Source organism: Centruroides sculpturatus, unplaced genomic scaffold (genome assembly GCF_000671375.1).
Source record: "Centruroides sculpturatus isolate CEXI.00-Female unplaced genomic scaffold, Cexi_2.0 scaffold575, whole genome shotgun sequence".
Taxonomy (NCBI): domain Eukaryota; kingdom Metazoa; phylum Arthropoda; class Arachnida; order Scorpiones; family Buthidae; genus Centruroides; species Centruroides sculpturatus.
The window spans coordinates 59,456-131,544 of NW_019384861.1; the positions used below are offsets into that span (position 1 = coordinate 59,456).

Consider the following 72,089-nt stretch of genomic DNA (forward strand, 5'->3'; position numbering starts at 1 on the left):
TTTGCTGATATTTAAAGTATTAGCTGAATGTGTGTGTCCAGATGTATTAATGACAGATTGCTGAAATCTGTATTGTGATTGATCAGCTCTGCCCTTGTTCCTATGAAATATAATGGACTGACTACTAATGAAATTTAATTTACGTGTAAAAAACTGACTTTTTAGTTACCGTTTCGTAATTGCAGCTTTAAATATTAGCAATATTTGATATAACCTGGAGATAAGCATCTTCCAACGACTACGAAATCATCAATTTATGCAAATTAGCTTCGCGTGGGAGGAAACACGCTTGATAAAACACGTACGTACAATAAAAGGTCATACAAAAGTATATAAAGGATGTGGTAGATGAAACTAATATGAAAAATCACCTGTCAGCATACTTCAAATTAAAAAAAATACATTTTTTATAAAATAAAACGAAATTTTGAGAATATTTCAAAAAAGGTGGTAGGCCTCATTATGGCCAATTAAATTTGGACTGTTAATGTGACCTTAGTCTACAGATATTGGTCTTAGCTACGTTCTAAAGCGGAGTTAATATGTCAAGTTGCCGATTGCTGGCACTCGAGTCACTTTATCCATTTGATAAGTAGACAGTTTTGCCATTTTCAAGCATTTTTATAATTTTTCCTACGAGAGAAAATAAACAACAGCATGCCAAATAAGTGTTTTGTGACTGGGTGTAAGTCTAGCTACTGCAAATCTGGTGAGTAGTAGTATTTTTTTTTTACCGTATAATTCTTCGAAATGACTTAATTAAATCTCTCAAGAAAATCGCGAATATGCGACTTGCATTTTGATGAAAGATTTCTGATTAAGAATTATGTGCACATAATTGAGGGTAAATGAGTTGAGATTCCCTATGGGAAATGGTAACTAGTACGGGGGATGCTTATCCTTCGAATTTTTCCAATTGCTTTTGATTCAGAAATAATAAACAATATTTGGGATGTCATACACTTTGTATTTTTGACATATGAAATTGCTTTTCTTATGACATTCACATTGTGTCTACATATTTTAGTAGTTTATAAGATATTCTGTACGATTAAAAGAATATAAATGCATCTTTCCTTGTTTATATGAAGGTCTATATATATTGATATATCATCAGGTAACATGTCTTTTAGACTCTGTATCGTTGCTATCACTGTCAATATCTAATAATAATGTTTGGTTCTTGGCATCTTGCATTTATTCTATTTGTCAATCTTTAATTCATTATCTGCATGTAAATATGAAAATCGACTTTTAATCCTTCTCCTCTCTAATCTGTTCCTAACCTGTCTTTGGCCCAACTTTAATTACTTTCTATCTGATTAATAAACACAATATCAATCCTAAATAACATATACCGTATCTCCTTTGTCACTGCATCCTTCAATAATTCACGCAATATTTTAATTAAAAAAATACGAACTTAAAGTTAAACCTTTATAGAATCTTTGAGCGCTGTTATCGATTTGCGGCGAAAGTTTGGCTCGCCGCAAAGCGATCACAGCGCTCTAAGTGGCAGAAATATTTACTACTCCACTTTCGTAGCATTAGAGCTTTTGGGAGTTGAGAGACCAGTATATCTATCGACTCTAATCTGACCGATTCGAACTTTTCCCCAAAGAAACGACACCACTTAGAGTATTAGTGCGAGTTTAGTCATTTCTTGGTTTCCCGTTTGTAACACCTAAATGGAGACCAATTTTCACTAAAAGTCCTCCAAAAGAATTACAGGATTTCATGGGAAACTGGTCCCTATTTTAGTGTTACAAACGTGAAGAAAAACCGGGAAGCTCCACGTGCGATCTCACTACCAACTACCAGTAGTCGATGGTTTTATTTACTTGGCCACTTGTGTGTGGAGTCGTACTGGCATACCCTACCTTATAATAAAGACGGAAATTGAAGTAATCGGCCAGAAAAATATAAGTAAACAATGTAAATGGGTAAGCCGTTACAGACAAAAAATAAAAGAGGAAAAACCTTTAGCTTCTGTTCTCGTTATTAATCAATGAGTTTCACTTTGAATACAGTGGTTTCTTGTACTTCGAGTTTAATTCATTCCAAAACTGCATCGTTCGAAGTACGAATCAATTTTTCCCATTAGAAATAATGAAAAGCTAATTGATCCACTCCTAGACCCTTAACGATAAACTTAAAACAGCAAATACACATAATTTAAGGTAAAAATAACACAATTACAGAATGCCTTGATAGTGAGGTTGCGGCCGAAGTTTTCATATATAAAACGTGATAGTCGAACGTCTAGCGCCGCTATCTTGTAAGCAGCGCTCGACGTTCACGTTTTAGAGGTGAAAACTTCGGCCGCAACCTCGCTAATAAACTAAAACACGGAAACAATAAATAAAATGCGTAAATACTGTAGAATAAAATGAAAATTGCATTAACTGATCGCTCACTGTCGACTTCGACATCTTAAACATGGCTGCCAGAAGCGTTCCAAGTACGAGGTACCATTATCATTCTAGCCTCTCACGAAATACGAATATCACCCGCACTTGATATAATTAAAAAATACTCAAACTATACCCGGAATCAATGTTGCCATGCCGATTTGCTTGCGGTAGATTCCTTAGGCAATTTTCGGTAGTTTTCGGTAAATCGAATTTTTGTGGCAGAAAGGAGGTTGCACATAAACAATGACATTCTTTTTCGTCATTTATTTTATTATAAACTATAAAACAATAAAAAACAAAAAACTAACACAGAACACTTACGTAAAAAAAATAATCACTTACTAATTAAGTAGGTACATTTTGTCTTATTTTTCTAACAAAATATTACCTTTTATTTTTCGGATATTAATAATAATAATAATTATTGATATTATTCAATATCTTCCGTTTGTATGTTTTTTAACACTCTGTTATTTTTGAGATTAAATTAGCTTTTACAGGAAAATCGTAACAGTAATTTTTTCCAATTAATTGTTTAGTAAGAAGTAAGCCAGTGATTGTTTCAGAGCTCAGTTTATTTCTTTGTTTCGTGTTTAACAGATTTATTTACGAAAATATTCTTTCTACATTAGCTGAAGAATGGGACAGACAGAAGATATTCTCAACAAAACGAGATAGTCTTTGCAATAAAGTCTCTTACAATATATAAGAAATGAAGGTACAAAGAAATGTTTTATTAAGAATTTTTAGATACATTGAAAATAAAAATTTCTTTCTTGAATTATCGTAAACTTTTCGGTAGATTTGGTGCTTCGATCGGTAGATCTACCGAAAATTCGGTAGACGTGGCAACATTGCCTGGAATACCCTTAAAACACGTGCATTACTTTATTTTTCACACAGAGTTTTCATTAAAATAATTAATACTATTCTCATAAATATTATTTTAATAAAAAGTTTTGAATATTCGCTTATATTTTATGCAAAGTTAAAAATTAGAAACCGACAATTTCATGAACGGTTAGAATGTTTAGGAAGTTAAAATAGGTACACAGCTGTAAGTTGTGTACCTATTAACAAACGTCATTTGTCCTTACATCTCACTCATTCCGAGTCAAATGGATGAGTCATCGGATGAGATAAGCCGTTACAGAATTAGTCCCGTTTGTTAAATCTTATGATGCAATACTTCATTTTAGCTCTTTTTCTATAAAGTAAGGATTATTTTTTTATAAACATCACCGTCATTTTATGCTTATTATAACCAATTATCGTTATATAAATGAATAGCTTCAATGAAGCTAATGACTTGTTTTAACAACAAATTTTTATTTATTTTTATGGCCCACTTCATCTTGAAATACAACGATTCTGTTTAGAAAAAATAAAACATTTGTCTGTAGATAATTTAGAATTTATATAACATTTTCTGGAATTTTTCCAGCTAGAGTTTGCTTTTATGATACCGCAACGCAACACACAGGAAGGAATTTCATTGGGAAACTTCCCGTTATATAGGTGAAGAAAACCCGGATAATACCACGTGGACACGAACCCGCAACTACCAGAGTTCTGTAGTTTTGTCCACTCGTATCCGATCTGCAACCCATCATTGGTCGAGTGGTACCACTGAATACATAGTTAGCTAGATTCTCGCCTGCCGGCCATGTGGAGTTTTCCGCTTTCTTCACGTTTCTAACGAGTAAATAGGGGCTAGTTTCTCATCGAAAGTCCTTCCAGGGGCATCCTCCTCGGCAGATCGCTCACAAATTGCGTTGCCTTACACAAATAATTAGATCTGTAGTTTTATTTTGAAGTCCACCTTCCATCTCGCGCTTATAAGACAATTTCCATCGTAGTAACTGACCAAATTCACGTGTAGCATGCAGAAATACGTAATAAGACATTTTATTTAAATTATAATGATGAAATTCATGCTTTTTCGCTATTTCATATTTCAACATTTTGGATTACCTCCGAACACGCTTTGTGGAAACACTGTTCTAGATTACTTACATTGATATTCTAATACTGCCATTAGCGGAAAAAATCGTAGATAATGAACATTTCTTTGTTGTTGTTGTCGAAACAACAACAAAGAACAATATAATACAATATAACAAATATAACAAAGAACAATATATGATACAATATAAGAAAGAAATGTTCGTATACGAACATTTCTTTCTTATATTGTATCATATCCATCGTGGGTTCGGCCAGGCTCAGATGATAGAGGAACGGGCTTGGCAATCATGAAAAATTTCTCGAGAATTTGTTCACTTAGATCTTTAAAAAATGCAAAATATTAAGAATAATTTAAACTTACATTGCTAAGTAATGCAATTTTTCAATGTATTTATTGATGAAGATTACTTGAAGGAAAAACAGGCCAAAGACAATTAGCAAAGGTCCATCTATATCGGAAACCCCTCTTGTTAACTTATTCAAAAATCCAGCAACGAGTTGCTTAACTTTTCCGGCAACATTTTGTGGCGCCATTTTAAAAACTTTTTACATTTTCAATAACTGTAAAATTAAAAATGATTAATTTTGGGGATATAGATAGGTTTGATAAAAAATTGTAAATACTAATAACGAGTAAAAGCGTCATTATGCTAGAGATACTAGAGATGCACCCGACACTCTTTATTTCCCCACACTCTCGACCTTTAACTAACAAAATTTAATAGCATCAATCCCCCTAATAGACAAATCTCCCTTCAAAATTTCAGAAATTTTCGACGAAAAGCACAGGAATTATTAAGCATCAAACAGGTTAATTAATTTTGCTGATAGAATTGCCAAAAAAATTACAATTTCTTAATTATTTGGAAAGTAATCTAAATTACTAAAACACAATAGTATCACCACAAAAGCATAAACATTATTTGGCTGCAATTTGAAAATTGCAGACTTATACATTCGTCCGTCCGTCCTTCGTTAATATGGGGAATAGAGTTAAATAAATGAAAATCGAGACCAGATGTGGAATACTTAGAGACCATAGGTCCCAATTAGCTACATACGAACTTCCTGCCTAGACCAGCACGTAATTTCAATTCAAAAATCGTTGACGAAAAAAAAGCATGGCCACCGTTTAGAGGTGGCCGTTATTGAAGGTTCGACTGTATGAAGTCCAGATCTTTCATCTGCTTTATATATACTTTTTTTTTTACTCCTTCCGCCCTGTGGGCACTAAGAGGGCCTCTTAAAGCAGGCCCATTATCGGTTCGGCCTGGCCCACAATGGAGCGACCGGGTGGTAAGGGACGGGCCCGACATATCCGAACGGACCACTCCCCGAAAAATTCCTGGAGATTCTTTGACCTGTCCGGATTCCATCCCGGGTCCCCCAGAGCGGTAGGCTGCCACTTTGACCGCTCGGCCATCCGGCAGTCTGCTTTATGTATCAATATATTGGTTTGGCGAGACATTGGTTTCTAATTGCAATTATCAGCGCCTTGTTTTGATAAACGTATATTGTTTATAATGGTAAATATCAATGTTTCAATATTGGTCTTAATTACTGTATACAGTTGCAATAATAAGTCAAATAAAGTAACCAGAAACGGTATTAAGGGCGGCTCGAATTAGAACCTTCAAAACTGCATCCATCTCTGCACCATTGTGGATGTAGTCACCAGTGCTGTTTATGAAGAGCTTCTAGCTCTTCATCCACAGCTCTGGTGACTAAATCAAAGCGTTATACCAAGGCCTACACACGTTATTGTATTGATATGGCATTGCATTATCTTAGATACTGTATCTAAGACTACAGGTGACTACATCTAAGAGCATGTACACAATGACATCGTGTATCATTGTGTATACATGTACGTAAGTGCGTTTGTCACACAAATGTTTTCCTTGCACTTAATTATTCTTTATTTATTTATTTACAAAGATAAGAGAAGGCCCGGTTCTTCAAGCTCCCTCTGGTTACACTAGTGTCTGGTAACAAGGCGTACAGCCTAATTTTTTTGAATTTCTTCTAATTAATATCTCATTCAGTTTTTAATATAGTCAAGCAATTCTTTTATATAATAATAATTATTATTTACGTGCATTTCTATGACTAATTCGTTGTTACTCTTGAGAATTAGTTTATTAAAAAAAACTATAAATTATGTTTAAAATTAATTTACACGAATAGAATATTTATAATTGTTAATTTTAATTATGTAAAATTTAGCCGAAATTATAACTTTCTTTTTTTTATTTTAGGTTTAATAACCATACAGGCCTAAATAATTGTGAAATACGATAAATTTTCGGAGCAACACATAAGCCATTATGTATTAAATTAACCATTCAAGGAAAATGGCACTTAGTAAAAGCACTTATAATCAGTTTTTTCTTGATTATATTTAAATAAATCAATGTTTAAATACAATGAAGACTGTTTATAATTATTTTTTACACATATAACAAGCAACAACACTTAAATTTTATAATATTTCTAAGATTATGGATCTCATTACTCAAATTAACATCGGATAACATTAGTGCAATTTTAAATTTTTCTAGAGAAAAATAAAATCAAATTAAATATATTAAAATAAACAGGTAAACACAAAAATTCCAGTTAGAATGAAAGGGAAATCTGCAGATTTCATTTCCTGACACGTGATAGTCTATTATAGATATGAGACGGAAACTTCCTGATACAAACTTCCAAGCATAATTTTTTATTATAATTTTACAGTTACATTTTATTTAAAAAAAACTGGTCTATAATAAAGAAAATTACCATAAAATGTAGAGTTTGTATATTATTTGCCTAGAATTTGCTGAAAGTTCTCTACAATAGGAAACAGAACCATACAGAAAATGGTAAGTGCTTTATGTATACAGTATAAACATACTAAATGGCTGTTCTTATCTGGAAAATTTTTTATTTTATTTTCGAAATTCTTAATTGGAATTATCAAATATAATTATTCATTAGGAAACGCAAAGCATTATTATTTATTATGGCATTTATATACCCACTTCGTTTGGTTTGATTAAATAGCAATGCAACAAATAGGCGAGAGGGATGACTTTCTGTGAGTAACTCTATGAAAAACTAGCCCTTATCAGTGTGTTAATTAATAATAATTTATCCAGTTACTGTTAAGCTACAGTTTTGTAGAATTTATGTAAGAAAACGATTGAACTATTGTATACGAACAATGACATTTAACAGTTAAAGCACTGGTTAATACTAATAACAATTAAAGCGTTATCTGCCACAAGTTGAGGCAAATAACGTGAAAAGTTGGCAGCTCTGTCATGAAGAAAATATCTTATTTGCTTCTATTATATAAAACATTTACCATGTATGGGGCTGTCCATAAATTACGTAATTTGGATATGGGTGGGTGGGTTTGTAGATAACCTTTGCAATGCGTTACAAGCGTTTGGTTTGGTTTATTTGTTTACGGCAACGCGACAATTGGGCGATGCATTTAATGAAAAATCATCCCTATTTAGGTGTTACTAACGTGAAGAAAATCCGGAAAACTTCACGTGACCAGCTCGTTGACGAGGTAGAATCCACGACCAGTGTTCACAGTGACGTAGCGTGGGTGTCATCCGCCCCCTTATTNATACAGTGGTACCTCAGGATACGAAATTAATCCGTTCCGAAACTGAGGTCGTATCATGAAAATGTCGTAAGGTGAATCATTTTTTCCCATACGATTACATGTAAAACCAAATAATTCGTTCCAACATGAAAAACACACTCAAATTAAAGCTAAGTAGTAGACAAAAAAAATAATAACTATAGTAAGGAAAACACTGAAAAATGCGTTTTGTAGTTGTAAATGTATAAATAACCATAATAGAATAATAATTGATAAAAAAAATGTAGTTTTATTTGCACTTTACTTTTGAGGATAGACGATGGTGGCGGTGTAAAATGGTGGTGAGGGAGAAGGGAAATGATACTAAAACTTAACTTACATAACATATTGTAACAATAACTTAAAAATAACTTAGAAAAGATTATAAAACAACACTAATTTTTTTTTGTTTGTTTTAATTTTTATTCACTGCTTTTTGCTTTTTTTTTTTTTCCTTCACTTCCACCAGCACTTTTGCTGGATAGAAGTCGCTTGATAAAATATCTATCCAAAGAGGTTTGGCTTTGCCTACTTTTTAAAATGTTTCTAAAATGACTTAGGCAAATGTCATTACTCCGAGCAGTAATACAGCCAGTGTGAACCTTTTCGGGATGTTTCTTTTTAATAAAATCAGTCACTTTCTGATAATACCTCAAGATTTCCTTTATTGAGCGAGATCCTTCCACAACGAAGCAAACACAGGACTGAGACCAATGAACAGAAGTGAATAAAAAATGGTGCTGCGAACTAATGTAATGTTGTATGGCGAATTTTTGTTCCTATCGTGGAGCAAAAATATGTTTGAATTTCATGTCGTATCCTGAAAATTTCGTATGCTGGGGCATTCATATCCTGAGTATTTGATTTTATAAAAATGCATAAACAACAGAAATTCTTGTTAGAACAATGTAAAATATACAAGAATAATTAATTACGATATATTTGAAGCAAAACAATTACGAGAAAATGAAATTTTAAATTAAAGTAGATACATAGAAATGTTTTTATTTTTAAGATTAAAGATTTTATCTAATAACTGAATACAGAATTTTTAGAAAATTAAATTATCATATAGGCAAATTTTGAAAATAGTTTTATATAGAAATATTTAAGTTCATTCAGTTTCTCATGTAAAGGAATTGTCAATGATAATGTATCTTAATGGCAACTTAAAAATTGAGTAAATAAAATAAATAATGTGTGTGTTTGTTTTATTTTTTAATATATTTTATTTACGTATGCATGTAAAATTAATTCTTGTGGATCATCTGACGTTTTGCTGAAAACATTTAATAAGTGTCAACTATTTGAACTAAGCAGTTATCTTGTTTATTTCTTTATCAATGTCACCAAGTTTTGTGAACTTTTATTATATTGTGGTATCAGATTATTTAAAATTTTGTTTTTATCAATGATATTATCAACATCATTATTAAATATGTAATTTTGGGGGAATAAAAAACATATGTTATGAATAGGGACTTTCTTTTCCTAGAGATACATATTCAATAGAGAGGTTGAGACGCACGTTTTAAACGTGTACGTGTGACGTTCGGCGCCGCTTTCCCGTAAGCCTAAAAGTTTGACAATGGTGTTTGGATAGTCGGTGGAATCACGCTCGACATTCCAAACACCATCGTCAAACTTTTAGGCTTACGGGAAAGCGGCGCCGAACGTCACACGTACACGNCGCTTTCCCGTAAGCCTAAAAGTTTGACAATGGTGTTTGGATAGTCGGTGGAATCACGCTCGACATTCCAAACACCATCGTCAAACTTTTAGGCTTACGGGAAAGCGGCGCCGAACGTCACACGTACACGTTTACACGTTTAAAACGTGCACCTCAACCTCTCTAATAACTTTAATCATTCTTTAAATTTGGTTTTGGGTTTTTTCTGGTACTTTACTTTCCATAGAAGCAAATACTGTAATTTTATAAGATGAACATTATTTAAATTAATATAATGCATAGGAAAGTAATTTTTTTAAAAAAACTATGATTATATATATTTGGATTTCATTTATGTCTCTTACAAGATAGACATTTTATTGAAACATTTTTACTGTTTATTTTTATGAAGAAGATATTAGAAAATAATAGGATAACATCATGTACTTTATTTTTTAAAACATTTCTTGTATCAAGAATATTTGAAAATTTGATATAAAACTATGTAGAACCTATGAAAACTTTATATAAACTTGTACTACAAAATGAACATCTAGTTATAAGTAGACATCTAATTGATTTATTATATAGGCCTATTACATTTATTTATATATAATTTGTAGACAAGATATTGAAAAAAGTTATTCAGAAAGACTATTAAAAAAATGCAATTATTATTTTAATAAAACAAGCAAATTTATAAGGGTAATTCTATTTATGTGATCAATTCATTGAAGGAGATCTTTTTTAATCAAATATTTAAGCATTTTGACATAGACGTTTTCTTATCATTTTAAGAGATGTAGTTCATTTGAAATAACCAGACACTATATCACCATACACTTTCTTTTATGTAGCCATAGTAAAGTTATTGCATACTAAAAAAGAATCGTATTATTCGTAACATGTGAAAATGTACTTAAATTTTAACATCTATAAAAAGTTACGATTATATAGAACTTTGATTTAATTATTATTCTATAAAATATTAATTTTATCTGAAAAATTTTAAAAATAATAACATAGAAGTAGTTTAGACTTATTATTATTCACATAAAAAATGAGTTTATTTTTTTAAACTATATTCTAGAATTAAAATCAGTGATATGGTTTATCACTGATTTTTAATACTAGAATAGTAACAAAGAAATTTTCAAAGCATTTCAATGAATAAATATTAATCTGCATGACTATCCTAAATACTTTGCATCTTCATTCTTCTTCTTGAGATAAATATAGCTTCATAAAGCTTCTGGCAGAATAATTACAAGTGCAACAGTATTTATAAAAAGTATTCATTCTTTTTTTATTAAATATCATTCAATAAAAAAAGAATGAATACTTTTTATAAATACTGTTTTGAAAAAAATATAAGTAGAGCAATGATACTCAAATCTAAAATTATTGAATTAAATTTGTTTCATCTTCTGAAATAAAAACATCATTGAAAATATAAAGGAGGAATAAACTATTTATAATAAATTTTAAAAAATTGTTTACAAAAATTTACTTTAATTTTTAAATTAATTAAAATTTTTTAAAAATTAATAATGATCTTTATAAAAAAAAACAATGTTTTTTTCTTTTTAAATTAAATTTTAATGATATATTTACATTTTTAAAATAGAAGAATTGATATTTGTGTTTAAACTAATTTGATGCTATTCCAACTTTCAAATTTGCTTTATACTGTATTTATTTTGTTTTAATTCCATATAAATATATTTTTTATATCGAATGTATATATTATATTTGATAAAGGAAAGAAACTTAAATGAAATTGTAAATATCTGATATGGTATCCATTATATAGGAATAAATGTACTGTATGCAAATAAATTTTTTCAGTTATATTGACGATAAAACTTGCTCATGAAAATTTAGATAAAATATGGCTAAATTTCTTTCCTTAAAAAGATCTTCTGCATTTTATATGTAATATGCAAATAGAAATATTGATTTTCTATATAAATATACTTTTATCATTCAATATTTTTTGTAAGTTAAATTTATTTTTCTTTTCTTAACTTTATCCGTCCCATTGATGCCGAGATGGCTTTTTAACTGTTATACCTGTCTTAAGTTGAACCGAACCTGCAATGGAGTGATGAGGGAGGGAGCTCGATACATCCAGCTCGGATGTCCCTGAAAAATTCCTTTGGTTCCTTGGATTTGATCAGGGTCCCTCTAGAGTGGTAGGCTGATGCCATTCATAAATAATTTGATGAATTTTGAATACAAATTTGCTTAAGCATTGAAAGTATTTATCAAAATTGAGATATTTGAAATGTTTAATTTCAAATCTGACAGTACTTATATATATATATATAATTCTAGGATAAAATATAAATAAAAGAAATGATAACTATTACATTAATTTTTCACTGTATATAAGTAATAATGTGAATTTGTCATGTTGTCTTTAAATAATAATCTAAATAATATTATATGCTGTACACCTTCCTACATAATTCCTTGCATGCTTCAAGCTACAATGCACGTTTATTCAATTAGTGAAATGTTATGCTTTAAATTTTCTCATTTTCAAAGCAATAACATTTTTAGATTTCAAAGTATATAAAAAAAGAAAACATTTGTAGTTCTTATTTTAACAGATTTAGATTTAATATAATGTTTGTATTTAAGAATTTTAGTGCAAAATTTTGTTATATAAAATCTAAGATTTTGAGATAATAAATTTGGCAACATCTTCACAATTTAATTTAATTGGATAGCCTTATTTTTATTTTGAATTGTGCTAAAAAAATCCAAAATGTTTTAATATTTTTCTAAAAATTACAATAAGTGGTAATGGTCCTTACGTGCGGCGGCATTGTGTTTCACCATCTCTTTTGTTATTAAGCCGACGTCTTATAATTTATTTAAACGACAGATGGTTCGATGTAATTTAGTAATTCATTTAGAATGTCTCAATCATTCAATTGAAGGCTACTTTAACTATTTACAGAGAGCCATTGTGAGCGATCTCAGAAATCAAGCCGCAATAAGTTTCTCAGTTGCGAAGTTCAAAAATAAATGTGTCCACACTAGTGATATATATCTGGCAGAACACTCAACTTATAGTATTTGTTTCTGATATATACTGTTTGTTGTTATTCTTGCAGGTCATGTTTTCATTCTTTACATAACAATGATGCTGTGAATAATAATATATAATGCACATATTTTTGCATAAGTTTTCCTCTATGATTTATTTATTTTTAACTAAATCTATATATTTTTTTAACATAATTTACTAAAATTTAGTGCTGCCATTTTAAAGATTTGTTAGAAAGAAGCTAGTGAAATATTTTGTTGCTCGTGTTGCCTTAAAAAAGTCTAATCATGTCAACCTTGCATCGCTTGGCACAGATGCAAATGATGAGAGTAAAAAGATCAAGTGATAGTTACTGGTACTGACCACAAAAATAATTTACTTGCATAATTTAACCAGGATAAAAAATTAATTATTGTTGGTATTTATTTGTTTTACTTCTTAATTAATGAAGGTGTATGTTAAATTTGTTCTAATTTATAGTTTGCATTTTTAAATATGTATTTTAAATTTGATTTTGTTTTTTTTTTTTTAAACCATTCACAAATTTGTATATATTATTCAAAATATTCTATTCTTCTTTTTAATGCTTCCCCCTTTTTTTGACGTCTGCAGCATCTTTGTTTATAGACGTTTGTACTATTTTTAGAATGAGTAAATGTTACCCAAGGCAGACTGCTTTAGTAGCAATTGTTTCATTCATTCATTCATTAAGAAAAAATGTTGACTAAATGAATAAACTTTTGTGTTTGAGCTCTGTAATTTATTTACAGTGGTACTATGTAAATGCATTTTTGTATTTTTTTATATGTAGAAAGTTTGTTTATATTATGCAATTATCTGTTAAAAGATTTTTGAAATTGTAAAACAGCCAAATTGTTTCTACACAAAAACATATTTTACATGTGCATTGACTAGAAAATGACCGTTTCATCAGTCGAGTTCACCTGAATACCTTGAATCGGTTCATCAAATTTAAACATTTTATGCTAGCAATAATTTAAAATTCTGATTTTTTCATAATATCTGTACCAAACTTTGTGAAATTTATAATTTATTTTCTGTGATAGTAGCTCTCCGAGACCTGTGTTTCAACCAATTAATGATAGACGATCTCACTCTCATAGAAATCATCAAGAAACGATTACGCCACAACACGAGGAAATCACTAAATACATTCATGAGAGTGAGTATAAGTTATTCTTATTCATTTATTTAATGATGTGTTTGTGTATGAAGTGTATATATGTATGTATGTGTGTGTATATATATATAAAGAACAGTCATAAACATGTGATTAAATCGTTGTAAAAATATATTGATATATTTTTAATTTGTCAAATGAATAAAATTAATTATCTAGAATGCTAATAATTGAACATCTTAAAATAGATTACACAAATTCTACTATTAAAAATTTGAGGATAGTTTTTATTCAATTTTTAACCACATGCAAATCATGAACTATGTAACTTTGAATAATAATGAGTGCATATTTATGAAAATAGGATAAAAAATTGTTAAAACAATACATACGCACTAAATCTACTTATCTACTTCTTTAATAACTAATCTACAATTTTATTTTTTAACATTAAAGTCATAGTTAATTTATATTGAGTGTTCATTTAAATATCATGAAAAACTTCAAACTTAATTGTTTTGGTGTAATTTTACTGTAAACTATCAATACTAAAAATATATTAATGCTTATTAGAATAACAAATATATTGTAGAGTCTTCTATCAGATTTCTGTATCATACAGAAAGGAAGTAGATAAGATTTTGAGCAAGCTTGACCTTTGTTTATTTCCTAACTCTTGAACTTTCATTCACTGTAATCAAAACAACCGAAAAAGTTATCAAACTAAACAGTTCTTATCGAATATCTGTTGGATTATTAGTTTTTAAATATTTATAAATTTATTTTATTTTATAACATTTAATATTTTTACAATTATATTAACCAATTTTGTGGTTTTACTTTCCCTTAAAGCTTGGAAACTGATTTTCCGTGAATACGAGTCTACGAAACAGACGTCTGTTGATGGGAAAGGTTTGTCCTTAACTTTCTTTGCTTTTTTAATAAAATTTCTTATAAATCTAATTATAAAATCACAATGTAATGTTTTAATTCATTATAAAAAGTATTGTTTTGATATCTTTTCAGTAGCTAGAGTTGTATATTATCAAGACAGAAATTCAAATCAAAGATTAAAGAGTGAGTATTAGCGGGAAAAATACTTTTGATTCTTTAATGTTTGACTTTGTTAATAATAAACCTTAAACTTATATATATTTGTTTATGGTTTTATAGATTTTGAACCCTTCGATTTAGAACTGTACTGGGGCGAAAGACTGCTGCAGAATATCAAACAGTCGACATAACGTAACACAACTTATAGGTACACCGAAATTTGGGACAGACTAGTGCATTAGGGAAGTGTGTGTTTAGTATCATTCCATTGATTTGTTGCATATAACAGCTGTATCATAGATTATTCATCTAAACAAAAATATAGAACGATAATAAAATTATCCGGGAGAAGGTGAATTAGGCATTCATAAATTTGATTCTCCATGTATCTTTCGGATTTATTATCTTCTGGAGAAATAATTCTTGTACAAAAGAATATATGAAATTTGTACATTTACTTGAAATGATTCAGTTTCTGTACACATTGAGCTATATAACCACTGATACATAAAGAAAAAAAATTACAAAAAGAGAAAACGGAGAGCTCAAATAGAATGCTTAGAATGCTAGATAGTCATGGTATTAAAAATAAAAGTTTTTTATTTATTTTGTATTTTTTTTATGATAAAATGGAAATTTATACAAAGTTTATGCAAAGTTATAAAATTATCTGAATATATTACAAATGCATAACAATTCTACACTAAATTGCACTTTTCATATTAAGTTTTGATTTTAACTGTTCAATCTCTGTTTCTTGTAGATGAACTTCTGCTGTTGTTTCTGCTAGCTAAAATAATTACAAAAAATTAACGTTCTAATTAAATCTTTTCAAAGATTTCTGAATGTGATATATTGAAAATGCAATACTGAGCATCGATTATCCAAATATCGATCAACTGAAATGTCAATTAACCAAAAGCTTTCTAGTCAGCAAATTTAAATTTCCACTAGTGCTGTGGCACTGCAATCTTTGGCTATGTCTTGGGCTACTCCAATATTATTTTTGTTGGTGTGTGTTTTAGCTGGCAGCACTGATGTGACCATGAGAGGGTACTTACGGACATGCCAGGATTTGAATGAATTTCAACATGGGATAGGTTAATATATTTTTTCATACCTAATCGGTTATCCGAAAAATTGATTTTCCAAACAACACCAGTTCCCAATTGATTTGGATAATCGATGCTCTACTTTATATTATTTTAAACCAGGTTTAAACACTTGCAAGATGAACTTTGATTGATTGAATTTTTAAGACTGATCATAACCTCTTTGGTTATGTACACAATCTCCAGCACACGGCATTAAAAATATGCTGCTTCTATGGGAAAATTCTTTATGAAAAATACTTGAAAATGAACCAAACAGGTTTTTGTGGTAGAATCCTATTTAATTCTAGTGTCGTACACTTTAATGCATTCAATTTTCAAAATTCTAAACTGTACATTACTAAAATAATTAAATAGGATTCTATCTGCTTATGTTTGAGAATTTTTGGAAAGGTCTTTCCTATAGAAAAAGCATTATAGTTTTAATGACATCTGCTGGAGTTTGCATGTATAACTAAACAGGTTAAGATCAGCCTTTATATAAAAATCTACAATGTAATTTTTAAATTAATTTTTCATAAACTATCAAATTGACATTTTATGATGATTCAGTAATTAATGTTTTTTATTCAATTAAAATATGGAATTTCTAAGAGATTTTTGAATTTACCCATGAAATGTTGAATCATCATACGTATGTGGAACTGCTTATGAATAAAACATAAGAATAATTGTTTCTTTAATTAGGTTAATTTAATTTTAAATGCTTTAAATAATGTTTTATAACAAAATATTCAATACAAGAAAGTAACTTTCACTGAAATTACAAATTGTTATGTAGGCATTTTTAGTACAAATTCAATAAGGATCAGCCTCTGAAATTTTATAATTTTGTGGAATCAATGAGAATAATATATTAACTATAATCTATTGTAATATATGGTAGATATATGCCAGGGCTGGCCAAACCTTGTCATGAAAGGAACCGTACATCACCTATCAGAAATGTGAAAACTGCATTCTCTATTCAAACTCTTTTATGTAATGAGTATGTATTCCTGTGTATTTTATTATAATAATTAAATACACAGGCTGCAGTAAGGGTATAGAAGAACTGCATTTGGTTTACAAGCTGCAGATTGGTCACCTTGGATATATGCCTTTATGTCAATTTGAAGCTGTTCATTTTCATAATGAATGAAAATAAAGTATCCTCTATCACAGGCCAAACAAAACTATTTAAGATTAAATATACCTGTATTTAAAGAATTTCTTAAATTAGTTTAGCTTACCATATCTAATAATATTTCTACTTTTAATTTGAGTAAGTTATTTTCTTTCTGCAACTCTTCATTTTGTATCTTTAGTTGTATCACAGTTTTGGGACTTTCAGCATAAGATGCTTAAATAATACACACAACATAATTAAAATTGATCACTCATTAACGATGATGGTGATAAAAATATTCACTCACTTGATTGCCATTTCCCATCTTTGAATATGGATTCCTGATTTCCAAGTTTTACGGTAATTGGTCCGTATTCTAAACCAAATTCAGTCTGGTTCTGGGCCGGATCGAATTCTCTATGCAGTCTGGATATGGACGGTATTTTGCGAGGTGACGATTTCTTTGGCGAAAACTTTTTACTGAATAAAGGCATCTTTTTTTTTTTTTTTTAATTCTGCAAAACAAATTATTTCAACTAAAAATACCACTTAAATATTATTAAACTCTAAAATAATGCACACAGTTACACAGCTGGCAGCTGTATAACTGTACAGTACATACCACTCATACTCTACAACAAGCTTCATAATAGCTTTAATAAATGACTATTTAATGTACTTTTCTATCATTAGTGACATTGACTACTTTTTTACAGTCACCTTAGCATAAAAATGCCAAACAGTATGATATTGCAGTAACAATAATGTGACTTTTTACCATCTGGCATCATGATTTTCTGTGTGTATAATAATAATAGCTATATAGAACAGTTAAATATTTAAGCTCCACATTTAGAATTTATATGTTTTTGATCACAGAACATTAATGGGGACAAATGATATAATATCCTCAATTTTTTTTTAGATAAAAATCAACTTCAATATCTTTAATCATCCAGAAATTGTTTTCGTAGCAAGAAAATCTTAATTTTCTGACAGATTCTCTGAGAATTGTCATTTGAACTGCATATTTTCCTCACAGAAGAAATGATATGCATTGGATGATCAATATCCTCTGTATGCAACAATTTTGATTTAGTTACGAAAGTAGTGAATCTAAAAATAAGCAATATAAATAGAAAATTTGTAAAATAAATAGAAAAAAGATAAAGTATTTTGGATAAGATTTTACCAATTTAAAATCTTAAAAATGAATCCTAAACTACTGGTTAAAATTGATTTTCTTCAAGAGATCACTAAAAATACTTAATGCCCAAATTTTATCTGTTTTACAGATTACCTCACTTATAGTCAATGCTGTTTAATTTACCATAAGAAAACTAAAAAGTATTTGCTAGAATTAATTAACCTTATCTGTATATATTTAGTAAACAACAGCATCTTTTAATTAAGTAAGAGCCAATTCGTTTGCGTGAGCCAAAACAAGCGACATAAGGAAAGTTTGGCGCAGAATAACTTGGTAAAGAATTGCTCCCGGATACTGGATCCCTTTTGGAGTGTTTGTTTCCTATAGGAATTACGCTATAACCTTAGTAGTGTGTTGGTTTTTGTCAAATATAGTATCTTATAACCTATCCCACAACTCTACAAATACATTAACTAATGGTATAATATGACATAAAATTGATTTTACAAACTTGATGATTTTTCGAAAATCTTAAGCAAGTTTACCAACTGTTAATATATTATCTAACGATTTGAATGTTTGGCATTTTAAGTATTTCTGGGAATTCTTGAAATCTCATAGTTTGCTTCTAAAAGGCAAAAACTAAAAGTTTTGAAAAAAAAAAATTATTTAAAATTACACGCTAATCACAATAACCACGTGCAGATTCCTTCCACTTTACTATCTTTGGATTATTTTCTATTAGTTAAATGTGAATTCTTCCTTGATTTCCCAATTACTAGAGAGAAATATAAGCCATTAAAAAACAATTTATCGTAATTCAAGCCACAAATGCGAATAGTTCAACAAATTTACACTAAAAATCTCATTAAGAACGACTTTTTTTCATGCTTCTACTAAATTACAAAAATATATTCGATAACGTGTACCTTTTATACTAAGAAAAACACGTTCTCCATTTTCCACGCCGTCGTGCGCACTCTACCGGGAAAAATTCTGGACAGACATTTAAAAATTTTAATTTCCGAATTTTACGAAGATTTTCGCTCGAAACAACTTAATTTATAAAAGTTAATTACTAATATAAAATCATTATATATAAAACGAATTTAAAACGAAAAAACATTTTGTCATATATACACCGATTACGTCATAAATTAAAATTTCATGTATTTTAATTAATTTACTTNTAACAACCACAAAAACATCTCAGAGTCCATACAAACAGAAGGTAAAAATTGAATTTTCAAATTAAAATTTACAATCTTGATAAGTGTTAAACTTGAATTCATTGCTGTTGATCATTATTATTTTTAGCTAAGATTTAAAAATCAATTTAGTGTGATAAAAGGTGATAATGAAAGTTTTGCTATCTGAAATTTACAAAAAAATAAAATAAAATTCCACAAACCATTAATTGTAAGGCATAGTTCACATCCATTGTACAAGATACATCACATCAAGAATAATGATACTAACAAATAAATCAGTCAAAATCAGGAATGTGTTTGTTATAAATGAATCGTACTGACGAGTAATAATGATGGTGGCAATGTATTTATTAATTGTTTTTGCTTTATATGTAATATATATATTAAAAAAAGTATGGAATCTAATCAAATGCTTTCAAAAATAAACCCTGTTCCCTAATATCCTGCATAAAAAGAACTTCTTAAGTCACAAAAGGGTCCATACCCCCTATAAAATGTTATACTTAGCCCTGATTTTAAACATACAACAACGTAAACGCGTATAAAATTAAACTATGTGATTGTTTGTAAGCACTTTGCCATCCGCTACCCTTTGGTCTGATAATTTTTCGATTTGTGTCGGGTATCAAATGAGAACTGACACAACTAGTAACAAGGATATGAATGATGACCGATGAACGATAGAAAAATAGCTCGAGGTTCTGTAAATGTGTGTGTACACAGACCTTCATTCATCTGGTGTAAAAACAAATTATTTTCAGGTCACTGTGCCAAATCTTCGATTCTGGCCCTCTTGCTTTCGGGTTCTTCGTTTTCTTGGTCTGTGTCATTGGCAGTGCTCTTCGGAGTGATTGAACTCCTATCGGTGTTATCTTGATTCTCTTCTTTATCGGAGTGACTCGTCTTTGTATTGTCGACGAGCTCGTCTGCCGACTTCTCCTCTTCATTCGAGGCATCATCTTTTTTCTCACTCGCATGACCATCTTCGTTACCATTGGGCAGTTCAGGTTCTTTTTCCACCTTTGACTTTGGCATATTATCCAGAAGGGACGCCTTCAATTCCCGGGCTAAGTAATGCGTCCAAAGAGCCAATTCCACTTTATGAGGATTCCACCTTCTCTCAGAATCTACAGTTTTATAAAATGAAAAGTTTAAAAATAAAAAAGTTAAAAGAAGAAAAATATACATATATTCCATTACCAACCTAAGCTATTAAGACGATTAGTGCAGACTTTAATTTTCTCGTAATAATTTAAATATTCCGATAACGTGTAATCAGTTCCCTCAACACCAGGGGTCGACAACATGCTCTCATCGGCCATGTAAGGTACGTGCTCTGGATATGCTGCAGCTAAAATTGCTGAAGAATAAAATATATATTTAAAAACATTGATATCAGAATGTTATTAAGTTGAAGTATTTTTTAAAATACTACCAGAAGCGGATGCGGGTCCAATGCCTTTAAGTGAAGTCAGTGCATTGATGGCACTAGATATTTTTGGTATTCTCCTGAAAGCTTTTTTACTGATCTGAAAGACTGAAGATTCCGTGTTAATTCGTACTAAATCTATAAGACGAGGTCGAAACTTTCCTCTCTGCAAAAGGAGTAATTAGAAGCATTAAAATTAATGGATTCTATACAAATTCAAAATTTGATTAGTATAATTGAAAGATTGTAAAAGCTCTATCATAAGCTTTCTAAACATACATATACATGCACGATGATAATTTTTACTATCATCATCATCACATTAAAAATTTGAGTGTTTCTCAGCACAAAGATAATAAAATATGATGCAACTGATACCACTGCCAAATTTTTCTTTAATTAATAACAACAAAATACCAATCTCAAACAGGATGAAAAACTTGCCCAACACAAATATATTGTAAATGATAGCAAGTTTCTCGTTAAGTCATCCAACTTATTTAAAATATAGTTTCGGAAGACATTTGCTAATTTTTGCTTACCTCGTACTCCTCACTTTAGCATTGGTCCTTTCAGTGTATCCCAAACTACCATTATACATTAATTAAATTTGATATCATTTATATTTATATTCAATTTTTTTTTTTATCAAGATTATATCACCAGTATTGTAACTTTAATATATTATTGTTTAGTAAACAGTAAAAACTCTTATTTTATTTTTTAATAATTCCATGTCTAACTCATTAGAGATAGAATTTTCAGATGTAATTCCAGATGCACGATCAATAATTAGGACTCAAATTATTACAACAGAGAATTTGTTACTTTATCGCATCCTATTAGATAAAAATTTTAACAACAATAATTATAAAAAAAAAACATGTTACATAAAAAGGTATTTCAGTAAATCAGTTATATAATAAACGTTACGTTTGAAAAACTTACAATCAATTTCCATTTAATGATCTGAATAAGCTCTTCGTGAGTTATGTGAGGCTCTTTTCTTGAGTGAATTATTTTGGGTAATTGTTCTTGATACCTTTAAAAGAAAATATTTTAATATCTAAAACTAGAAAATAAAAAAAAATAAATATATTTAATAGTACTTAAGTTATTGTAGATTGTAATAAAAAAAATCAATAGCGAGATGTTCCCCCCAGTAACAATCTAACAAAGTAATCAAACTTAAATCTCTTAAGAGATTTAAAAGATGATGATCATTCCTTAATTTTAATTCCTGCCAGAAATTAATTTAGGATAATTTAAAATAGAAATGAAGCAGAAGAAACAGCTTACTAAATTTATAACAAAAGATTAAATGCAGTCTGTGCTACATGGTTATTACATTCTCAAAATAGTTTCCCCTCATCTTCAATAGCCTACTTCACCTACAATCATATCGAAACTATGTTTTTCTGTTTTGCGGTTTCACTCTCAAATACTTTCAGAATTGTCTGGTAAATGGCACATCCTTTTGTCAATATTGCATTGCCTAATAGCCATTTTATTGTTTTATCCCATATCATTATACGTTATGTAGAAAAAAAACTGATATTGCTATTATAAGCTACTAAAAACAATATTTAAAGTGGCCCGATGATATTTTAAAAGCACTCAAGAATGCCAATAAAAATGTTTGCAAATCCTACATCTTCTAAAATGGATTTAACTTTCGTATCTACAAAAAAATCTTATAATAAAAATTTGAATGATGAAATATGAATCTATATTAAATTGATCAAATAATCTTACAATTTTTAGATTTAATGGTAGACTTTCTGAATGCAGAAATAGATTTTGAATTATGTTTTTGATTCATTTCATATTACTTTAGATGGATAACGTAGCAACAGTTTCATGTAAAAAATTGAATATATTTTGAAATACAAAACTGGATCCATTGTTCCCAAACAAACACAATTAAAATATTTAATCAATGCCATTTAAGCAGGTCTTTATCGCAAATAACGGAAGAATATTTGGCAGCAAAGCTTTCCAATTAACAAATGTCGCTAAATCGGTTTACCTTGTTTATAATATTTAAAATTTAATACATAATACTACATCCAGCGTCATAGTTATTACAATGCAGTTTGCAAATTGCAGACAGTATTTAGCGACCAAACGTCTGCCCGTAACGGTCTGATCCTCTGCAATCTTCTACAGAGAAAAATCTACCGGCCGTGAGCAGAATTAATTCAAATCTGACTCCAAATTAAAATAAATCCACCACAAAACAAGCACAAACCTAATTTCCAAAGCCTGTTTGCTTAGTTTTTTCACCCTTACTTTTTTAAACATTAAAATGGATCTAGAATCCCACAGCAACACCCGACCCACTTTACATTCACAAACGATATGCGTGCGGAGGACAAAGCTAATAAAAACATAATGGTCCGCAGAGACAATGGCAACATTTGCACGCGCCAATCTAGGATGGGAAGGGAGAGAAACCCCTCCTTTTTTTAAGAAGCCATAGGTAGGAGTGGGAGAAAAAGCTTCAATAATGCACCAAACTCAGACTTTCATCAGCAGGAAGAGATATTTGCTAACAGTTCGAGAAACATGACTAACACAGGATGTTTCCTGCTGAGCATAACGGCAGAAACTCACGTCAGAGAGGGAGAAAAACTTTAACAATGGCGGTACCTCCCCCTCCGAAAAGAAGGAAGGGGAAAAAAAGAAAAAGAAACGCGAATGTAAATAGTTAATTATACACAAATTCCCACAGGATAAAACTCAATTAGACTCGATCTAGTTCTCATATAATTATCCTGCTCCCTGGGTAACGTCACGCCCGAGTCACGTGACAGGGCCGACGTCTGTTTTGCAGGGAAGGGAGATAAAACGCGGCGAAACAAACATTTATCGAACATTTTCTACAGACAATTCTGCTTTAATTTCCACAGAATGCTTTATTGATTGCAGCCGTTCCGGGTTAAACTGTGTTGTTGTTCCCCTTTGCCAGGCTATTCCTGGAAACGGCCGTGCTGCCATCTAGCGAGAAACCGCTGGTTTAAAGATTTAAAAAAAATAAAAATAGTACTAATAAAAGGGGGGAATCGCTCGAACCTTTGCGTAAGGAGAAGAGTAGGACACATGTCGACCACACAAATTATACCGGACAAACGGTGAGAGCTCGGAAGTTGTTTGTAAACCTCACTCGGGGCAATCGTTATACTTCCATAGAGGTCGCCCCGCCCGGATACGTGACGTCCGTTCGACGTCACGCCTGACGCTTCGCTTCTTTCTTTTTTATTTCGAAAAAATGAATATCGATCGGGTCAACAAGTTTTTGTTCCCCATCCTCATCGAGTGAATCGTACGTCAGAAAGATTAGATCAAGCAGCAAGCAGCAGCAGCTGTAATTTCTCTTTTTACCGGCAGATGTCTTTCCCTGACAATCAATAAAGTCGACAGAATGCCAGAAGGGCGTCGTCGGGAAGTTTCACAAACCTTGTACTGTACATCCAATTCCGAGCTTTATTCTCGGAAATAAAAAGGAAAAAAAACCATTTCCATCAAGCAGACCTGTCATAGAAATAATTATTACAGTGGCGACAAAACGTAGCATTTTCTATCCTACGGAGGTATAAACCAATCCTCTACATCTCCATCTCTCCCATCCGAAGAGGAGGAGAGTGGGGAGGCAAACTCTAAAAATGCATCTTTCCAATACTTATAAACACATCAAAGCAAATTTATCCCCCTCTACTTCGAAACAATTCAATTTACTGGCACGTCTAGCAACGTTACCATAACTGCAAAAGTCAGCAAAACTTAATACTTTGCAGTTGCACAGTCAGTTGTTTTCATGCAGATTACACCAAACCGAAAAAATATTTGGGAAAAACTGGCTTTTGGAACCGGTCGGGATCCTGCTGGATGTCTCCTCTGCGGACAGGTTAATAATAATATTTAATTTACTCTGGTCATTATTTTATTTGGCATTCGGATAAGTCCAGTTAGATAAATTTGTTTTCATTTGGCTTTCTGCTGTGGAAATATTTACATTTGAGTAGCTGGGGAACCGAGGTTTTCAGAGTGGTGCCAGACAACAAGGCATTCTCCACTTTGAAGTAAAAAGAGGAGGAGGAGAAGGCAAAGAAAAAAAAAAGGCAGTTTTGAAATATATCCGACTCCGTTCATAATTGGATTGTCTAACCTGAAACTAATTAGGCCAATTTGCCATTATTAATATTATTCTTTACTTAATCCTTAAGACAGAGAAAAGGGATGAAGAAAAAAAAAAATCAATAAAAATTTGCCGTTCCGTCTAGATAAACGTTTTTAAGTCTCTCTAAATGATAACCTGAGAGTGCCGCTGAAGAAATATTATATTGAATTTTCTACAATTGTCAAAATTTAATACAATTGCTTGGTACGCATTTATAAGTTAAAAATTTAAGCTCTTTAAACTATCAGAAATTATAACAAACAATTTGATAAGAGTAATTTTTTTCAGGAATATTTTATCACCAGAATAAACATTGCAGATTTTGCTTTACACACACACACACAATATATTATATATACATGCATATCATATACATACCCAATATTGACATTATAAAGATATTTGCAATGAAATAACATCACACTGCATAACATTATAAGAAAGAGGATGTGCAATATTGACAGTAGAAGGAATGTTGTTAGAAATTACATTTATTTAGAAAACTTTCCTATTTATTTGCTACATTGTGAGGAAATTACCCGGGGAGATAAAATATAAACAATGTGTTATCATCGCGTTAGGTTCATTCTGACATAACAAATTTTAAAATGACATTACGCCAGCACCAAACTTACAAGCAGACTTGATTTATGCCCGATTACTATCATTCGTTCTTAACATGCTCGAATCCATTAAATACTACTTTTATCTACTGTTTCTATTTTTATAAAAATCTTTAATTCTGCAAGAAATCAATTTTAAGTATCACACACAGAAAAATAGTATTGGAACTGTAGTTGTATTTTATTAGTTAATTACAACATTGTAAGCACTTGAAAGCAAAAATTGCTATTGTCCTTCCTCTTACATTATCTTAAACTAATTCAGATGCAAAACAAAAACTTGTTAAATTGATATTCTTTCAAACTACTGACTCAAAAAATACCTCACGACTCTATCCACATCACTGGCGAAGCATTCATAAATCCTTAATTTACTTCAGGATTTTTTTTATTATTATTTTTATATTAATTTGCAAAACAAATTAGCAAAGAAAACAACCGTCCGCCTTATCCAAACTAAAACAAAGATACATGTAGTACTGTTTACCGGCATATTCCTCCAAAAGAAATTTAGCGTCCACAGAAATATCAATTTTAACCACACAATAAATAGAGCACGTAAACGATCATTGCAACGAAGAGATCCTTTATACTGTTGTCTCGCACGACCAAATAAGTAGAGCGTATAAATAATGACCCCCATAAAAAATAGACAATAATGCCAATATGGCTCTTGAGAAATCCTCTCGCCTTGCCCCATAAGTCCAAAACAATTTGGGAGCATCCGAATCCACACTGCCGATTCCACCGTCCTCCACCAAAACATCCAACCTTAAAGGATTCTCCGAGATTAATCCACAATGGCTTTTTACACCATTGTAAACCGAGATAGACTCTTTGGGATTAAAATTCAATTTAATCCCACTCTTAAATATTAATGCTTTCTTTTTTAATATTTATTTTTTAAATAAAGCAGTAAATCACCTTAAGCAGATAAAAAAAATATACCAATCTTTTAAGTGTTTACCATAAAAAAAAATATATNAAGAAAAAAAACCCTTTAAGTAATTTTTCTTTAAAAAATGTAAAGTTTTAGGTCAGTAAATTAATTAAAATAAATTTTTAAAATATTTTTCTAGGTCTCGAGTTGGGGAAAAAAGGGTCATTTGCGGTTCGGATTATTAAAATGCTTTAAAAAATATTCTGTGCGTTAAATCGGGGGATTTTTTCGAATTTGATTGAGTTTTGGGCGCCGGTAGAGGGATTTTGGAAGCGTTAAATGGACGAAAACGCAAAGTGGAATAGTTTTAAGCGAAACTTTTTGGAAGTGATGTAGACGTAATGAGGCCCATTTAAGGTTAGCTCGGGCGATCGTCTAACGCATATATCGAGACGTGGGACAACGTTAAACTTTTTAATCCTTTGATGAAACGTCAAAACACGCGCTTAGAACAGTCGGGCACAATATAAACAGGATGGGTTTAGAGAAAGATAGAAGCAAAGTTCGGAGATGGCAAAATAGTATATGTAACAAAAGGTGTCCTTGAGACGAACTCACCAAGTGTCGAGACGGACCAGTTCTTCGGGTCCTCCTTTTTTAGTCCTAGTCGATGCCTTGGCTTTCAGTACGTCTTTATACAGAGACAACACATAATTCCACTGTTCGGGCGTCGCTTTGGTGAAAAATACCAAACTAGAATCGGTCGGTTCTGCCATTACCGCCGTCTCCCTTCCGACAAACAATGAAGTGAAGATAAACGACGATAGATGGCGTGCCGGACGGCGACGTTGGCACTCCAACCGACCCGAACGGGACAGTTTTACATCTACGCTACGTCGTCTCCCATTGGACCGAACGATCGGTGCGATAATCATCCGTCCAACGGTGACCTGGGTAAGAGTCCAATTAAAAATTTAATTTATTCGTTTTTGGTCCGGTTTAAATTATTAATATTACTCGGGAGATACGAGAAAATGTTAACGAAGGATTATAATAAATTCGAATTTTGTTGGAAAGGCGAAAGTCGGAATTAATAAATTATTAATCGAATCAACCACCAATCGTTGTCGGGAATAACAGGAAACCGATACGCGTAACCCCGATCTATTTCTGGTTAGGGTGGAGTGTGGTAATTTAGTTTTTATAACGCCAGGGGGGATGATTATCGAATTTTGAAATTTTGAATTTTGAAAAATTCGACACGTGGTTTTCTTGCTCGTGTAATGGACATAAAATAAAAAGAACAAAAACAAAGTACACGTGGAATCGTGAAAATTTTCAAATATTTCCGTGACTCGTTTCGTTTACGTTCGCCACTTATGGATGATAGCAATATATGAACTGTTATCGGCTTTTCGGTAAGCTGTTCAAAATACATTCTTTCAGCCGTATGTATGTGTGTATGTTCTCAATGACGAACATATGATTCGCTCCAGACGATTATAGAGGGCGAATTATGTCATACGATCCCCTTGCACCAACTTAACAGATAAACTACTTAGTAGTAATTTGCTTTTGGTCCGAGTCAGATAAATTTAGTCTGTATATAATAATACGCTTGACTTAACACAGTTCATCATTCTTAAAGCTGCTATATTTTGCAATTAAACATAAATTTTAATAATATCGTATAGTGAACTTTAATGTATTATGTTTCTTCATCAAAGGGAAAGGTGGTTAACTTTAAAAGATTTTTAAAATATTCTGCAACATGCCACGGTGTAGAATAATTCACTTTATATAATAAGTGTTAAGGGTCAAATTAGCCTTATACCAAGTTTGTGCCAGTAAAGCGTGAAATGCCATTTGTTATCTTTTAAAAATGACTGGTGAGATAAATATTTTACATTGAATTCCTTGATAATACTTAAAATGTCTGAGTTAAATTGATTTAAAATGTGTCTCAGATATTAATGTTGGTTTGGATTGTGTCGTAAAAAATAGATTATAAAATTATATTTAATTATTAAAATATATATAAGATATTGCAGCTGAGTTTGTTATATTATCACTTTAAATGTGACGACTGCTATCATATTAAACTGTATTGGAGATTCTCAATAACTTTGATACCGTATCTAACATTATATGTATCTTTATCTTGTTGAATTTATATTTAAATATTATTAAAAACATTATAAGCATATTTGTTCTTTTTGAACAATGATCAAATTTTATTTTTAATAGCAAATTGTTTTAATTTGGGCATTATCATCATATGTAATGCAGCTAAAACTGCTTATCACAACTAATCTACTATTTAAATCACCTAATCTAAAGTTATAAAGATAGAATTTATGTAGCTAGATAAAATCGATTGGAATTAATTCTGTCAAGTAAAAAAATTTAAGTTTAATATTTCGATGCAAAGAGATATTCGAATCTGTACGTGCTTAGATGTAGACCAGGAAACATGCAGCTACTGTTTCATAAGAATAAGGTTTCACTGTTGACAAATCAGTATCATCAAAAAATTATCTCTTTGAAGATTTAATCTCTGTTGTACAATTCAATCTCTGGTATACGAAATATACTTGACGTATGGTTTAATGTAACAGTTCGTCTTTGTTTAATGGAATTTTCCATTTTCCAATTACTGATGTATTCTTAAAATAACATGTTACTTGTATACATCATTTGGGATTTAAATTTTATATAAAAGTTTTTAAAATATTTTATATAAAGATAAAATGTACAATAATGCATTTTATAGTTTCTTTAAGTTCTGACTATAATTTCAATTTTGCATTATTAAATCATTACAAATAAAGAGAAAAAATAAAGTACAGTAATCCAAAGTTTATATTAATTTGTTTTTTAATTTTAAATTATTCCAAACAATTCTCGTGATTTCTGTTTCATAACACAGAAGAATATGAATTTAAATGTGTTTTTTTCCTCGTAATTTACAGGAAGATGGTTATAAATTCAGATGGCAGAGTTACAGCAGTTACTGCAACTGCTAAACATTTGGTTTTTATATAAGTCTATATGTAAATTCTGCAAATGCAAAAAGTTTTATTGACTTAATAAAAACTGAATACATTGATTGATCAATTAATAATTCTTCAGAATATATTTTTAAAATTATCTTGTTTTTTATTTATTTAATTATTTATTGAAAATACATTCTCAAGAAATATGTTGTATTCAGTTATTTGAAATTAAGTTTGAAGTGTTTGTATTCAGAACTTTTTGGCATTTTATATTGTTTTATTCCAAACAATATTGGCAAACTAATAGGAATGATATTACACTCATCAATAAATTTCTCATGTTACTTGAAATTTTCATTTATACTACAAAATAAATAATACATTCAATAGGAAGTGTTTCCAAACATTTAACAGTTATCTGTAACTTAAATCCATTTTTTTTTTTTAATTTAAATATTTTCTATGTTATTTAAGTTCTTATTTAACTTAAATAATTAAATTAGGAAACAAAATTTAATTATATTTTTATGTCAATTAATACTTTTATATGAAAACTAAATGTTTGAAAATATTATATAATCTAAATTTACATAGAGATAATGTTATGTAACATATATTATAAATGATTTTGTGGCCAGAAGACGAATGAATGGATCAAATATTGTTTTGAACTGTCTCTGTTTATTAATGGCTTCTAAACATTCTTGGAATCTGTTAGCTTAATAATATTTGAGATTGTTTTGCACATTTTGCAAATATTATTGGAAAAATTTAGATTACTTTTTATCTTTTTTTAACAGTTGTGTTTATGACATTGATTCTTTAAGTTCTAAGTTTGTGATTACAAAAACAAGACTGACATAGCTTATTAATTATACATTATTTCTATATTAACATTTAAAATACAATTTTTGCAAATTTAAATAAAATTTATGCACATGTCATTGCCTTAAACATGAAACAAATTTTTAAATTATCTAATAATTCAGCTGCATTTATAAATTGAACAGCTAGTAGCTGCCAAATGCAACTGCTGCATGTCATTTGGCAATGAAAGATTTACTGCTGAATGACATGCTGCAGTTTTTCCACTAAAATAATTTAGACTTTAAAAAATATGCAGTAACACTTGGAAATGTTATACTGTACTGTTAAAAGGTTATATCATCTGTTTTGTATCATCAGATTAAATTTAATTGAAAATTCAAAATTTATTCATTTGTGTAAAGTTTAATTTAAGTATTCTTATAAATAATTAATTAAAATTTTACTTAATTATTTTATTTTCTTCAGAAAACATTATGGAACAACAGAATTCAAGAGAAGAATCCTGGAGTAGAGAAGAAGGTTTGTATTTGTTATTAATGAAGATTATTTGATTTATTAAATTAAATTTTAAAAATAAAATTTCATTGTAGCTTGTATAGAATTGACAAATCACTTAATTATCTTGTGCAACTTAACATTTCCACGAATTAGCAGCCTTTCCGATATCAAAAGTCAACTGCTCGTGCTTCTGTTCGAAAAGATCACAGGAGTGGTTCTCCATGGTAGCATTTTATTAAATATTTGAAAGATCATTTACATATAAATATTTGTTTTATAATGTTTATGTTTAATATAGATTTAATAAAGGAACCAAAAACTATTGAAGATGAAGCCCACAACATCCAAATGATCATTGACACTCTCTCCTTAGACATTTTAAACATATCTCTTTCACACATCATTGGCGAAGATATTGTGAAGCAAAACGTAATTTCCATTTATAATTTATTAGAGGTTATGGAAAATTATCTTTTGTATTCTGTACAGAACACTCTAAGATCTGGTAAGAGATAATCATAAGTTATTATTTAATAAATTTTTAATATAAAATGATTTAAATTAATTTGTTTAGAAGAAAATGTTGAAGCAGAGAGAGATGAGCAGATGTTACGTGATGATCAGCCAGTTCCTTTGAATACATCAATATGGTAATAATTTTTGATATTTTCTTCTAGCCAATATTTTCTAATTGAGGATTCTTGTAATTCATGATTGAACTTTTACATACAAAGATATATGAATGTATTATTTTTATTTAAAATATATAAAATTCAAATTATTTTAATCTATGTTTGAATATAAATGTAAGTTAGGCATAGGTTAATAATGAAACAATATATGTTGCAGCAACATATATTGACATATGTACATGCTGCTGTAACAGGCGTTGTTTCATTATTATTGAATAATTTAATTTCTTTATTTCTGATTCTTTACTGTCTATGAATTATTCAATAAGATAAAAAATTTTCAAAATTCTTTCTTATAGAAAACTAAGCTTAAATTATACAGGTATACCTTAAGTTACGTTGTTTCGAGTTATGTTGTTCTCGATTATATGTCGTTTGTCAAAAAACTATATGGAAAAATAAAAATCAAGTTTAAGTCATTTTATTCGACTTTATGTCTGACCGCCACAAATATTGAAATCATAATATCACTAGAAAAGTGTTAAAAGCACATAAAATCATATTAAAATACATACATTTATAGTAAATGTTAACATAATCATCATAAATTGTAGAGAACGAAATATGAAAACATCTGTGACTGTGTGTTGTTGTCTTATTTAGCAGTCTTTAAGAGCTCAATATTGGTAAATTTAACATAAATTAGTTTATTTTTTATTATTGCAAAATAATTTTAATAACTGTATTTGTTATTTAACCTTACAAAATTATCTTATTTTATAATGTCTTAGAGCAAACCATATTCACAAATAGAGTCCATGATGTACTGTAAACATCACCAAATTGTAAACATGTATATTTACAAGTATGTACGTACCAGTACATGTATTTGTAAATTTATATTACTTTTTTTTTCTGTACTATATTAAAAACTAAAATTTATTTGTTTGTAAGTTAAAATAGATTCTTATTAACCATATATTATTAAAAATGCATTTATAAATAAAACACAGAACTGGGAATAGTTATTTGTGGTTTAGCCTAGTGACAAGTAAATTCGACTTACGTCGCCTCTCCTGGAACCAGTTACCGACATAAGGCGATGTATAACTGTATTAAGAATTAAATGATAAAGCCAAGTTCATTATTGAGTTTTAACTTGAATATCTAATTTTTTTTTTTTTTTTTTATTTTCTTTTTGAAACCGTGTCCTGTATTATATTTGTGGCGTAATAAACACTAGTATTGTGTTTTATTCTAAAGACACATGGCAAATTTTAAAGGAATTTGATGGAAAATTTGCCATGTGTCTTTAGAATAAAACACAATACTAGTGTTTATTACGCCACAAATATAAAACAGGACACGGTTTCAAAAAGAAAATCAACAAATCTACAGAAACTAGAAATGGCAAGACTCATCAAACAAAAATGCATCAACTAATAAAGGAATTTGATGGAAAATTTGCCATGTGTCTTTAGAATAAAACACAATACTAGTGTTTATTACGCCACAAAAATTGAATATCTAACTTGAACTTAAGGTGTGATTAAGTCATCATCTTGTATTAAATTTAATAATTCAAATTAAATTAAATAACTTAAAAAATTCTGGAAGGAAAAATATGTTTAATTAGCCAAGTTTTTGATATATTCAAATAGCCAAGTTATAGTTCGATAATGATTTATAGCTTGGCTCTATCATGTTATTATGACGTTGTTATACTGTCAGCCTGCAGTTTTTAATTTCATAAAGTCATGTGACTTCCAGTCCAGACCGGAAGTTTGTATACAGTTAATTGGAGGCTCCGGTCCCTAAGCTTTCCGTATCTGGTATCAGTTCTGGTATCTGTTTAACTCAGTTCTCATCATTAACCAAGGGCAGATGGATGGATAGACAATGGTGGGAATGAATAGGTCTTTAATCTAAAAATTTCATCATTGAGATGAAATTTTTAGATTAAAGACCTATTCATTCCCACCATTATTTTAAATATTTAATAAAGTTGACTTTTCTAGTTCACTATAAAGATGAAATTCTTGCTTTAATGAATTGAAAGAGTTTTAAAAAAATAGGGTAAAAAATAAAACTTACAATTAATTAGATGAAATTTACAAATGTACAGTAAGATATGACTTTAAGAATGAATACAACAGCTCAGTGTCGACTTGATACAGAAATTGGCAAATCAATACAACTATACATCAAAAACATATTACACTATAAATAATAGATGAGGATATTATAGGAAACGTTTTTATCGATTATGTTTATGGAATACTTGGAGTGTGTCATCTAAATATCACAATGCATACTGATATATGAAGTCAACTGTTAGGAATCTTTAATGACATGTTGGCCTACTGTTGGATCTGTTTTAGTTTGTCACTGTTTATGAGTGACAAACTAAAAATTTTTAAGTAAAAGTTAAATAAGTAGACAGATATTTCTTATAATTTGAATATTTAATATTAAAAGTTTAAGAAAAATAACCTTATTTGCAGTATTTTTCTATTACTTGTTTGTAGCACTAACATAATTTTAAATTATAGTTCATTTTATATCTAATAAATAAATGCATTAATAAGGAAAATAAATATTACATTGAATTATGTATATTTATTTAAATTTATTTATTTATTACACCAATTATTAGTAATACTGTTAAGGTAAGAAATTACTACTACTGTGCAACAAATGTGGCCTTGTTAAAATATAAAAGTAAATAAACAGGTAAACATAGACAATATGTAATTTAGGTATTGTAAGGATAAAATTGATGTAAAGTAAAAAGTATAGGGTGTTTCAAAAAGAATGCTATTAATTACTGTAATTATGTTAATTATTATATGAATAGTTTGTGTTGTATTCAATTGATAGAGTAACTGTTTGAGTTACCATCTGCATTCAAATGTCTTTTTGTCTACTGCTATAGGAATTACCATAAACAAAAATGGCAACTCTGCAACAGAAAAGAGGCTTTGTGTTCTTCAGTCTGCAAACTCAGAATCAGTCATTAGCAAGGTTGTGGCCAAAGTTTACATCTCTAAAATGTGAACATTGAATGTTGAGTGCTGCTATCTTCTAAGCGGTGCTCGATGTTCGACATTTACGTTTTAGAGATGAAATCTTCTTCCACAACCTTGTTAATATCAGGCAACAAGAATGTTTATCTTACAATATGAATCACTTTGAAATTGTCCATGAAATTCATGCCTCACAATGATGACTGATTCCAAGTTTGCAGACTTCAAAATACAAAATGTCTTCTCTGTTGCAGAGTTGCTAGTTTTGTTTATGGCTCTTCCTAGTGGTAAAAGACAAAAAGACATTTGAATGCAGATGGCATGTGAAACGTGAACAATTACTATATTGATTGGTGTAAATGCATACTTCTTGGGTAGTAATTTACATAATTCTTGATGGGTTGACTAATTATACAGACTTATCTTTTGCTCTTCTTACAATTTCTTTCTCTCCTTCAGGGATGTAGGCATCCTTGATATAAATATTTCTTGTAAATATTCTTGCTTTTTTGTATTGCACAGTCTTATTACACCATGAGGTGCGATAAGTCTGTACAGTTAGCAATTAGCCAGCCCGGGCTAATGCAAATGAGAATAAACTATAATTTACATTTTAACCTAAAACATAAAAATAATATTTCAAATATATTTAGTAATTATAAGAGTAGAAGATTTGAGAAACTTAGATAAGTAAGAAAATGTTAATAATTGGAAAAAGAATTCAGATATTTTAAATTATTTAATACATTGAATGAAACTGTGCTTTAAATATAAAAATTATAAATACAGGGTGGCTATAATTAGTTTTCATATTCAGAGTACTATATATCTGTAACCAATAAGTGGATTAACATGAAAATTTGTATAAAGACTATGCAAAGGATATGATAAAGGATTTTGCAAAATAGAAAAGAGCACAATAAAGACACATTTATTCATTCTCAAGGAGCATACCTTTAGTAGAGGCTGTTTACGGATGTAAGTAATGTTACTCAATGTGAGCCTCATTTTTCAGGTTTAAAATTTAAAGGCAGTGTTTAAATGTAATGAACAGCTGACTTGACTTCCCATTGTTTAAAATTAAATTCAATGTTTAAAATAACAGATTAAAATGTTACTTTGAGATTGGTCTTTGTTGTTTACTGTATTTTGTTTCATGTATTTTCCTGTAAAGTGTTCCATAGTCCAAGTTTTTGAACTAAAAATGTTTTTTGCAAAATCCTTTACTCCGCATCCTTTGCTTAGTATGTATACAAATTTTGATGTTAATCTCCTTATTGGTTACAGCTACAGAGTGCTTTGAATAGGGAAACTTCAATTATCCTGCCCTGTATTTTAGAATACTAATATTGTGAAATTACAGCAATTGTTGTTTGTTTGCAAATAAAAAATCTTTTATCTATGAATTGTATATGCAAGACATAAGTTAATAACTTGTAAACAAAACAGTTTAGCTCAGATAAAACTCTGATACATTTAAATCTTTCTATCAGCTGGAATTGAATGTTTAGAGCCAATTTTTAAATAAAATATACATCTGGAAGTAGAAAATATTAAAAGATTTACTTACAAAATTTGAGTTGTTTTCTCATGGCATTGAATTTTCATAATAGTAATACAGTAGAGCATCGATTATCCGACTCAATTGGGGACTCAGGTTGGTCGGATAACTGAAAAATCGGATACCCAAAAAGAATGAAAAAAATACATTATTAGTATAGTATATTAGTATATCCCATGTAATTAGTATATTAGTATATCGCTATTAACCAACTTTGCATTGAATTTTCATCGATGTTAACCCTAACAAATTCTTTAAAAAAATAATAATCGTCACTATTGTATCATTAAAAATTATTTTATTGCTCACAAAACAAACAACCACTCATACTTAGAAAATTAAGTCTCGTTTAAATACTGGCCTCCCTTCAATGGTCGAGCCAGTGTTGCCAGCTAAAACACGCAAAAATTTAACAAAAATAATATTAAAGTAGCCAAGACATAGCCAAATATTGTAATGCCACATCACTAGCTGACATTTGAAATTTGCCCACTAGAACGGTCAGTTAACTGATGTGACGGTTAATCGGGGGGGTCGGATAATTGATGCTCTACTGTACTAATATCTAATACTATAATATTTTAAATATTATAGTATTAGATATTAGTACTGTATTACTATTATGAAAATATACACCTCAAAAATTATAGTTTTTATGTATAGTGGTGTTCTGTACATTCAGTTTTTGCCAATTGCCAAATAATTACCTTTTGCCAAAGTGTTTGTCATGTGTTTCAAAAAGAATGCTTACAATGTTTACAATGGGTGTTGTACATATGTTTGTGTGCCAATCATTTAGGGCACTTCTGTAATTCTTTACTACTGTTCCACAAGCAAATGATTATTTGCCAAGCATCAGCTCATTGTGGGAATTGCGAATGTTTATCTGAGGTTCATTCCCTTTGATTTAGCACAATATACTGATGAGGAATGGGAAATGGCAAATGCTGAATATTTTTCAAGAGAAGTTATGAGTGTGTGGAGGTGTGTGTGTTAAGAAGGACAATGAAACAATATCTTTCAGCACAGGTTGCTCTGGACTTCGAATTATTTATTGCCACCAGTTTTACTTACTAATTAATGTAGGTGCTAGTAGCCTTATCAGTTTGGAGTCAAAATTAACATGTTTTGAAAGCAAAATTAACATGTTTAGCTTTCACTTATAAATAGGAATCATTTTTGAATAATTTTTTAATGAATAATTCCAAATAACACATTTGATGACAATGCTTATACAGTATTTCACATGTTTTGTTGTGTGAAAATTGTTATGCTTTACTCTACTGAAAAGAGATCAAAATGAAAAATATGTCACCCCCAAAAATTTCCTCAATCTGCATTTCATGCTCAGCATTTCATGAAAACTGCCTTCGGTTTTTAATGTTACATCCTGTTTTCCTGTCTGAACTTGTTGCTTGACATGATGTCATGCAACAAGTTCAGACTGTGTAATGAACAGGATATAGCATAGGAGTACAACATTCTGCTGCTTTTTTTAAAGTGTGCTTTGTGATTCAATTTTTCATTGCATATTGAAATAAGTGGACTAGTTTTTATTGCCAGTATCATATTTTTATTGCCACTTTAGTAAAAATATTGCCAAATGGCAATTTTGGCCCCATGTAGTGCAACTCCTGCTTCAGTATATCATAAAGTTGTTACATATACATATTAACTTTCTCTTTATATTAGGACAGATGATAATTTGAGGTTGTTTTTCATAATTTTCTCTTGAACCACTAGTAAGCATGATTTTTTTAATGCAATTCCCTGTGTTAATGTTCTTGTCAGTCTCCCATTGCAAGTCGCAATGTTTTGTCTATTTACTTTGTGAGTGTCCCTCACTTATGACACTTCTGTAACATGGGCATATATTCTGTTTGTACATATTGTTTATTGTCTTGTCATAAGGAACTTTGTCAGTTCTCCCATTGCAAGTACAATGGGTGTTGTAAATATGTTATGTTTGCGTGCCAATCATTTAGAGCACTTCTGTATTTCTTTACTACTGTTCCACAACTGAATGTAAATTTTTTATTTTGTTTTAAATAAAAGCGATACAGGCACCCTTTAGACTTCCATTTCATCCCCTTTCCTATCCTTCTTTATAATTTCACCTTCAGCCTTTTCCTCTAAATCATCTTTATTCTCCATTTTCACCCCAGGCAATACCTTTTAGTAGCCCTGGTTTCATCCTCTATCTGCTAAAAGTAAAAGTTATTTTGTGTAAAGCTATGAATGACAAGACTTATATAGACTTCTGAATAATCATGTACTGTATTACTTAGTTTAACAGAACTTCAGAAATACTGTGGTTAATGAAACAATAATATTCCATGTCATATTCATATTACAATTTGCTAATTGGAAGTTGATTGTCCAAAAGATGGCTAATTCACAACTAAAAATTTGAGTTCTGCATTGGTCAATCTATCAGGATCTTCTTTAGAATTTTTGGTATAAATTGGATCAAGTGTTTGTTCAAAAAATTATTATTTTTTGAAAACTAAACCAGTCATTACTTTTGTAAGGTAGCCGATTCGGTGGAGATAGGGGAATTGAAAACCCACTCTTCGGCACCTGTGTAAGGTTGCTGTCTTTTAGGTGGGATCAGTTAATCCTGCGTCAAGATGAACTTAAGGGAAGGTTGTATGTGGGCTGTGGTGGAGGAGGCAAATGATGACAAGTGTTTTACACACAAAAGCCATTTATTTGTTAATATTTATGCATACATTGACAATTGACAGTCCATCTCTAGTCCTTTAGAGAGGCAAGAACTTTGGTATCGGTCATAGCCCCGAGGCGGATGAGATGAGATCGCTGGGTGAAGCGGATGATCGGTGAGATGGTGTGGTGGAGTTCTAAGTTGTTGGCAACGACACAACACAATACAGATCACGACTTTTTGTGGAATACAGAGGAGACTTTCTTTTCAACCTTGAATTTCTGATTTTTATAGTTTTTCTCCCACTATTCATATTTCTGATTGGTCCCTCGTCCCCTTCCTCACTTCCTGATTGGTCTCTCTTTTGTTTCAGGGGAAAACCGAGACCAACTTGGGTCGAGGGAAAGGTCCGATTCCAGGTGTCTATTCGATGCCATTTTGTCGATTGTGCTTGGGGATTGTTGACAAAACCGAAAGACTCACGCTCATAATTTAGCCCTGTTACTTAAGATTTTTGTCATCTGGATACTTTAACAATCATATGTGATGATTTATCTCTTAAATTGTTCCCTCTTTTCTGAAATTGTTTCCTTAGATTGATTATTTATGAAGTCAAAGTTCTACCTGTTTATGAGCACTTGTGTTTGAGTTATAATTTTTCATTCTGACAGTTCATTTAACACATGTTGGAGTCTTCCAGGACTCGTTGTTTACATTTTGTGCTGCGTTGTTTAAATTGATGGATTTTTCCTCTCTCTCTTTCATATTTAGTCTATCATTATAATTTAAACATAAGAATTTCGCAATTTACGTGATTTCAGAGCTTGGTTGGGACCTCACAGAATAAGGTCAGAATATTTTGGAGATTACAGAAAATAAATGATAGAATTTATTCAGTATAAGCAGAAAGCAATCATATGAATGTTAGAATTTTTCATATTTGTCTAGTTTTTCAATTAAATTAGAAATTTACAAAATATTTAACATTATATAATTCATTAAGAGTCTGATGCACTTCTCCCAGTGATGCTCCATATTAATTGATAGTGCATTTTTTTCTGTGCCACCAGGTGGCACAGAAAGGGTAAAGAATTGTGTCAACAGTGTGCTTCAAAGTGCCACAAACTTTATTTAGCTTTGACACCTTCTTTACAAGTAGGCTCACTACTTTTCAAACAACTCTTGTAACACACACTTACTGCAAGGAACATTTCTGCAGTAGAATTGGTTGCAAAAACTTCTTTAAAAATTAAATAAATTAATAATAATTAAATGATTTTGCAAGGGGATTATATTGTAAAGAAATCTTATGTACAATGTTCACTCATCCCTAATTGCATTGAGATCTTTGTTTATTTTTTGAAAATTTATACACATTTCTGTTAAAAAAAAAAACTTGAATTTGAAGTATAACAGAATTTGAAGTATGGTCATCTCTTGGTATCAACAACGGATTAGTTCCAGATATCAAAATCTGCAGATTCTCAAATCACTTACATTATAAATAGCTTAGTAGTTGCATAAAACCTATGCACATCCTCTTGTACACTTTAAAATATCCATAGAATATTTGTTATAACTAATACATATAATTGCTATGTAAATAGTTGTTGTACCATATTGCTTAGGGAATGATGACAAGAAAAAAGTCAGTATATGTTTAGTACAGACCAATTGTTGTAGGCCTAACTGTAGTAAGTATCAGCAATGACAAAACATTTTTTTTCCAGCACTTAAAGATTGCTTTGGTTTAATAAACTGAAAAAGAAATATATGGAATAAAGCTTAGAATATTTAAAATACGAGCAAAAATTTAAATTTGGAATTTTTTGCATCTATTATTGATGTGTGATTGGTTGAATCTGCAGATATGGAGGGCTGACTGTATTTGGAAAATGGTAACAATAATATAATGAATGTGTATAAATATACTTTTATTTTATCATTTAAACTTTTTGTAGGACACAAACTGATCCTGTTTCTGAAGAAATAACATCTCAGTCCGAATTAGAAGAGTGCATTTCTAATAAAGTAGATCGGCATTCCGAGAATAAATGTCCTCTCTGCACTTATACATCCAAGGATATTGAAATTTTGCAGGATGAAAACAGAGAAAATATAGTAGACAGTACAAATATTTTGAATGATATTAGTAATCAGTCATTTTATAAAACACTACCAGGAAGACTTGATTCTATTCCACCAATAAATTACCCTTACATTAAATCCTCGTCTAACAGTTCCACTTCTGTCTTGCCAGAACGGGTAAATCAAATTTATGATTTATTTATATTTGTTGACATTTAGTTCATTTAATTACTTAATTAAAATGAGATATTTGACAGGACACATCAGAGAGCTCTTCTGTACCACCCTTAATTCCAGAGAATTTTTCTGGAATTCGTTACCTGAATCCAGAATTTGCAAAAGTAGGAGTACAGTCTGATGATGGAAAGTTATCAGCTGGTAAGTAGATAAAATTATTTAAAACATTTTTAATTACATAATTTATACAATTCATCTTTATTTACCATCAAAGATTCTGTAGATAAAACCTCAAAAACAGAAATGTTTCCTAGTGAAAGTAGTTCAGATTTGGTTGATATCAGTCAGGTAAGCATTTAAATAAATTATTTATCATCAACATGAAATAATTAATTGTTATTAAAAAAGAATTACAATGATATTTTTATATAAGGAAATAAGAAAGTGATATTATATATATAATATAATATATATGATATTATATATATATAATATCACCATTAAGTATAAATGCTTATGTACTAAAATTAATAATGATTATTATTGTTGTCGCAACTTAAATCAGAAGATGATGCTCTAAAGGAATAGCTAATTATAAATAAAAATGTAAACTCTAGATCTCAAATTGTTTAATTTTTTCCTTTGAAGATTTTATATCTAGGAGATGTTACATGTAAAATTATCTTCAGTGTTTCCAGATATTTTCCTTTAATTTAAATGTAACTTATTTGAGAACTATTCAGTAATCATTAGAGCTGAAAGTTTTTGTCAGTTTTTGGGCCTAAAATCACCAATTTTTTGCCTTAAATTTGCAAAAAAATTGCTAGTTATTTATTTCAAAAATGAGTTAAAACAAATTACACTTAGATATTTCAAATAATCCTTGCTTAAACTATGATGTCGATTGATCATATCGATGAATATAATGAAGAACAAACATTCAATGTTGACTGCAACTAAAGGAGTGTATTTGCTATTAACTTTATCACTTAAATTCATATCAAAAGATGTAAATTTGATGAGATCAGGATTGCTTGACAAAACTTTTTCCAGTTTTTGAGAAAATATAGGATAATCAGAAACAATTTCTTTTGCATTTTCAATTAGTTCGACTTGTTTAGTTACATTGAGTCCTTGTTCTTCCAGTAATATTATATTTGATAGCTTGACAAGATTACAGAGGTCAAATAATTCTTTCTTGAGGTTAACTTTCTTCTCTTTCAATAGTTTCACCAAAACATTTCTAGCATTTGAATGAGATTTTTGTTTATAGTTTGAAATGAAGCGCTCAACAGTATCAAAGTTAATATAAAGAAATTGCATTTTGCCCTTGGTTTAATTAAATTAATTAAAAACCTACTAATGTGAGGTAGGAATAAGGACTTATCACACCAGTGATAATAAGCACAAACACCCAGGTATCAATGGAATACATTTAATAAAACGAGAAGGATGTACATTAAAAACGATTAAATTAACAATTGACATGAAATAACCAAAATGCATTTCGGACTATCGGAATAGTCCGTCTTCAGTTGGTATACATATATAAAAAAAGGTGAGATACTTAAAATTATACAAGACAAAGGAACCGTTATAAAGGTATGATCATTGAGCAATAAATGGGTGTAGAGGAGACCGGCTTAAGGTGGTTTCATTATGTTACATGGTAGCTTGACATAAGGGTTACTATTATAAACAGTATTAAAATTAGCGGGATAATAAGGTAATTGTTTTACAAAATAAGTTATATGGTATGTAGATATAACTTATTTTTTGATATCACCAGATTTTGATAGATATTGCTAATTTATTGTCTGTTTTGTTCAATGTTTCTTCTGTTAACAGAGTCCCTGATACTGTGATCCTTTACACATCATATCTATAACACATAAATGCATGACATGATGCAAATAATAGACTATATTGCAGCCAAGAATAATATTTTTTAAGAAGAAACTTTTACAGTTGACCCCCTATAACACCGTTGATAATTTCGTTTTATATGAATTCCATGTTGTACGAGTCACTTAGATTTTACAAATATGTGTGCCAGGCTATGAACAGCTCATGTATTTGTAAAATCTAAGTGACGAGTACAACATGGAATTCATATAAAATGGAATTAACAACAGTGTTATAGGGGGTCGACGTACTTTTAGCAGATAGAGGATGAAACCAGGGCTACTCAAAGGTATTGCCTGGGGTGAAAATGGAGAAGAAAGATGATTTAGAGGAAAAGGCTGAAGGTGAAATTATAAAGAAGGATAGGAAAGGGGATGAAATGGAAGTCTAAAGGGTGCCTGTATCACTTTTATTTAAAACAAAATAAAAAATTTACATTCAGTTGTGGAATAGTAGTAAAGAATTACAGAAGTGCTCTAAATGATTGGCACGCAAACATAACATATTTACAACACCCATTGTACTTGCAATGGGAGAACTGACAAAGTTCCTTATGACAAGACAATAAACAATATGTACAAACAGAATATATGCCCATGTTACAGAAGTGTCATAAGTGAGGGACACTCACAAAGTAAATAGACAAAACATTGCGACTAGGCTATGTGACCAGATCGAGTATCCCATTATAGTGATCTATGAAAGCCACTGACTTGCTCCTTAATAAATAATATTTGATCATGTTTTATGATTTTAATTATAAAATAGATACTTTTTTATTTGCAATTTACAAACATAGTTGCTACCATAAAAATATTTTAAATTTAAGTATCATTTCTGCATAAGTAAACTGTTCAAAACAGTTAAGGAATATTACTAATGCAGGTAATTGAGGTGTTTGCTATAAATTGTTATATATGGCTTAATGAAGAGCTTAATATTTTTTTTAAGCAATAATGTGTCCAGAAAAATATTGTCCTTAGTTCCCGAAAAAATATAAACTGTTTTAACCTGAAAGGCTACTTTATGCAATACAACTATTGTCAATGTTTTGTTTCTTGAAACTTCAATATGCACAGATTTGCCTCATTTAAACGAACTTATGACTTGTTTGAGACCTTTATCCAACAAGTTGCAACCATGTCACAAAAAATCTAATCTGACTGATTTTTTGCTGTTTGTCTTATTATTGAACCAGTCAGTGTCATTGTATGTTAGATTGCATTCTGCCGCTCTTGAGAGAAATTAATGCTCTTATACATGTTCAGAACAACTCGCACATTGTATTCCAGCACATCATATAAATGTCTGAATTATTAAAACATCTTACCAGTGTGTTTCGGGTGCAACAAAATATTGTCAATAGTTGTATCATGTAAATTCCAGTACTAAAATTTAATTTATTAGCTCCAATGACTCGTAAGCTTTTTCCAAGGATTGTAGAATATGTAGCAGCACATAAAATTAATTTGCATTAATAATTGGAATATATTTAGATGATTTCAGTAGAAATTGCATAAAAGGCTTTTTTTAATTGAAATTATTGAAATAATTTGCATAATCAAAAATTTATTTTTAAAATCAAGAATCATATTTGTTTTCTATAATCAAGAATTTATTACATTATATAGATTAACTCAAAAATGCATCGTAAAATTGCACCAATGAAGAAAAGACATCAAGAACCAAGTGATAGGTGAGCTTTAGCTAAATGATTTGATTCATAAAAGTTTGTGTATTTTCAATATATTTACCCATACCAAAGTGAATGTTTTTGAGAAAAAACTGTGAAAATATAGAAAACTTTTGAAATAATACATCTCTACTTTTACCACTCAATCACACACAACTTTGTACAAAATCTCCAAATCTATAAATCAATGTGTAAGAGAACTCAACTTAAAATGACTTAAACACAATGTTGAATGCTTGGAAAACCAGGTTTGAGGTCTGTACTACATAATGCAACATGCATTTTGTTATTATTTTGTCTGTTTTTGCACATATAAGGTGATTTTTTTTTCATTTAAACGTATTGGTGTTCAATTATTTCTGTTCTGTTTCTGTTAGTACTTGAAAAGGTTTGATTTTTGGAACATCAACCTGATGACAGTCATTAAATCTGATTGATAATGTTAGTTTTTCCCAGTTTAATAAACCTTTCCTTTTGCTGCTGTATAAGATTGTGCTGATTGAGTGATATACTGCTGTACAGTATATAACTCAATCAGCTCAATATGATATACTGTAGCAGTTACTTTATAAATTATCTTTACTTTTACATTTGTTGGTTATTGAAAAATAAAAACAATTTTAATTACTATTTTATAAACTTTTCTATAAATTAATCTTATGTGTGCATGTAGAAAATGACAATGTTATGTAATATGCTGTACATTATATATAGTATAACATATAAACAAACAATATTATCTTCAATTGACATTTCACAATATTGGTTCTCTTCAAAATTTAAACCAAATAAATAATATGAAAGTGAAAATAAATTTTAAAATTCCAATTATATAATGTTATAACATAACAAATTTAAACATACAAGCATTTGAGAAAAAAAAAATACAAATTAATTGTAATATTTCCATAAATACTTCTTGTGCAAAATATATTTCAATTTAATAGTTAATTTTATGAAATATGTAAAGCTGTAATGATAACTTGAACATTAAAAGTTGGTTATTATAAAGTGGATTATAGTGTCTTATAAAAATTTGCTACTTGCTAAAAAATGGCAGCTAAATAGAAAACAGCACATATAATTCAATTTAAATATTTTTTTCTTTAGATGAAACGATGTCAATTTTCTTATTTAATTATTTCTCACAATGAAATGTAATATAAATAACACAATGCTTTCTTTACATCTGTTTAATTCTCTTTTTTCATTTGCCAAAACATGTTTTGGGTGTTTTCTCCTCTTCTGTCAGCTTTTTCCATTTAGGTGTTATACATTTAATTTTTCAAAAATGTATAATAGTGTGGTTTTTATCTTTAAAACACTAAAATACTTATAAAAGCTTGGGATCTTAAAAGTTTAAGAACCCAACATCATGTTTTATCCTTTGCCACATTGCAGAAGCATTTACACACATGAGGCCATGTTAGTTCAGCAAAAGTTACCACTTTAAGTATCTAGACAAAGGAAGAAGTGAAATCTGTCATTTATTTGGACAAAAGGCATCAAATCCATGGAACTCCATCATAAACGGAAATTAATCTACAGTCCTAGTGTTACAAGATTGCAACAGGTGTGGAAGTGTATTGTAAATACAGTACAAAAATAACTAGATCCAGTTTGCTGGACAAATAAACAAATGGGCTAAGTAATGCTCTTACTTTGAATATATACATCTGTATAAAACTGTTTCCTAAATTAAAGAAGTATACTTTTAGTGTAATTAAGAAGTCTCGAGTGCTATATCTGCAGGACACATTTTTTCCTCTGTCTAAATTTTAATTTTTTGATCTATCTCTAAGCTTATGTCAATTCCCTCAACAGACAAAGTGGCTGTATCAAAGAATAAACCTGATACATGGGTTGTTTCTGTTGCTTATTCCTTGCTGTAACTTGTTTTCTTCTCAATACATTCTGATAATTTACCCAAAAAGTTTATGACATTTATAAAATAATGATGAATTAAAACATAAATCAAAATGATTGTTTAAAATAAATGTAGTATGCAGATTTATTAATGTAATGTTAATTTTTAATAGAAATACTTTAAATTTTTTTATAATAAAGTATTTTAATTGAATTAATTTTTGAAATTTTTTTGCAGGTTAGAAAACTTTTCAAAAAAAAAGAATGTTCGGTTTTTTGCTAGTGATGCTGCTAAGGTATTGTATATATCTATTCATAGCTTAAGATTCTAATATCTATCAGTTAAAAATATAAATACTGGTTGTAAAATGTGACATTCTATTTCCTAAAAAATAAAATTTTAATGTAAATGAAGCATTTGCAATATTTCTCTAATTTATTACAGTAGAGCCTCGAAAACTCGGCACTCGATAACTCGGCCACACTCTGGCAGAGCAAAAAAATCCTTAGTTAAATAATTTTCATGATAAAGACAGCTTTATGCCTCATAAAGTATTTTTCTGAGGTCTGTCTTATCAGGTAAATTACTGTACAGTGTATTCATTAATTTTCATTTTCAAGTAGTAAAGGCTTTATGCCTTCATAAAAGATGTACTTTTCCTTTGTTTAAGGGTATTTGGGCAGTTTATTCTCTGTTGTATTCTCAAGTAAACAATACATACAAGTACAGTACAGTATTTTCTGAGGAAACACTTGTACTTATTTTTTTTAACCCCATTCCTGATAACCCGGCATTTTCACAAACTCGGCCACCCTTCGGTCCACATTAGGCCGAGTTTTCGAGGCTCTACTGTATTATTATTTTATTTTTATTTTTATTTTTTTGCAAACTACATGAAGAGTAGTGACTTCTTGGGATTTGTACTGTTTACATATTAGTATAACTAGTATTTATATAATATATTATAGAAATACGTAACTTGTTTTAGGAAACAGATTACACTGATGGAGCAAAACATTGTGACTGTGTGATAAAATGCTCTTAAAGAACTCTGGACTGTCAAAGGCATGGACTTGACAAGTTCTCTAAAGATATAATTCTGTGGTATCTGGGACTGTGCAGTTATAAATAAGTCTTTCAATTCTTTCAAATTTCTTGATGTGAGAATGGCAGAGTGGACTTTATATTGAACAATGTCCTGACTCAATCCACACATTTACTGGTAGGATTGAGATTTGACAAATTTCGTAGCCAGGTTTGAGGAACAAATGTGACAAGATTGTCTTGTTGATAAAGAGAATCACCTGCAGTGTGAAAGACTGCACCTAATCTGAACAATATTTAGGTTGTTGTATCTCATCAACATATCATCTACAGAAATGATGGAACTTAAGGCTTTCCAACAGAAACATCTCTAAAATACAGTCGACCTCCCTATAATGCAGGTTCATATAATGCAGATTCGTATATCGTGGCAAAAAAATTGCGACCGTATTCATATAAAGACGCTAAAAGAGACTCATGAAATGTGGTAAAATGTCATTGCCAACTCGTGTTACAACAGAGTTGATCGAATCTGGACCAATAGTGGACGAGCAGCCGAACTACTTACACACTACGGAGAGTTTAGGTGGTTAAGTTGAGTTTACTATCGTCTGTACAGTATATAAATTAGGTGCTGTAAGTCTAATACAGTACTGTAATTTTATACATTTCTTGTGAAAAAAACATTTCTTATTCAATGGCCATAAAAATTATTTCTATTAATGATGTCTCCAAAGTTCAGCAAATTTTTCGCAGAAAAATAACTTATCAGAAAACACGCCCACCGTTTGGTGCACTGCTCCGCGACGAAAACAAGCTTAAGCAATGGCGTCGTCGAACGGTGCACACTCGGTAAGTAATCCTACAAATTTTTGTTTATAGCATAGTTTATATGTATTTTGGAAATGTTGAGTCGAATTAGTCTAGAATCGATTAATTTTATGGAAGAAAACCTTTCAAACAACTGTAGTTCGTAAACTGCACATGTGCCGGGCTGTGATTGGCTCATGTATTTAAGGATTCTTATAAAGTGAAACATATCTACCGCATTATAGGGGGGGTCGACTATATTACCCACCTCTGTGGGCTTATTTTTGCTTGGTGATCAGTTGTTATGAGCCAACTGTAGGCACTGTTGGCAATGTATTGATGTTAGCAAAAGCACCTTGATGAGTCAACAGCTGCATAGCATCATGTATGTCAATGTTCTATGCAATTTGCAACAGGAAACTTTTCTATTAGGTTCTTTATTAAAGTTACCTGCAATTTCTATCACATTTGTCATTCTACTACATTTTACAAGGGAGTTCAGTCTTTGTTCTCCTATGGTGTAACTGAAATGTGGTTAACACTTCTTTTGGACTATACCTGGTAGGTACTCCTCACAGTTACAAGGAAACATCCCACCGGCTTCATTGTTTTGGAGATTCTTGTCTCCAATTACTTTGCCATCAAACTTAACCTTGTGTATATCTAGGACCATGCCTATTTTAGTAACAGAACAAACAGTGACTACTAGTCATCATTATGGCTTCTTACTTATAAAGCATTTGACATTTACACATTCAAATGGAATCTCCAGCCTCTATCATTCATTACACTTTAGGATGATTACATTGTTTTGCTAGATTAGTGTATATGAGTACTAAAATGATTTTTGGTGATTTTATTTTATATTCTGAAATGTTTCAAATATAATAATCATAAAAGTTTTTACTTTGTGTTGTTGGAAGTAAAGGTGGTTGCAGCAGTTTATAGAAATAATGTTTTTATTTAATGTTGTTTAAGTCATTAATTTATATTGAATTTCTTAATCATCTATGTTTTCAATAGATTTTTCATAGAATTATAATGTATAAATCTGTTTTGATAGAATTTCAGCAAGAGAAATCTACAAATCTATGAAGGGAAAGTTAAAGAAGACTTAGAAAATTTTCAGGCTGTGTCCCAATCGTCTCAGTTTGTGGTAAAAACAAAAATTACAATTTAAACAATTTTGTAATGTGAAATTGCTTTAATTTATATATTTTTTGTTGAAAATTTTTAGAATAATGTGTACAAAGGTATATTCAATGCATCGAATCAAGAGCTGACACCAGTTCACAAGAGATATAGTAAAATGGATATTTTGTTTGATTAACTTTTTTATATTATATTTGTGCATATAATTAATGGCAATTTACTAAATGATAGTTTGTAGAATAAAGAAAAAGCATCCTTTGACATCCAGAAAAACTAGTAAGGTAGAAGATGATAATAGTCATGACAATGTGATAGGTTGATTGAGTGTTTTGATATAGTAGTTTGAACATGTGTTTTTTTAAACATTAAAATTGAATTAACTTTTTATTTAGAAACCCAAGAAAGTACTCATGATGATAATGAATTTCTTCGATATCTTCGGGATGAATTGCCAGGCATCCATTTATCATCAGCAACTAAAAGACGCATGGAAAGTCAGTATCGCCAACATCTATACCATGTTGGAAGTCAACTTAAAGATCATAATTTAAAAAAATCGAAAACTGAGAAACAGGTTAGTCTCTTTAATTTACTGCAGTTTGAATTAATGAAAATTTAAATATTTAAAGTTTATATATAATAGTACGCAGAAGTGGAGATACAAAAACAGTTAGTATCAAAAATATTTCAGAAAGAAAGAGAACACAATCAAAGGATGGTGAGTTAAATTTGAATTTACTTACAAATTATGTAATTATTGTAAAATTTGATTCTTTGCTTTAGAAAAGGTTAAAGGAAGAAAAACAATTACAACAAAGAGTAAAGAGTACATTACGTGACAATCAAATTAGCAGGATCCGAATGAAACGTAGTTATAATGAGCAGCAGCAGTTTATAAAGAGCAAGATGAACAGGAAGAAGACGAAAGAAGAAAATGTTAGATTGCATTTTAAGATTAAAAACAGTAATTTATATAATATCTAATTGCTGTGAAACTGTGGTTTGTATTATAATAATTTCAAAATACTTAAGTAGCTCTTTATTTTGGACTCTTCACTTTGTATGTAGATCTAATGATTTTAGCACAGTTCCAAATGACCTCAATGTTAGGTTCATTAATGAATGCCAATAAAGATTCCATGTACAAAGCAAGTACATGCCATGGGTATGTTAACTATCATGATCTTGCATGGAAATCTTTATATAAAATGTATCTTTTCATTTTTGTAATCTTAATCTCATTAATCTTCTTTTTCTCAGTGTAAATTCCTGCTGTGTTTGAATGCATTTTTATTGGTCTTTAAACAATTTAAATTTGAATATGAAAGAGAAATAATTGTGTATGATTAATGCTATGTACACAATTGTTCAGAGATTGCACTATTAAATATTATCAATCAAGCAAATAATATTTGAATAATAAAAATGACACTGAAATCATTTTATCAATTAATAGATTTAAGATAATTCAGTTTTTTGCATGATGATTATACTACATTCTCAGGGATTCACTTTAAGGTAATCATGCATGTCATATGATGTTACAAAATTGTGCTTACATTTAAAGTGCATTTATATATACTTATTAACATGAAGAAACTAAATTTAAATTTTAAAAAAATGTTTTTCTATAAGGTGTGTTTCAAATTTATACGGACACGAAAAAATTAAAGTGAAACACAAATTTGCTGCATTAAGTGACAAATGTTTTATTAAAAATAACATGGATTTACATGTTTCCACATTGCAAAATAAGAATTTTAATCAAACATTAACATTTTGTCACTGAAAATAATGTTTATGAAACTCTTATACAAAAAAACTGTTACATATTTATCCGGACAGGTTTCAAATTGCAAAGTTTTCTTACAATTTAATGGCCAATGTAACCACCATTTAACTTAATTACATTAAATACTCGATTAGGCATTGTTTCAATTAGATTCTGAAGGAATTCAATCTTAAGTTTATCCCAAGCATCTGAAATTGCTGCCTTCAAATCATGAATTGTGGAAAACTGCTTTCCATTGGCATAAACTGTACGAACCATCATCCCCCAAAGATTTTCCATCGGATTCAGGTCAGGGCTTCTAGCAGGCCATGTCATCAGATTAATATTTTTACGTTTAAACCACATTTTTGTTGATTTAGAGGCATGCACAGGGGCATTGTCTTGTTGAAAGATCCAATTTGGTCCACAAATATTTGGTCCAGCTTCCAATAAATGATCTTCAAGCATGCCTTGATACTTCTTTGAATTCATTCTTTGAGTTATAAATGCTAAATCTGTGGTTCCGTTGAATCCAAACGCACCCCACACCATTATTGATCCCCCACCCATTTGGCGTTTTGAAAATATTTGTTTTTCGGTTCTTAAATCGTGCCAATAATACTTCCAACCGTCTGGACCATCTAAGTTGAATTTTTTTTCATCACTGAACAAAACTTCAATCCATTCTTCGGACCATGTCATGTGTTTTTGTGCCCAATCAAGTCTGTCACTTTTGTGCTTTAATGAAAGTGGTGGCATTACAGCTTTTTTTCTGAATTTTAACATTGGAGATTTATTTAAAACTCTCCACACTGTTGTGCTGCTACAAGGCAAGTCTAATTCTTGTTTTATTTTTCTTACTGATGTTTGTTTTGTGGAGCAAACCTTGATGATTTGTCTACAATCTCGAGGAGTAAGCTTGGGTTTTGGACCTGTCTTGAATTTTGGTACATCCTTGCCACGTCTTTTTGATAAATAATCACCAACAGTTGATTTTGGACGATTTATATATGCTGCAATTTCTCTTATTGACTTGCCTTGTGATTTATAGGCATCAATCTGCCCTTTTTCATAATCAGATAAATTCTTTGTTCTACCCATTTTAGAACGTTGAACAACGTAAAGAATTTGTATTACAATTAGATATGTAAGCTAATTTGCATATTTCAATGCTTGAAACTAAACAATATTCTGTTTAAGTCATAAAATGAGTGCCTGTCCGGATAAATATGTAACAGTTTTTTTATATATGATTTTCAAAAATATTATTTTCAGTGACAAAATATTAATGTTTGATTAAAATTCTTATTTTGCAGTGTAGAAACATGTAAATCCATATTATTTTTAATAAAACATTTGTCACTTAATGCAGCAAATTTGTGTTTCACTTTAATTTTTTCGTGTTCGTATAAATTTGAAACACACCTTAAGACAAAAAAGAAAGGAATTCAAAATTACATTACTAATATTATATATTGGAGGCAATAAGAGTAGCATTGATAGTGAAACTTAGATAATAAGTCAAATTTTTTAAATCTTATTTGCTTGTTGAAGGTTTCTTGAAGAAATTAAACATTTTTACATGATGATTTTCAATATGTAAGAACATGCCTTCAGTGAACAGCAATGCAATTTTGATTGCTGCTTTTCTTTTTTAAAATGTATATTTCTTTCTTATTTGTAAACTATGAATTTCATGAAATTCTTTTAATTTTTACGCAAGTCTGTATGTAGGTTTTCTGTTTTTTTGTCATCTAAGCACTTTTTATTAACAGAGAACTTTGAATTTATAATACTTTTAGGACTGTGTTATAAAACAAAAATAACTAAAATACATATAAACAAATTAAGTTTCTATATATTTTATTAAATAAAATATGGCTAACTATGGTTGAACTCATTTTTGATTAACAAAATAGTAATTATTGCCATCTACAATTAGATAAATGATAAATTTCTTTAATTGAATTGAATATTCTTTTTGTTAACTTAAAATTAGTTAAAACAAAAAATTTGAATTTCTAGTTAATGAGAGAATTATACGAAGAAGGTTTAGCAATACAGAAGGAAGAATTAAGAGAACTGCGTAAACTTGCAAAAGAAAGAGAAGAGAAGGAAGCTCAAAATCATAAAATGTATATGGAATCTATGGAAAATTTGTATCCTTTTTTTAAATTACAATAGACTAAATCAAGAAAGATAAATAGCACAATGTTCTTGAGTCCTTGTAAAATGTTTATGTAGTACAGTCGGACTACTTCCTGTAACTTCTAAGGTTTAAAAAAAGTCAAGAATTGAATAAACAACATCCATACAAACTCATAGGCCAAGACATATCCACCACACCACTCGTATGAATATATTTGTGCCAGATTGTATAAATCCGATAATATAACTTAAAATTGATTTTTTTTCCTTGTAACTGTTAACGATTGAGGATTATTCATTATTATGTATACCTTTAATTTCATATTTATTTTAAACAAAATATTTAAAAGTTGTGTATTAATTTCTTTAAACGTGTGTTTAAAGTAATACTAGAATGTTTATTTTACTTCTAAGGCTGTGTTTATGCAGACATATGAAATGCAAGAAGAGATAGACAGATGGAGAGGGGAAACCAAGCAAACCAATGCCACACACTGCAGAAGTACACTCATTGTTTTCCTTCTGTTTGTATTCATGAAAAAGTGGAAAGGAAAAGTCCAATGAATTTTATAATATATACTACATCCATTTGCCACATTTTGATGAACTGGCATCATGTACAATTGAATTATAAAATTGCATCCTGTGTTTTTTTTCCAGCTTCAGGGCCATTAATGTTCAACAAATTCTTGACATGCTTTACTGATCCATTTTATTATTGTTGTTGCACAGAAATGAGGCTGCCAAACTACTATGCATACACCAATTCAGGATAGGAGAGAAAAATATGAAAGTTCAACAGATTGAACTTTTGACAGCAAGGGAAACTGATGCATTTCTTTCACCTAACGTGTGAGAACTTCACGTCTGTATTCTGCATAAACTGCATCATAAATGAAAAATCTGATCCTGAAAATTATCTTTTGCCTGTTTTTCTGTCATCTGCATAAACAAACCTAATACATGACTGTAATAAATGTTTACATGTTTCTACACTCTTGATTTTATACACACAAATATATGTATATATCATTTTGATTGCAAATTGAAAATATTTTGTATTTAAAGTTTAATACCATCTTGGCAAAAATATAAATCAACTTTCAATTTTGGAGTCTACTTTCTGGATAAAAAATTAGGAGCTGAATATTAGTTGACATTTTTATTATTAATTTAATTAATTTTGCATACAAAATTAGCAATATAATCAGCGTAAATAAAATTTTTTATTGATTTCAGTGCTTCCTTGCATGTTTCATGACTATGAAAATCAAAACACAAAATTTTGTCTTTTTATTTTGCTTGTCTTAGTTTTCTATAACTATCTAAAACATGTAATTATAAATTTATGCATTTGATATGTTCATAATAGAAATTTACACTTTACAACAAGATAGCATTCATGATAAGTTTTCAGTAATTATCTTGTAGTAGACTGTAAATAAATGTCTTTTCTTTCTTCCTGTCCTTACTCACACTTTTCCATTAATCACAATAAAACTTCAAAGTTAAAATGCTTTGCACTAAATATAATTTTAATAATCTTTTCTTTCTTTCATTTGTGAACTTTAGTTTAATTAAAAATGAAAGTTGTTTTTCTTAACACAATTCAGTTATAAAAATCAACTCGAAATGCTTACTGAAACCATCACTGCAGAGAAAAATCTATTGGAACAAAGAGCAAAAGCTCAGTCTAGAGTGAGTATTTTAAAGAATTTTTCAATGCTTTCAGAGGAAACAGAAACTTTATTTATAGAAAGGTAATACATTTTACTGATATCAGTATGTCAGAAATGAAGAAAATTTAGTAATGTAATATACAGTCGACCCCCCTATAACGTACATTCCTATAACGACAATTCCTATAACGTAGCGAAAAAATTGTAGAAACTTTCGTATAAAGTACCTCCTATAACATTGTTTCGCGACAAGATTGATAGAGTCTGGACCAATAGTGGATGAGCAGCCAAACTACTTACCTCCGACCCTGCGCCATGCTACGGAGCGGCTAAATTGAGTTTGCTATCGTCTGTTTAGTATTATATATAAATTAGGTACTGTATATATAATTATATATTAACTTAATTTATTGTAACTTTATTATAATTATATATATGCTTTCTGCCGCCTGGAAACAGCTACGGAGATTTTAGGCTAGTAAGTTGAGTTTATTATCGTCTGTACAGTATGTAAATTAGGTACCGTAAGTCTAATACAGCACTAATTTTATACATTTCTTGTGAAAGAAACACTTCTTATTCAACGTCCATAAAAATTATTTATATTAATGATGTCTCCAAAGGTCAAGTTATTTTTATGCGAAAAATTCGTTATTAGAAATCGTGGCCGCCGTTTAATGTGCTGTTCCGCGATGAAAACCAGCTTTAAGCAACGGTGTAGTTGAATGGTACACACTCGGTAAGTAATCCTATAATTTTTTGTTTATAGCATAGTTTATACAGATTATTCCCAAAAAATTATACGTATTTTGGCAATGTTGAGTCAAATTAGTCTAGAATCGGTTAATTTTATAGAAGAAAACCTTTCGAACAGCCTTAGTCCGTAAAGTTCCCACCTATCGGGCTGCGATTGGCTCATGTATTTAATGATTCGTACAACGTAAAATTCGATTAGCGTGGAACGTATCTAAGCGTTATAGGGGGGTCTACTGTATATTTACTGGAGATTCCCTGGATTCTTAATGGCTCTACTAGAGTGAGTGATTAGGAGAGAGATAGGGAGGGATATAACTAGCATATAATGAATTTGGAATATCAATAAAATATATTGTCTTGTATCATTAAAGATTTTCTTTCTACTAAAATTTCTTATTTTGACAATTGTTTTCTGTCAGGTGTTGGAACAAATACGTCGAGACTATCGCAGTAAAATGGAACGTCAGTTGAAGGATTCCAGAAATAAATTGCTTTCTAATGGAGACTTTCATTTCCGAGAGGCAGATGCAGAAAGAATTAGAAATTTGTGGAAGAAGAAAGGGACTACAAAAGTACTTTCTAATCAAATACTTAGGAAGAGAAAAAACTGAAATGTAGTTTGTATAGAACTTTTTGTAAATACAGCTTGTAATTAATCTGAATATTATAAAACTATGAATTAAATGTTCTTGTAATAAATGTCGACATTAATTATTATAAAACTATTTATATAAAAAGTTGTTTTCTGAACTTTGACAAATATTTTAAAATATTTTTAACCCTACAGAATTTTAGTTAATATACAAATGAAGTACATAAAGTATGAAACAGAATGTGACACTATAACTTTATGTATCTTTATGCAACAGTATTTTATATTCTAACAAAATATAAACAAAATTGAATCATCAGAAATCTTTTTCTTTTAATTTTTTTCCAGTTAGCAGTTGTTTTCTTCGTTCTAATATCATAACATTTATCATATATCTACACAGATAAGACGAGGTATAAATTTTCGTCAAAGTTTTATAGTTTTAGCATATATCTGTCCTATAAGATGACCCCCAAACTATCAATGGCCTATGAATTTAGCTTAGATCAGCGATCATCATTTGGATAATAATACGGTATAGCGTATATGGAATTATGTCCTATTCGTAATTTTTTGAATGAACGAATTTTATTATCTTTCATCCGGCAGAACTGCCTTACGATTGTTGCAAACATTTACACTGATTTGGGCATTTGGACCTTGACTATTCACAAAAATGTCGTATGAACTATTCTATTTTGTGGACATAGCCTACTCTCTACCTGTAAATAATTATGGTTTGTCAGTTTTTATAATGATTTTAATTTATATAAATTTCAATCTATTTTTTTTTCTGTTTTGTATCTGTCCTATAAGATATTGCCCAACCTTTTTATCGCTGCGGACTGGTCAACGTTTTATATTTTACCACGGCCCACTGAGGGGGGATGTTGATCGTTTATATTTTAGATTGATTTAATTTAATAATTTTAATTTAATTGTATTTAAACATGCCTTCAAAATAAAATACAGTTACACCAAAAAATGAATGTTAAATCAATGAGAACCCTGAGCTTGTTTCTTTGCAACAAGATGGTTCCATCTGGGGGTAATAGGAGACAATGACACCCGAAGTGTGTTTCTTATGTCCAGTTTATTCCGTTGTTCCGTCGTCCATTAAAAGTCGCACAAACCCGAGAGAAATACACCATAGTAAATAAAATGGAAATACCAGTAATTTAATGTTCCTTGGGCGGCCTGGTACCATGTGATCCACGGCCCGGGGGTTGGGGACCACTGCTATAAGACGACCCCGGATTTTGGAGGTCTTTTTTTATGATTCAATTATTGTCTTATCTGCGCAGATATAAGGTAAATTAAAACACAATTAGTAGATCCCTGTTTTATCATCCTTTTATGTCTGATACAAATTTTCTATTATAATTATAATCATGTGAAATGTTCTGTTTAAAACTATTTTTTGTTGGCTATTGTACAATGAAATGGTATTTTCAGGATCAGAACTTGAAAGCATTGGGATTATTTTCTGAGAAGATCTCTAGTGCAGGAATCAACTTATGTAGGGAATTTGACAAGATCACTGTAAATATCTTCTTAGATGATTCTCATTTTGTCTTTTGAATTGTTTCCTTGTTCTTCGGTTAATTCTTGAAGTACCTTGTTCACCATATCTTATGATTATTTATTAAATCTATAAAGATAATCACCTCAGTTTCTTTAAAGTTCATTGCTCATACTGTTTGAACACTTTTTGTATTAATTTCATTCTGTACTCCATTATGCTCTTTAACAACATTGGGCCACATTGAGAAATACTTTAAGATATCGATCTGTTATTGCTGATTGTTTACATAATATACAGTACATAAGTATTTTCTTTACAAGTCTTTGATCAACTGATGTTCAATCTCAGCCAGTTGATTAAAATTGAATCATAGAGAGTACATTTGTTTTGTTTGCCAAGACATTAAGCAAACTGCTAATATAAAGGGTATGTGATACTACATTTATTAATTTTGTTAACAGTATAAATCAGTGTTTTTCAACCTTCTTGAATAAGCGACCCCTTTACAAGTTAAAATATTCTGGTGACCCCCAGGGCCATATTAAAACTATGTCAGTGATTTTAAAAACTACGTATTTAAGTTTCTTTCTGTTGAGACCTAAATATCGATCTAAACACCAATTGTACTGTAAAATAAACAGGCATAGCCTTCTCACTGAGATTGTAGTTTTTTTTTATTGTAGTGTAGGACCTACAAACACTTGTCTTTTTCTTTTACCCGCGACCCCCATGCAGGGCCGGCCATCGGGGGTGTGCGGCGGATGCTATGCACCGGGGCCCCGCGATTGAGGGGGCCCCAACATTATCGCTTTAAGAAATGAAAATAATACTGTGGCCGTCGGCCATATAAAATTATATGTATATTTGTATATAGTCGTAGTTTTAATGGTTTAATTTAGTTTATTTTATAATTTCTTCTATCTCTTTTTGTCTGTCTTATTTCTGGAACTTTCTGGTGACCGTTATTGTCTGGGTCAGATTCGTTCTAAGAATCAAAGAGAACTGTTATAACTGATCTGTTATAACTTGATCTAAGTGTCAGGTCAAAGGTAGAAATTCCTACATACTTTTCGAATGTCTGAGTGAGTTCTTGTGTAGTCGTCACCCCAGGTCAGTTGTATCCGAGAGTGAATTAAATCTGATTTTTCTGATATTTCCCATAAGCAACAAACTTCAATTATTATTAGGTATGTAAATTTTGAAGAGAAAAGATTAATTGTAAATGAGTCATTTATAGGGTTTATTGAAGCAACTGATGTGACTGGAGAAGGACTAGCAAAAAGTCTATTGAAAACATTAAGTGAGCTTGATTTAGATATGAATTGTACAGGGCAGGGATACAACAACGGTAGCAACATGAAAGAGAAATATAAAGGTGTACAATCTAGAATAATTGCTAATCCCTCATGCAATATATGTGTCTTGCCTATCACACTCTTTTAATTTATTAATTCGTGATTCCGCTTCCAGAAGAACATATTGTAAAATATTTTTGGGGATATTGCAACGTTCATATTGCTTATTTTCTGCATCTACGAAGAGATGGAAAATTCTAAAAAAGCATTTAAACATTACTCTTAAACCATTATGTAAAACTCGTTGGGAAGCCAAAGTAGATTCGGTTAAAGTAGGGTATACACAGTTTGAACAAACTTGTAATGCCCTAGAAGAATTTATTGATATAAGTAACGATAATACAGCAGTATCCAAAGCTAAAAGTCTATTGGATTCAATACAAGAAATGCCATTTATTTTATGTTTAATAGTATGGTTTGCAATATTGTGTAAAATTAACGCTATCAATATACTATTTCAAGCGAAAATAATTATTCTTGAGTCTACTTTTAATCTATACCTATATCTACGCTTAAATGCACTTGCTATATTAAGAATCGAAAAAAAAATTTGCAGAAAAAAATTGTAATTTTTCTAAGTAGTTAATGTATTAGCAAAAAACAAAATCAAGCTTTAAATAAACATGCATTAGTAATGTATGTTCGTGTTTGTAATTTTTTTTTTACTTTACAAAAAATTTAGGCCCCAAATAGTTTCTTGCACCCGGGCCCCTTTATAGAGAAGGCCGGCCCTGCCCCCATGTAAGGCTTTGCGACCCCCCTGGGGGTCATGACTCACAGGTTGAAAAACACTGGTATAAATGAACACTAGCTACTGACTCCATAAAGCAAAGTGTAAATTTGTTTTTAATTCTTTCTTTACTCTGTAATCCTTACAGGTAAGTTTGAGAATTTCAATGTAGCACTTCTAACATTCAAAGGTTTTGAATGACGATGACATTATTTGTTTAATTTATTGTTACAAATGCATTTCAGAATGATTATAATTTTGTTCCCTCTTTCATATTTATTAACTTAAAATAGTTTCCACAATTTTTTGAGTTCAAATTCATCAAGACAGTGTCATTTTAACTGATGTGTAAATGATGCAATCTTTCTTAGATATTTAGTGTTACTTCAATTGTGTAAAATATTGGAGAATATTTTAATAAGGTGAAATAGTGAATGATTAACAATTTTAATTCTTATTTAAATTAACAATATGAATTATTATTATTCATTTGGCCAACAAATTATTATTTGGTCAATATAACAATATAAATAATTCAGTATATTTGTAATAGGAATTTATTATTTCATGGGCTTATATCTCGCGAAGGGTTGCGAGTAGGGGTATGGTTCCTTTGCCTTTATTGTTCGCACATGGGGGTCGCCACCTCTTCACCTAATCTTACCATTGGGACTACAACAGAGCTGTAGAGCATATTGATAGGAACAAAAAAGTCAAAGGAACCGTGCTTCATGGAAATTTGTAAACAACTCCCACTAGGGGGTGTCCCGGGCTACTAGTCTGTACTAAATCAAAGATGTAATCTGATTTAATTATTTTCCATTTATGATTGACTTCTAAAATTGTGAAGGGTTGGTAAGGGCCTTACAGAGTTCAGCTCGAAATGCATAAATCCGGCCCCGTGTCCCATACAAAATTACTGGCATTTTAAACTTTAAGGAAAAATCCTTCAAAATTGATGGCATAACTTGTTCACGTAAAGTTGGATAATCAGAAAACTTTTTCCAATCCTTAACAGTCTAATATACTCTTTTAGAATTCGGAGAAACTCATAGATATAACCGACCGGTTTCAGAATACAGTAATTCTGTTTTTGATGTGAGAATAGACGAAAACTTATATTGGGCTCCCATACGGCTTTGAAATTGCAATTTGCAAACGCAACAAAAAGCTTTACTTTTTCTATTGCTATTCATCTTTACTGCTGATAATACACAAGAATGATTCAAACGACCCATATAAAATACAGTTGACTCCCATAACAGTTGATTATTCTGTTTTATATGAATTCCATGTTGTACGAGTCACTTAGATTTTACAAATATGTGAGCCAATCACAGCCCGGCACACGTATTTGTAAAATTTAAGTGACTCGTATAACATGGAATTATCAACAGTGTTATAGGGGGTCGACTGTAGTTTTGTTTTTAAATACCAGAGGGCGAGCAACCGGTGAAAATCCGGCTCGCATTGCAGCGTAATGACCAGTACAGTATATATCTATCGACTCTGATAAACACTAAATAATGAACAATTATTGTGATTTGGTTTAAAAAGTTTAAATCAGCTGAAAATATTCAAATTTTCAAAATATTAATGCTTAATGCCTTTCTATTCAAGAAAATTTCTGAAGCTGTACTGGACAACCAAAATTACATCAAATTTTATATGTACAGTAGATCCCCCTATAAGACGGTAGATACGTTCCGTTCTTTATGAATCAATTTTGTAGGAATCATAGTTTACGGACTACGGCTGTTTGAAAGGTTTTCTTTCATAAAATTAATCGATTCTAGACTAATTCGACTCAACATTTCCAAAATACGTATATTTTTTTAAAAATAATCCGTATAAACTACGTTATAAACAAAAAATTGTAGGATTACTTACCGAGTGTGTACCCTTTGACTACGCTCGTTGCTAAAGCTTGGTTTCGTCGCGGAACAGCGCATCAAATTGCGGCCGCGATTTCTGATATTATTTTTCTGCGAAAACTTCGTTGACCTTTGGAGACATCCTTAATATAAATAATTTTTATGGCCGTTAAATAAGAAATGTTTCTTTCACAAGAAATGTATAAAATTACAGTACTGTATTAGACTTACGGTACCTAATTTACATACTGTACAGACGATAGTAAACTCAACTTACTCGCCTAAACTCTCCGTAGCGTGGCGCTGGACGGCGGAAAGTATATATATAATTATAATAAAGTTACAATAAATTAAGTTAATATATAATTATATATACAGTACCTAATTTATATATAATTAATATATAATTATATGTACAGTACCTAATTTATATATAATTTTTATAATACTGTCCAGACGATAGAAATCTCTCCGTAGCGTGGCGCTACGGACGGCGGGTAAGTAGTTCGGCTGCCCGATGACGTTTTACGTATTATAGGAGTTATTTTTACCGTTGTTTACGGATAATGCCACAATTTTTATAGGAATCATAACTATAGGAAACGGTTTTATAGGGGGATCTACTGTATACTATTTAAAACATAGGGAAAAAGATTCCAATAAAAGATTTTAATTCCAAAATCTGCCAACATCTGTATGTGCCACTGTACAAGGTAAAAAGTATTTCAAAATACAGACAAATGAATAATAAAGACAAAACAAAGATTAATTTTTAAATATTGAACTTATAATGCTTTAATTAATTAATTGATTTATCAGTTAGTATTACTGGTGATAAAAGGAATTGTTTTTCATAATTCAGATCACCAGTAGCTGAGTGGATAAAACACTGAAAGCCAGTAGTTGATTGCAGCAGGTTTGTGGCCATAGACTGGCTATGTTTTCTACTTTTCTTTACATATATTACATCTAAACAGATGCTGGTTTCTATTAAAGTCCTCCTGAAAGAAAATCCCTCTTGGCAAATTGTCCTTCTGTTGCATTGCCTTATTCCATTACTTTATTTTTCATAATTGGAAAACTATTTAGTTTACTTTCAATCAAGTTGGTATTGTTCTCTGTAGGTATTAGATTTATGGATCCAAAAAATGCACTTGTACATAGTGCTTGAGAGCAACCAGTGATGCGGGTTCAGAAATTGTACCCAACATACTGGATATGTCAGCATCAGTGCAACACAAAATTCAAGTATACTTTCTTTATACATTGTATCACATTTTGCTTCATACAGCATCATATTTTCCTTGGTCTTTGGGTTATGGCAGTTATCTATGTAATCCTTTCCTGCATGGCTTGAATAATATACTTATCAAGTTTGACAACATCCAGATTGTTCAACAGAGCTCATGACACTCTGAGTAGAAAACATTATTAATTTTAATTATCCTGCGATAAGTATTTTTGCATTAGTAAGTTAAAATAAGTATTTATATACTGTATATATTATTACTGTAAAATAAGATTACTTGTTGTTTAGATATTAATACAGTAGAGTCCCGAAAACTCGGCCTAATGTGGACCGAAGGGTGGCCGAGTTTGTGAAAATGCCGGGTTATCGAAAATGGGGTTAAAAAAAGAATAAGTACGAGTGTTTCCTCAGAAAATACTATACTGTACTTGTGTGTATTGTTTGCTTGAGAATACAACAGAGAATAAACTGCCCAAATACCCTTAAACAAAAGAAAAGTAGGCCTGCGTACTTTATGAAGGCATAGAGTCTTTACTACATGAAAATGAAAATTAATGAATACACAGTATACAGCAATTTACCTGATAAGACAGATCTCAGAAAAATACTTTATGAGGCATAAAGCTGTCTACAATGAAAATTAACTAGGGGTTTTTTCGCCCTGCCAGGGTGTGGCCGAGTTATCCGGACTGCCGAGTTTTCGGGACTCTACTGTAATAAATAATAAGTCAACTGAGAATAAATTGCTTCGTTATAAACTAAAACTAAAAAAAACTCTCAGAAAGATTTATTTGAGATATCAGATGATAATACAGTAGAGCCTCAATTATCCGACTCAATTGGGGACTGGGATCGGTCGGATAACCGAAAAGTATGAAAAAATCCATTATTAGTGTAATATATTATTATATCCCATGTAATTAGTATATTAGTATATCGCTATTAATCTACTTCGCGTTGAATTTTCATCGATGTTAAGCCTAACAAAAATTTTTTAAAATAATAATCGTCGCTATTGTATCGTTAACACCTGCACCTAATTTCAAGGGTAGGAAAAGTGTCCAGGATAGGTTCGAACTAGAGTTTAGACTAATCATTATATTAGGAGGTGGAAACGTTGTTGAGATGGGTTCTTACAATAGTTTAGACCAGATACATTCGCGAAAGTGGTCTCTTATTACAGGTGTTGTATGTTGTTTCGGACCAAAAATCGATGCCCGCGGTCGCGTTACACAGGTGGTCGTTTAATACAGGTAACTTATACGAAGACTCTATGGATAAACTATTCCGTGCCGGAAATTTTCGCCCGTTTTGACAGGTGCCCGTCGAATGCAGGTGGTCGCCTAAGCAGTTTTTACTGTATTGATAATAGAAGATTGCATTCTGATGATAGAACTGTCATTTTTATGTTAACAGTAGCAGTGTGATAAGTCTCTGTTATATTTACTATAGTATTTGAGATATTAGTTTTAACAGTTTTAAACAGCTATTTAAAACCTGGATAAACTAAATCGAAAATATAGGTATTTTCGATTTATCCATATCCTCATCTGTAATTTAAAATTTTTTAAATCATGTTATTAAATTTCTTTTATAAACCAAATACACTTTTTCTTTCTTTATACATGATATAAAATTTAAAAAATGTAATTACGAATAAGTTTTTTTTTAACATAACAGTAGAAAAAAATTACAAAAATGCTTGAAAACGGGAAAACTACCTCTAATCAAATAGATAAACAAACTTCTCGCCTAACAGCGACTCTCACGCCAGCTATCGGCAACCTGATACATTAACTCTACTGGCGAGCATAGTTCAAGGACCAGTATATCTATCCACTCTGGTGTTTATGTTACTGTTGCTGCCATCTGTTGTCAAGAAAATTAAATATTTTAATGAGAAATATTCTAAATAGCTTTTTAAACTCTTTTTAATGTCAAATTCTTGAGACAATTATATTAAAGTTACGAGAAAAAATTAATACATTTAAGTATATATAATCAAGACTATTTTACTGTAGCATTTTGTATATAAAACTCAATTAATTATTAAATTAAATATCATCAAGTACTGTACGTTTATATAAGCTTATTTAAAATTAATACTTTATTTTTTTTATACTTATTTATTTTAAGCCTTCATGCTTTTCTTTCTGCTTTACATTAGTTTGACCATGTTGAGAAAATAAATGGGAAAACATTTTTGGTGAGCACACACAATGAAACCTCTCTAGATGGCCACCCTTTTAAGACAATCACCCTTTCAGATGAGCAATTTTCCTGTGTTTTGTAAGTAATCGTTTTAAAGAGGTTTTCATAAACTTGGGTAGAGTTGAAGTAAAGTTGAAGAAAGTAAACTAGGGAGAAAATCCTGTTTTCAGGATCAAAGAATTGCTTGTTAGAGCATGTGAATGAGTATTCGAAGGAGCGAAAGATGGAGGTGATGGAGGAATCCGATAAACGGATGAGTATGTAATTCCTCTCGCTCGCTGCCCACCCCTACTGGGAAATGGGCGTATTGTATGTATGATTTTCTTCTCTCGGTAAAAATTCTATGCAGACACACATTCCTCTTTATGAACTTTATATGATCTACTGCTGGATAAAAGTTTTATGTACTGTACTCAGATCACCTCAAAAAATTCTAGGAGGAAGTCTTAGAGAAGTCTAATTTGTATATTGAACAACATAGAAATGTTTCTGTTAGTAATAAAAGGGGTGATCGCCCTATCGACCTCTCCTAAATCCGAAAGTGGTTTTTCCTTCGATATTTTCGTTTAGAGAATTTCCCCTAGCCGTAAAACATCGCTAAACAGTTAATGTTTGATGCATTAATTAAAACAATTATGATCCATTTTCCAATTATTCTTTGATTTTCCTACTGATAATTCCATAAATAAACTTCCAAAATCTATTATTAATCGTACCAAATTAATTACTCGGTAGTAAGCGGCTCACCCTTATTATGTTTTGATAACTTATAACAATTTTATACTGTATAATTCTATATACATAACGTGTTTATGTAGACTTTATACCTGAAAGATTGTATATAATTCGAATATAAATACATTAAATTTGTATAATATTCCAATTAATTTAATTTAAAATCATTTTATGAATTACAATAACTGAAATTAAAATATTGTAAGGCTACTTGTGAATACTTAATCAGATCAAGACAATAAATTACACAATTGAAATTGTTTTACATGACCTGTCTGCGTGTCTATTCGTGCTACGATATATTTTAATTTAATATTTTATAGCAGATTTTTCTGTGCTGTTCCTGAAATTTTAGAGCTCGCGTGATAATGGCCCAATTTATCATCCATATAAATTAATAAAAAAAAAGTTAATCGTGTAGCGAGTCACGCAATTTTACTAAAAATAATAAAAAGTTTTATGGGTATTATTAAAAATAATTACTTGTATTCCCAATCCAAATAGGAAAGGTAACAGTAGGAAACAGTAGGACCCGTTTGGCCAGCTCCTCGGACGAAAACGATCTTCAAAATTAAAAATTTTATGCGAGGTGATTGATATAAATTGAAGTTTCTTTTGATAAGTAATGAAAAAAATCCTTTTGTTTTATTGATTTTATTCATTTGAGGTAATTTCGTGGATGTAGGAGAGAGTTGGGTTCTACATTTTAATCAGGATTGAATTGGATTAATGGTTTAAGGCAACGAAACGTATAAGCAATCTACCAAGGAGGTGCCTTCTGGGAAGACTTTCTATTAGAAAATATGCCCATATTTAGGTGCTTGAAACGTGAAGAAAACCCGGAAAACTCCATGTGCCATTACTTTAATCAGACAGGAATCCACCACCAAGTACCACGATTCAGTGATGTTATATTCACTCGAATAATTGTGTCGGGACAGGATTAAGGACCACTGGGGGGCTATCTGGGTACGTCGGATAGTAAAAATTTTCTTTACCCCTCTAAAGATTTCTGGGTCCACTATTGAACGGTGGGCCATTTATATCTGGCTTGAATGTTATTTCACTTCTCTCGGATTTTTCATATTACGAATATAATTCGCACAAAGGTGATATTTACTGGAAACAATTTGGAACGGAATTTAATTTCGTATAACTCACAAGGATTTTTATTCGCATTGTAATACATTATTAGTGTCTATGGAATTATTATTGATTTAATAATTTTTAAATAGCATTTTCTCATCACGATTTTTTATAATGTTGCTACGGTATGCAATAACGGAAAGCTCAATTTCTAAGAATTAATTCTAAAAACAGAATTGTGCATTATGATTAAACAGGATATGATAGGTTTCTCCAGTCATTCCGAGAAATAGAAACAAAGAAATAGCCCATGAAAGATTTCTGGGGTTGCTCTAAGATTCGATTTCGGGTCTCCCAGAGTAGGATTTGCATGTAAAGTAAACAAGGGCCTGGCTTTATGAGTTTAGGGCCTCTCATTTTTAAATCCATCTTCATTGGTGGAAGGGAAAGGCCTGTTATGTGTTACAGCTTAGGGCCATGACCAGTCCAAGTTCAGCTCTGTTGACACTTTAACATCTCGACCATCCGGTTCTTTCATTTTATATTTATACTAACTTAAATTTTTATAAATATTTTCCTCGATTTAAAATAATTCCCGGAACTTCTAGTTAAATAAGTTTTTATATGTTTCCAAATCTTTCATTAGCTTCATTAACGGGAAATGAGTTTCTTGAAGAACTTGCGCCTTAGATTAGAATTATAAACGATCTTATTTTTTAAAATATAAAATAAATTATAAGTAGATTACCTTAATTGAAATAATCGTTCTGGTTTTACCGAAATGTCAAAAAGAAAACATTTTTACACGATATCATAAATTTACAATATGTAAATTGACTGGTCATCAGGCGAAGGCGTTCTGAAGGGAACCAATTCCAGGTTCGGTTTGTCTCAAAAATTTCCCAGGGTTGTGACTGCAGATGCCTCTAGATGTATAGGACATTGTGTAGGGCGATGCCATATACAATGCCCTATACAATTGTTCCATTGTATAGGGCAATGCGCCTCACGAGGGATACCTCCCGGGAGGATTCTTTCTATGGGAAACTGGCCCGTATTTAGCTTGTTACAAACGTGAAGAAAATCCGGAAAATGCCACGTAGTCAGCTTGTTGGCCAGGCACAGAATGGTCACTAAGTGGTTCTATTAAAGCCCATAGAGCTGAAAGAGTTAAACAATAAAACTGAAAAATTAAAAAGTAAAGAAAATATCATTGAAAAACTGACATAATGCTAAATAATAATTTGTATTAATATTTTTATTTAAAACTCTTCTCAGTTTACTTATTTTACAATTAGGTATTTTACTGTACATTAAAATCTAATTGCCTCAATAACCATAACAGACGTATAACTTCTATCATCTAGGTAATACTGTGTTCGTTGTAACTTTATATGTGTTTTTAACTATAACTTAAATTCTTGTGATGTTTCTTATAACCAGATTGATGTAAAATAAAGAGGACCATAAGGGACGAAATGCATATACTCCAGAATATTCTGTAGAATTCGTTCTCATAAGCATAAGATTGCTTGTGAAAATGAACAAAACACAGGAGAATAGACAATAGAAATTAATTTCTGGAATCGCAGTAAGAAAATCAAGAGTAATGAATGAAGTAATCATACAGGAGATAAAGCTAAAGGAAAATGTTTCTTGTATTCCACATATAAGAAATTAAGTAAAGACAGCTTCAATGGTATGGCATATGAGACATAAAGAGGAAGAATGGCTACCATGTATACTAATGAAATGGAGAATACAGAGAATGAAAAGATCCGAGAAAACATGGGAAGGGGATGAAAAGAAGCACGAGACAATGTGGCATGACAAAGAGAGTATAAGAGAGACATAGAAATGGCAAAAGTCTCCTAGAGAAATGTAGAAAATCTATTGCGAAGTGAAAATTGATTATGATAAAGATGAAATATCCATATCAAAATGAGTTGACGACGAAACGTGTGGGTGCCAAAATGTCAACCCGTCAAAAAGTACAAATCATCGTAATTTATCAGATATACCTTGATATTATTTTATATCTTAATTTCTGAAAGAAAAATACGATTAATTAAGTAAATGAGGAAATTGTTCTTTCTATTTTTACCATGTAAATAGTAAAGAAGCTCCAGAAAATGATTTTTTTTTAAGATTTATTACTTAAAATATCTACTAACTCATTTATAGAAGCAACTAAAAACTAAAATTGTTAATAATATATATTAAAAAAGAAAAACAATAACGAAAAAAAAAAAACACGAGTAAACTATTAATAACTCTTTTTAATACGCTGAATGCATTCTGCTCTAACGAATTTCCGCATTAAACTGTGGTATTTTTCTATTTATTTGATTTTGTCGTATGAATTATTCCCCAAAAAATCCAAATATCGTTTATACAGGTGGAATAAATTCTTTCTGTTGAGCTGTAAGCCCTAATTTCACATATGAGTAGACTTTAGGACACTGCACGATTAATAATTCAATTATTTCATCCAAAATCACACTAATAAATCCATTGTAGAGACAACAATGGATTTATTAGAGAAGATATTAGAAAAATGGCAACTGAATACACCTAAATACAATAAAAGTTGTGTTATCAAATCAATTTCCGTATCAGAAGACATTAAAAAGTATTATATATAATTCCAGTGAATTAATTAAATCTAGTACATTAAAATAGTAACTTCATTGTTATATTAGTCTATTGTAACACAGAGCCTCCCTCTATACAGTATTACTGACCTATAATACATGTTGCATACGAAAGAATTCTGTAGAAAAGTTTATTTCTGTACAGAAAATAAACTGTCAGACTATGGAAAAAAATATGTATGACAAATGCGGTTGAACGATCTTCAAAGATATATTTATAAATCGAGAAGATATACGTAAAAGAATTTTATTATTCGTGTTAAATATGGCGGATATTTCGGTAGCGTGCCAAAAAATTGTTCGTATATAAAAGTAGAACAGGGGATTAACATTCAATATATAGAAATCAATCATGCATATGCCGTTTTCCCCTCCTAAACGTTTTATTTGCTCTAGTAGCATAACAACTCTTGATCCCGTGTCTTCAATTGCGATCCCGTGTTCGATACTACAAAATCGCCACGTAATTATGAAATGTGCCGAATTATCGAGAGAAAAATGATATAATAATTGGAGCGAGGAGTATCAAAACCAATAAAGGAAACATATATCAAAAACTCTTTGCATGAATGACGTGACATTGAATTTTTGAGGAAGGGTACGAGTTTCGGAGCTTCAATTAATTTTCAAGTTTATTATGATCTAAGCGCGGAATAATTCGTATATTACAATTTTATATAATATCTCTGACATTTATTTTTTCCTTTTATTCACGTGTGTAAACTTCTAGGGGTCGGAGCTTTCGAAGAATTTGGTGAAAATATTCATAGAAATCTTTCATTCGTGTCTGATGATGATTCATTTCTACAATTAGTGACGCGATTTCTTCACATGTTTGCGGAATACACTGAAAATTTTACACTAGTTTTATTATTAAACTTGCCCTGTGGCAATTAAGAGGGTCTTTCTGTCTGTTCCGACCTAGGTTCGGTCAATCTCACAGTGTGGTGGCATATCCGGGACAGACCACCCCCCGAAAAATTCCTGGATGATGGCCCGTTAAGATGATACGTCATCTTAACGGGCCTTTTAAGCAGATACGTCATACTATACAGGCCACATTTCTATTGATATTGTATTTTTTCCATACAAGGAAACGTCAATTGATATAACATTAACTAATGAACTGACACTCTTCATACAAAAAATACAGGAAAATTAGCATACAAATTCATCAAAATTTCGTCTTGTCATATTTAATTGTACAAATGTAACCTGGAAATGAATCGCTAACACTATAATAATTTAATGTTATTAAATGTCATAAAGTTAGAGTCTCGCTTCCCTGTTATATTCCATAAATTTATCCATTTGTGCCTCAAGTGACGAGATAAGATTCTAGAAATAGATTCACGATTTTACCCTTTCTCTTCTCTTGGGTATATTAATTCATTATAAGTGAGGATATGATCTAGAACAAGGAAGAAAACCCCGAGGGCCCTACGAGAGCAAAAGGTCGTTTATGTAAAACACTATACAAAATGAGAAAAAGGAGGATACGACGATGATGTATCTCGCTCTTCCTGTATGAGACAAAATCGACACATTTGAGGTCAGTAGGACGTTAGAGAATCTTAGAGGTGAGTAGCCAGCTTACTTCGCGAATGCGGGTCAAAGGTCGTGTATTTAACCCTATAAGAAAGTTCCCCTTCGTCTATAATGAAATTGGAGTGGTTAATTTAGGGTTCTTACAAGAAATCCAATTACACAATTGGAATTTTTAGTCGGAGCTCCGGAAAGATCAATTAAATCTTAAATAAAAAACCTCACTACATTATCTGTGTGTTGACTGACACTTGTATTGTAGAATTAAGGTTAAATAATCAGAAGAAATATTTAAACCACGATGTTTTTAAAGATATTTAATAAGTAAGTGGCACATAGTTTAGGGATTTTATTAGTTGCTATGGTTCCGGATAAGGTCATCCACCTTTTCTCTAGGAGGGAGTACTGACGTCATCGATTTTATACACATTTAGCTCTTCTCGGAAATTATAACTGGCAGAAATGTAGGTTAGACGTGCGAAAAAGTACTGAAACAATTGAGGAAGATCGCCCCGCTTTTTATCATTCTACGAAAGGTAACTTTCTGTTACGTCAAGGGGCCCTTTGCGGGAGATGGAGAAGTAAAATCGAGTTTCTTTTC

The 72,089-nt window shown here is 30.5% G+C and overlaps 6 protein-coding genes across 9 annotated transcripts in view; 4 read left to right on the forward strand and 2 right to left on the reverse strand.

Moving 5' to 3' along the window:
* Positions 1 to 270, forward strand: part of LOC111630677 — a 9,822-nt gene extending 9,552 nt beyond the window's left edge. Inside the window, exon 3 of the mRNA XM_023374815.1 lies at positions 1 to 270. This exon is cut by the window's left edge and continues 1,784 nt beyond it. The gene's annotated coding sequence lies outside the window, so the exon portion shown is untranslated.
* Positions 271 to 13,811: 13,541 nt separating this feature from the next.
* Positions 13,812 to 15,552, forward strand: LOC111630678 (MAPK regulated corepressor interacting protein 2-like; the record flags this gene model as incomplete). Its single annotated transcript, XM_023374816.1, has 4 exons — positions 13,812 to 13,935; positions 14,746 to 14,805; positions 14,920 to 14,970; positions 15,067 to 15,552. Coding segments are annotated over 4 exons (306 nt in total), but the record flags the coding sequence as incomplete, so codon positions are not given.
* Positions 15,518 to 19,378, reverse strand: LOC111630675 (protein chibby homolog 1-like). Of its 2 annotated transcripts, none has more exons than XM_023374812.1 (4): positions 19,243 to 19,378; positions 17,474 to 17,681; positions 17,291 to 17,400; positions 15,518 to 15,736 (listed from the first exon to the last, which is right to left on the reverse strand). In XM_023374812.1, exons 2-4 carry the CDS (start codon positions 17,658 to 17,660, stop codon positions 15,650 to 15,652), a joined length of 384 nt encoding a protein of 127 aa, XP_023230580.1. In that variant the 5' UTR covers positions 17,661 to 17,681; positions 19,243 to 19,378; the 3' UTR covers positions 15,518 to 15,649. The 2 variants fall into 2 exon arrangements, with proteins under 2 accessions (XP_023230580.1, XP_023230581.1); XM_023374813.1 differs by lacking the exon at positions 19,243 to 19,378 and adding an exon at positions 17,789 to 19,234.
* Positions 19,379 to 19,509: 131 nt separating this feature from the next.
* Positions 19,510 to 27,444, reverse strand: LOC111630661. Its single transcript, XM_023374799.1, has 5 exons — positions 27,255 to 27,444; positions 21,902 to 21,995; positions 20,960 to 21,119; positions 20,729 to 20,884; positions 19,510 to 20,651 (listed from the first exon to the last, which is right to left on the reverse strand). The coding sequence occupies exons 1-5, from the start codon at positions 27,410 to 27,412 to the stop codon at positions 20,287 to 20,289; spliced, it is 933 nt and encodes a 310-aa protein (XP_023230567.1). The 5' UTR covers positions 27,413 to 27,444; the 3' UTR covers positions 19,510 to 20,286.
* Positions 24,827 to 56,649, forward strand: LOC111630659 (centrosomal protein of 95 kDa-like). Of its 3 annotated transcripts, none has more exons than XM_023374798.1 (19): positions 24,827 to 24,860; positions 30,926 to 30,979; positions 31,051 to 31,182; positions 31,257 to 31,463; positions 31,533 to 31,608; positions 40,804 to 41,107; positions 41,188 to 41,308; positions 41,382 to 41,455; positions 44,644 to 44,708; positions 46,810 to 46,867; positions 49,490 to 49,582; positions 49,664 to 49,730; positions 49,810 to 49,893; positions 49,971 to 50,152; positions 50,222 to 50,296; positions 50,362 to 50,514; positions 53,375 to 53,508; positions 55,111 to 55,195; positions 56,352 to 56,649. In XM_023374798.1, the coding sequence occupies exons 1-19, from the start codon at positions 24,842 to 24,844 to the stop codon at positions 56,541 to 56,543; spliced, it is 2,175 nt and encodes a 724-aa protein (XP_023230566.1). In that variant the 5' UTR covers positions 24,827 to 24,841; the 3' UTR covers positions 56,544 to 56,649. The 3 variants fall into 3 exon arrangements, with proteins under 3 accessions (XP_023230566.1, XP_023230564.1, XP_023230565.1); XM_023374796.1 differs by lacking the exon at positions 24,827 to 24,860 and adding an exon at positions 27,424 to 27,590; XM_023374797.1 differs by lacking the exon at positions 24,827 to 24,860 and adding an exon at positions 27,653 to 28,054.
* Positions 56,650 to 68,985: 12,336 nt separating this feature from the next.
* Positions 68,986 to 72,089, forward strand: part of LOC111630662 (bromodomain-containing protein 4-like) — a 10,785-nt gene continuing 7,681 nt past the window's right edge. Inside the window, exon 1 of the mRNA XM_023374800.1 lies at positions 68,986 to 69,127. Within this exon, the coding sequence (XP_023230568.1) occupies positions 68,986 to 69,127 (142 nt within the window). The remainder of the gene's footprint in view (positions 69,128 to 72,089) is intronic.

Coding starts and splice junctions, on each gene's coding strand:
- LOC111630675 (XM_023374812.1), bottom strand. CDS start 17,660: ATGCCTTTATTCAGTAAAAAGTTTTCGCCAAAGAAATCGTCACCTCGC. Junction 17,401..17,473: donor AGATGGGAAATGGCAATCAA/GTGAGTGAATAT, acceptor GTATTATTTAAG/CATCTTATGCTGAAAGTCCC. Junction 15,737..17,290: donor TAGAAATATTATTAGATATG/GTAAGCTAAACT, acceptor TAATTATTTTAG/CTAGCAGAAACAACAGCAGA.
- LOC111630661 (XM_023374799.1), bottom strand. CDS start 27,412: ATGGCAGAACCGACCGATTCTAGTTTGGTATTTTTCACCAAAGCGACG. Junction 20,885..20,959: donor TGGACCCGCATCCGCTTCTG/GTAGTATTTTAA, acceptor TTTATTCTTCAG/CAATTTTAGCTGCAGCATAT. Junction 20,652..20,728: donor TAATCGTCTTAATAGCTTAG/GTTGGTAATGGA, acceptor ATAAAACTGTAG/ATTCTGAGAGAAGGTGGAAT.
- LOC111630659 (XM_023374796.1), top strand. CDS start 27,464: ATGGCGTGCCGGACGGCGACGTTGGCACTCCAACCGACCCGAACGGGA. Junction 30,980..31,050: donor ATCCTGGAGTAGAGAAGAAG/GTTTGTATTTGT, acceptor ATTTCATTGTAG/CTTGTATAGAATTGACAAAT. Junction 50,515..53,374: donor AGAAGACGAAAGAAGAAAAT/GTTAGATTGCAT, acceptor TTGAATTTCTAG/TTAATGAGAGAATTATACGA.